Consider the following 72,089-nt stretch of genomic DNA (forward strand, 5'->3'; position numbering starts at 1 on the left):
ACAGTGACGCCACCAAAATTCAAACCTGATCTGTGTTTTGTGGTAATAAGCATTGTGTATAAGTTTCATAACATTTGGTTGAGGCAAACTAAAGTTAGAGAACGGAAACCAACTTTGCGACGGACGTACGGACGTACAGACGGACAAGGGTAAAACTTAATGCCCCTCCGCTACGGCGGGGGCATAAAAAATACAAAACTAGGATCTGACACCATGCCCGATGGTACATGGCACTTTATTTCTATGTTCACTGAAATGTGAAATTGGGGTCAAAACCCGATTTGGCATATAATTTGAATAGTTCACACCATAATGATCATGTGAAGTTGATAAGACCTCAACTTCATGAAAAACTACCTTAACCAAAAACTTAAACCTGAGAACGTCCTGATTTTACAATATCACATTTTCATGTTCACTGAACCATGAAATCAGGGTCAAATTTGGCATATAAATTAAAGTTCACATCTTAATGACCATGTGTACTAAGTTTCAAGTTGATGTGAACACAACTTAAGGGTACAAATGTAAACTACAGTTACCAAATCTTCTAACTTTTATAATAAGGGACAGACAAATGGAAGGAATAGCTCACAGACAGACAGACTGACAGATCAGAAAATATAATACCCCTCTACTATTGTAGGTAGGACATAAAAATTATTCCAATACAATGTATGTTGCTAGAGGTCTTAGAAGAGATATTTTTGCTAAACCAATACATCTTTCTGATATTTCTTTAATTTTTAAAACAGTGAAAATTTTAAATTTTAAGATGAGAGTTTGGAAGTTCTGGGAAATTGTTTTTTAATGAAGACAGTATATAGATCTTAAAATGTCTTTTATCATTGTGTTTTCCTCTCATTGATTTTAACTTCAATGTATATAACATCTCCTTTCATCCGTCAAATGAAATTTGAGTTAGACTAACCATTAACTGTTAAAGCAAGGCAGCCAGTTAAATCCACAGTCTGGAGTTTAGAAGATCTAATACATGACAGTCCAGAAGATGTTATGTTTGTCAGTCTACGTAATCTTAAATAAGACAGTTCATCTTGTCCATCAGTAATTTTCTTTATACCAACATCTGTAAAACACAATCAACCGTTTTACCATTACATGTAGATATCAATTAAAAAACAAAGCATGGATTAAATACATCCTTTATTTAAACTAATGTTCCAAATATGCCAAAGATATAAATATGCATTATACATATTAAAAGCTATCGAATATTTTTTTACCACTGAACTTTGGTACTTATTTATAGATACATACATTTTTGTGCATGTAAAAATGTGAACTCAGGTATATACTGTAAACCAACTAATTTATGAGATTTCTTTACGCTAGTGGAAAAATAAAACAAGTATAAATGATGGCAAATATGTAAAACTTAAGCCTTCCGTTATATAAAAACATCAATAAGATAAGACACAGCTAAAATAAATTGCCCAGAACTGGGTTGAAAAGGGCTTAATGTGCAATAAAGTATACAATGTACTCTATTATGATTTTTTTTGGTGGACTTTTTGTGCATATTCTCTATAAATAATATGTTAAACAGCAATACCATTTACATCAACTACCCACCATGCAACTTGGTCTGCACTGAATCAAAATTATATTTCAAACAGAAATGATAGAAAAATCCATCAACCAGCTGCCAGCATCGCTGATATAATCTGCTTTGTACTAGACCATCAAGCTTAGCCAGATTTTAAACATACTATATGCAGCTAAGATATTCACAGGAAGATCTGTTTCTCCATCTGGATTTATTATTCTGACACTCAACTGACCCTTATTTGTTTGTACTCCTAAATTCTGCATGCAAAGCAGTGTAGTCCCAAATATCAATATCTACATGTACATGTATTTAAGTCTAAGGTTAATTATCAATACAAATCAGCACGTGGTTGAGCCTCGTTCTTGATTTCGTTGGTCTTTAATTATATCGCGTTGACGACTGGTTTCCTTTTATTAGAAGGGTGATCAACCGTATATAATTGAATAGGGATACCAGTTAACGGAAATGTCAGCGACAAATTTATAACTTGTTCTCATAGATTCAATAAAATAACGGCTACAATTTCGCAAACGATTTCAGATGTTCACTAGACCGGTCGGGCAATCACCAGTGCTTCTGCACAAGTCCGATGAGATTTTTACTAGTCACGGGCTTCGGGCTACCGCTTAACGTCGCAGACTGCATGATGTGGATATTACCATAACTTAGATAATTTATATTGATCATTTAAACTGATCATATCCCACCAGCATCTTATTCTTACCTGTAACAGACTGGCATCGTTGTATGGTTAAAGAATCAAGTACACACTTCTGATTGGCTAATACACATAAGAATTCATCAGTCACCTGGTCACACTTGTAAAATGTCACATGACGAAGTGAACTAAAAAACAGTTGTTGTATTACAAAGGGAATGTATTCGGGTATCAATAAATCATGATCAGCGATTCGTTCTAAGAGCTGTTCTTTGTGGACAGTTGGAAGTCTCTCTCCAGCATTAGGAATTTTGTCTAGATTACTCTGAATGAAATTCAGGCATATATCATGTAAATGTTTCACCATTATCTCATATTCATTGTTAGTAGCTCAAATCTGTGTAAAACTAATCTGAAAATAAAGAAATGTCTTTTTTTCATAATTCTATAAATAAATATACAGCCATCAATTCTATATCATAATTTCTAATTAGAAACACACCAATACAGCAATAAATTCTATGCATTACCTGTAAACTGAAAACATTGTAAATTTAAAATTAGTAATTTGTTTTCCGTGTGAGGTTTTACATCATGTAAAACCAAATTGTACCATTTCAGGCAAATACTTTAATAATACTTTGATTTGAACACTGATAACATCTGTGTTTTTATGATGATAGATGGATGGTTGTTTAAAATCCAGTGGCAAATTAAATGCATATTCAGGATGAGAACATGTTGGTATGATATGAATATGAGCCCTGCTTTGTACTAGACAGACATGCTGAGCCAGATTTTTAACCTGCTAGTTGACAAGGTAACATTTGCAGGAAGACATGTTACCCTATCCAGACACATTATTTTGACTTGGGGCCAACCAGTATTCACTTTTACTCCTAAATGGCATGTGCTTAGCAGAGAAGCGGCGAATACCAATTTTAAAGTCTTTGGTTTAACCTGGCCGGGGATCGAAACCCACGACTTCCGCAAACGAGCATGCTACCAAGGCAGTTTCTGTGCTTTTTGTAAGACCTCTAAATGAATCACAGTGTGAAACAAGAATTAGGAAATGGTCATATATTTGACAGTCATACATGTAACTGATTTAAAGTACAAATTTTTGAAATAAAATTTTGAAAACTGACCAAGATTCAATCGTTGTTTTGACAACAACATTCCACTTCTCTATCAATGCCGGTAATTATTTATATCATCCTTGGTGTGTGGCATAAATTCAAAGGAAGCCATATTGAGTAATTAATATTCTATCACCTGTTGATTGCAATCAAACTATAATCACGATAATTAGCCTCATTGTCAAAATCTACCTGTTGCATAAATTTTTACCTCTTCAACGAGGGGATGGAAGGAGACCCCTGAAAACGGGATTATTGTCCTCCCAATGGAAGATTCACATGTATGATACATGTATACAACTGCATACAACATAATATTCATTTATAATTACCTTTTGTTGTTCCAATAACCTAATCACAAATTTTAACAAATTATTTTCTCCCAAAATAATCAATATTAATTCATATTGGGACCAAGTCCCAATAACAGTAAGAAATTCAATAAAACGAAAAATCAATACATTAATGAACTGAAAATCATTAACTTTTTTTTTCTAACTTTTTTCTAACAGTTGAGCTTACGCATTACCTGATCCTGTTCTGTTGACAGACACTGCCATGTTGTAAGTCATATGATTTCCTGCATATTTGTATATCTAATTACCAAAGAGAATAAAGAGGATGATCATTTTGAATTTATTCTGTTTGAGTATGTAATAAAATTAGTATAAAGCTGATTCAACATACAATTAGCAAACAAAATGAGTTCTCTGAGGAAACTCACCTTAGATCAATCAGTCAGATTTTTGTATCAGTACAAAAGTCAGTAATAAGCCAACTTTGTATATTCTTTGTTTTTAGGTATAAATTATTATGTTTTTAATTAAACTATACTTAAAAACAAGAAGAAAAATAAAATGCTCCGCAGGGCGCAGCTTGATACGACCGCAGAGGTCGAACCCTGAACAGTTGGGGCAAGTATGGACACAACATTCAAGCTTGATACAGCTCTGAATTTGGATTGTGATTAAATATTTGACACAGCATAGGTTTCTGACACAGAATGAATGTGGTCTAAGAACTTAAAAATTTTAAATTGGACATTCACCTATTATGGTCCAATATCCAAAATCTAAATACATGGTTAGATTCAGCATATCAAAGAACCCTAAGAATTCAATTTTTGATGAAATCAAACAAAGTTTAATTTTGGACCCTTTTGACCTCAATGTGGACAAAGTTGATAACGGGGCCCAAAAATCAAAAATCTAAATACATGGTTAGATTCAGCATATCAAAGAACCCCATATATTCAATTTTTGTTGAAATCAAACAAAGTTTAATTTTGGACCCCGATTTGGACCAACTTGAAAACTGGGCCCATAATCAAAAATCTAAATACATGTTTAGATTCAGAATATCAAAGAACCCTAAAATTTCAATTTTTGTCAAAATCAAACTAAGTTTAATTTTGGACCCTTTGGACCTTAATGTAGACCAAATTGAAAACGGAACCAAAAATTAAGAATCTAAATACACGGTTAGATTTGGCATATCAAAGAACCCCAATAATTCAATTTTTGACGAAATCAAACAAAGTTAAATTTTGGACCCTTTGGACCTCAATGTGGACCAATTTAAAAACGGGGCCCAAAATCCAAAAACTTAATACACGGTTAGATTCAGCATATTAAAGAACCCCAAGAATTCAAGAATAAAACCCCATTGAAATTGATCAAGTTATAAGCAATTTATACGAAGTATCTTCTTTTGCACAATACTGTGCAATTGAATATTTCTTGCTATTGCGCAATACTGTACAATTGACAATTTCTTGCTATTGGATATTTCTTGCTATTGCGCAATACAGTGCAATTGAAGATTTCTTGCTATTGCGCAATACTGTGCAATTGAAGATTTCTTGCTATTGTGCAATACTGTGCAATTGAAAATTTCTTGCTATTGCACAATACTTATTATATAATAACTTACACATCCTGTTTGGTGTGTATCTCCTACCATATCATTATTATTTGCTTTTAAATATAAATCAGAAATAACCAACTTAAAATGGAAAATTTTAAAAGAAAAAAAAGAAGGAAAAACAGAAAAAAAAAGAAAAAAAAAAAATCCCCCCCCAAATTTTTTGAACCCCCTTATGATTCATCACCCCCAAACTCAATCCCAGCCTTCCCTTTGTGGTATGGTACCTTGCAGTACAATTTTAGAGAGATCCATACACTTGAACACAAGTTATTGTCTGGAAACTAGAAAAATGCTTATTTTTGGCCCCTTTTTGGCCCCCAATTCCTAAATGTTTCGGGCAATTACCCCCAAACTCAATTCCAGCTTTCCCTTTGTGATATGGAACCTTGTAGTACAATTTCAGAAATATCCAAACACTTACACACAAGTTATTGTCATGAAACTAGGAAAATGCTTGTTTTTTGCCCCTTTTTTGGCCCCTAATTCCTAAAATTTTGAGACAATTACCCCCAAAATCAATCCCAGCATTCCTTTTGTGATATGGAACCTTGTGGTACAATGTCAGAGATATCCATACACTAACACACAAGTTATGTCTGGAAGTTACAAAAATGCTTATTTTTGGCCCCTTTTTGGCCCCTAATTCCTTTACTGTTGGTACCATAACCCCCAAAATCAATCCCAACCTTCCTTTTGTGGTATTGAACCTTTTGGTAAAATTTCATAGAGATCCATTCACTTAAACTAAAGTTAGAGTGCGAAAACCAATGTGTCTTCGGACGACGCCGGACGACGACGACGTCATACCAATATACGACCAAAAAATTTTTTAATTTTTGCGGTCGTATAAAAACACAACCTGAAGATTGCGTATCTTTGTTGACATTGAAACTGACGTCATATATAAATTCCAAATAATAGGACCAACTAGATATGTTTCCTTAATTCAGTTACCTTTTCACCAGAAATTATGCTGGGGATTTTTTACACTAAATGTTTATATATATATAAATTTGTTGTTAAGGTTCATCATAACCTTTTGTCAAATATGGTGGTATTTACACCACAAATTTTATTCTGAGTACAGACAAAACCTGTGCACCTGGTAAAGGTTTAAGGCATTGTAGGAACTAGATAATTAAATTTTAAATGCATATTATGTTTCAGAAAATTTAAAACTTCCTTTGATCATGTTGATTTTGAGGTTCCTTTTTTTCGTTCCCACAGAAGGTATCGGGTCCGTTCGCGCCCAATACACGTTCGCACCCTACACGTTCGCACCCCACACGTTCGCCCCCTAGGTCCGTTCGCACCCTACACGTTCGCACCCTTTTTTTTTTATTCAAAAACCTGATAAATTTTTAGATGTTTTGTAGATGTATATATCAAAATATTTTTATTTTCATAATAAAAATTCGGGAATTTTTAAATGATATATTGTTTTAAATTGATTTGATGATTAATTATTAAATGTTAATTATGTATGATTACTGCTAATTGGTATTTATACACAGCCTAATAGGGTGTTATTGTTGAGTGTTTAAAAATCATGATTGTTGTCATGGTTGTTTTAACTTGCTTTAAATGTAAATACTGCATGTATTTAGCTTGGTATGAGTAAAACTGAAAAGATTTTAAATAAAAAACATGAAAGATAATTGTTTTTAACAGCTTGGCTCCTTTGATCTCATGTGTGTCAGAATCTCACTTTATTCATAAACAATGAAAAAAAAATATTTATAGCAATACACTATCCAAAACATGATTACGAATTATTCAACACATAAAAAAAAAAAACGTTGTCAGAATCCCATTTCCTTTTGAAACAAAAAAAAAGAAATATTTATAGCAATACACTAACCAAAACATGATTAAGATTTTATCAACACCTAAAAAAACGTTGTCAGAATCTCACTATATTTAGAAACAATGAAAAAAAAAAATTTATATATATATATATATATATATATATATAGAGCAAGTCTAAATTGAAAACAACGTTCAAACCTATGATTGCGTTGGATAAAAACCGCAATTTTTATACGTGTGCATGCAAAACAAATTTCTTGTTAGAGGGGTCTAAATACAGCACAAACAACATTTTCCAAAAGACCAAAAAAGCGAAAAAGTATATTTTAACAAAACGCATTTGACTAACAGGTCGAACAACAAATGTTCTTAAACCCTGCTGACTGCCATTGGCGATTGCCAAATAAACGGATCACCGATGTAATAAATGGATCTTAATTATAAATTTAATACTAATCAGAAAACAATAAACTTGCGGAAAAGATGGTATACCGCAAACAAAAGGTGCAAAGGTTTTTGTACACCATATCCGGATTTCGACAATTAATGTCTCTTCAGTGATGTTAGGAATCGAAACGGTATTTGGAAAACCATACAATTTACCTCAATTTAGGACAGACTCTTGAATTTTGAGGAGTCAAAATAGGATGAACGGATCATATAAACCCGAAGGCAAATATAATACAAGCCCAAACGAAAAAATATAAACAAGTCTAAATTGAAAACAACGTTCAAACCTATGATTGCGTTTGAAAAAAACCGCAATTTTTATATACGTGTGCATGCAAAACAAATTTCTTGAAAGAGGGGTCTAAATACAGCACAAACAACATTTTCCAAAAGACCAAAAAAGTGAAAAAGTATATTTTAACAAAACGCATTTGACTAACAGGTCGAATATATATATATAGAGCAATACACTTACCTTAACATGATTAAAAATTATTCATCACAAAAATAAAATACTGGTCGTCAGAATCTCACTTTATTTAAAAACAATGAAAAAAAATGTTTATAGCAATACATTTACCATGACACAAAAAAAACCTTGTCAGAATCTCACTTTATTTAGAAACAATGAAAAAATATATATTTATAGCAATACACTTACCAAAACTCGATTACAAATTATTAAACACAAAACCAATAAAAATTGGGCGCGAACGTGTAGGGTGCGAACGGACTTTGGGTGCGAACGTGTAGGGTGCGAAAGTGAAAGGGGGGCGAACGTGCATGGGGGCGAACGTGATTGGGCGCAAACGGACCCGGATTCCCCACAGAAGGTGCCAAAATAAACTAAGTGTGAAAAAATGTTTGAGATGTTCCCCAGTATATGTAATATGGACAACAATAGGTGATTTAAACAGTGTAATTGAGTGGAATGTATCAAATGAAATTCAGGTGTTTGTTTATTTTGGCACTCCTGTGGAAATGAAAAAAAAGGAACATCAAAATCAACATGATCAAAGTAAGTTTTAAATTTTCTGAAACATAATATGCATTTGAAATGTAATTATCTAGTTCCTGCTGTGCCTTAAAACTTTACCAGATGCTCAGATTTGTGTGTACTCAGAGTAAATTGTCTGGTGTAAATAGGACCATATTTTTCAATTCCTTCTGATGAACCTAACAAGATATCATATCATTAAGTATTCTAAAGGTTTGCTGACTTTTCCCCTTTTGCTGGTAACACCTGCCTCATATTACTTTTTCACTTGTGTACATAAATTAAAGTATCACTGCTGACATTAAATCGAAAAATTCTACCTGTTAAACAGTTTAAAAACTCTCATCTGATTATATATCATTTATCTGTATCTATCTGTATATACATGTCATGATGTAGGAAAGGTGATCAGTTGATTTGCCGTTTTCTACCCATCTACAATACATAAATATATATCTAAGAAAACGTGCTAGTAAAAACTACCTGTCTGCTATTCAATGTCGTCTCCTTATAGGTATAAATAACTGTCAAAGTTATATTTATACAAGCGATTTTTGTTCTATTTTCAGAGATGATCACTACTGTTTTATTGGTTTTGATTGAATCGATGAGAGGAGAGAAATTAAACCGTAAACCAGTCGCCAATATGGAGTGACTAACGAATTAGTCAATTTACAAAGCGAAACGTACAAAATCCGTAAAAATAAATAAGATTGAATGATAAACTTGTGTCTTCATATTTTAATATTACTCAAGTGTTCTTTTTTATACTGTTGTTTGTATTTTGGTCTTTTTATTTTTTCCCATGGCGTTGCCAGTTTGGAAGAAGAAGACATTAAGTTATGAGTTTGAATGTCCCTTTAACATCTTTCGCCTCTCTTCTACAAAACCACAGTCACTTGTCTCTGAAAAAAAAATATAAAAGGGGGGGGGGGCTGAAATGCAACACCAAGTAATTTGCATTCTGAGAGGAACTCTTTTATTGCAGATTTGTTCCTGAATATAGACATGGATACTTTGATCACATACAAATCATAGTTAAGTTACTTTTTGAATGAATGAATGAATTCTTTATTGCAAAGCATGATTAGTTATACGCTATAGCAACACAAACAAACTTAACACTGTGACACATGATAAACAGCAAAGAACAATATTCTAAGATCGTACAACTAGTCATGGAAGTATTATATTTCATTTTACTTCCATGGTACAATAGACAAACAATCAACTAATCAGATGTGACCTAATCTGCCCAGCCAAATTCAAATAATTACAGAATTCCAACTTATGATCAAAATTTTGTTTGATACAAAATTGAATACGAATACGAATACGAAAGTTTTCTTTTGATTCGATTCACATATAACAATACAAACATAAGCTCTTGAGAGCTTTTTACCAGAAATACCTTAATTTTTTTGGTTTTCTTTAATTTCAATTATTTTTGCGTTTTCTATGATATATTTACATAAATATACTAAAAATGGCATTTATTTACTTTTTACTATCAATTGCTAGTTTATAATTCACAGCAGTCACTGATGATATATGTAGAAAAGACAGGGACCAGGGGCAACAAACAGACATTGTTTTTTCTGAACTTTTCAAAAGTCTCCGACAAGATACCCCACCAACGGTTACTCATGCATTTGGCTCACTACGGAATAAAAGGAACTACCTTACTAATACGAAAAATACGTCGGGTGAATATGTGGAACACGATCTACTTACCCTTCCAGAGCACCTGAGATCACCCCGTTCTTTTATTGGGATTCGTGTTACTCCGTCTTTAGTTTTCTATGTTGTGTCTTGTATACTGCTGTTTGTCTTCTGGTCATTTTTCGTTTTTTTGCCATGGCGTTGTCAGTTCATTGCCGAGTTTGAATATCCCTTTATTATCTTCCACCTCTCTTTTCAAGCCGAATAAAGGACTTTCTGAGCTGCAAGTCCCAGTAAGTATAAGATGTTTTTTCCGGTGTCATAATTATAATTTTTACTGTTTACAGAACTTTGAACATTCAAAATACTTAGGTATTTCTACCACAGGAATAGATTACCTTAGCTGTATTTGGCTAAACTTTTCGGAATTTTGGGTCCTCAATGCTCTTTGAATTCGTATTTTATTTGGCCCTTTTAATTTGTTTTTTATTCGAGCGGCACTGATGAGTCTTTTGTAGACTAAACAATATTTTCACTTCTGTACTCGAACTGTGAATAACAAATTTATTTTGTAAAAATGTTTCTGTACACCTAACAACAAAATTAATATATTAAATTTACCTGTGTACATTACTTTATTTAACGCCATTTTGTCCTAGGTTAAAGTTGTCTTTTTGACATTAGACATCTTTTTTATTTATATTGTGTCATAGATCATACTTATTCGTTCAGTGTATATTTCCTTGTTTTTGCGTATTGTCTTTTTGATTGAGTTAAGCCATTTCAATCGATATTTTATTGTGTGTCTTTTTATGTTGTAATGTTATACCACTGTTTCAGGGTAGGGATGAGGTTGGCGCCTATTAAAACGTTTAAACCCGCTCCATTTTTATGCACCTGTCCTAAGTCAGGAGCCTGTTGTTTCAGAGTGGTTGTCGTTTGTTGGTGTGGTTCATAAGTGTTTCTCGTTTCTAGTTTTTTTATATAGATAAGACCGTTGGTTTTCCCGTTTTAATTGTTTTACACAAGCCTTTTTAGGGCCCTTTATAGCTTGCTGTTCGGTGTGAGCCAAGGCTCCGTGTTGAAGGCCGTACTTTGACCTATAATTGTTTACTTTTACACCATGGCCAACTATTATCCTCAGTGTAAGCCAGTACGAGTTATCGCGCATGATTTTAATTTCTTATCCGTCTGATCAGTCTTTTCTGTGTGTGATATCTTATCAAGACAACATGCTGAGTTTGTAAAGACAATGTTGACACTCGTAAATAATTTGACAACACTTAGTAAACAATATTATAACCATATGACATTGTAGCATGCTAGGTTCCGCATGAATACGAGTTGTATAAACTGACTTTATTTCCAAAAGATAAAATTCGATTTTACCGAATATCAAACATACAAAATAAAAAGTCGAAAAAGGACAAATACGAGATTATGATAACCAAACATATATACATGTATATATATCTATCATTAAATCGTTGGCTTGTTATAGTTTATAAAAGCACTTACATAAAATTAAAATTGTTCTTTAACAATTTCAAAAGCAAGAGGGTTATAATTGTGAGGTTATATTATATTAGATATAATATTCTTGATTTCAGTAACACCATTTTTAGAGAAGTATGCAATGAGTTGACAATCAAAATATGGATAGATGTAATTCATGTAATAACAAAATACATAATCGAAAAATGATTCACTATAGTCATCAATAGAAATGTTCACACGATGTTGTTCGATTTTGATATATCTTAAACCTTTCTTTCGACGTAAACCCGAATATGAGACAACGTAGATTTTTATCTTGTTTTACCTCCTAGAATTGTATGTTGATTTTTATTTTCACTAACTTTTCAGCCATGATTTCTGAGAGACATTTTTCTCAAAATGGGCCTTCAACACTTAATGCTACTATAGTACCATTGCCCGCGACGATTCATTTTGTTTATAAATCACAGTGGAAAACACGCTACATAAACGTATTGTAAAGAGAAATGTCGTATTAATAATGAATAAGTATAAATGTACAGCTAAATTTTCAAATTTCTTTAAAAATGTCTACAGTTAAGACAAAAAATTTAACGATGTGAAAAGCAGCGTCTTCTATGTAAAATAAATTTGCAGATTTTGGCACTTCTATCACATTCACTGGCTAGAACAATAGATAATGTCACCAAATTGGAAAATGTTTAAAAGTTTGGATGTTCTGACAAAATTTTTCTAAAAAAGATCAGTTCACATGTCATCTTACAATGGACACTCTATCAATACATGTTCCTCAGTTTCAACAATATTTATACAAGTTTCACATGTTCGTTGATGTAAGGATAGGTCACTCACTAACAATAATGATATAGTTTTAGATTACTTGTTTTTTTTTAGATATAAGCCAATCAAAGCACATACTAATGAATTTATATAATGATATTCTCAAACTAATCAGCAAATTTTCCCAAAATTTCATTGCATGCCGCCTAAAAACATAAAGAAAGTCCCACAGAAAAAGTGTATACAATAATGTTCCGAGTATAATAAAAAAAAAAGGGGGGGAGTACCCTGCCCGGATAATAATATTACTGATATGTAAAGGAAAGTTTTAACCACGGATTTGAACTTGACAATTTTATCTGAAATTCACACCAGGTGACCAAATACATTGTGAAATTTGTGAACTTCACGCGGATATCTTTAGAAAACATGCTCAACGAAATAACAGGGTCGCAGGCATCTGTTTTCAAGTATAATTCTGAATTTTAACGATTCCAATTATCTTATTCATTCGATAAATTAAAAATTACAAATTCTGCAAATCCATGTACAATATAAATGTAAGAAGATGTGGTATGAGTGCCAATGAGACAGCTCTCCGTAAACTTTACATTAACAGTAAAATAATTAAAATAAGTTTCCTTTTTTAATAAAAATTTTACATAAATGTTCAATTGCAAAATTAAAATTTTTTTCACGATAGAATTTTGTTTCTTAAACTGTTAAAATATTTTAGTTCAATTTATTTCAATTTTAAGCGATTGCCGTTTTGTAATCTTTAAACTAGCATTACTATATACAAATATTTTCGTATATAGTCCACACTGGCACATATGCTGCCCTTGTCTTATTCTTTTAAGACTTTGGCAATTGGTTTATCTTGGAGAATATTTTTTTTTTCATTTGAAACTTTTGTGCATTGAAATTTACAATTTATAAAGTAAACTTGAAAAGAAAGAGGCTATTAAACCGTCAAAGAAAAAAAACCACAAACTACTGAGAATAACAGAAGTCATCACATTGGCATGTGTTAATTATTTATCCATGAATATATACCTGGTTTGACTTAGATTATTTCTGGTCAACTTCAGAAAATGATCGCAACTCGATTTTTGAATAAAAAAGGCCCTGATTCAAAAAAAATTGTAAAATATGAAATTTATATCGTTGGATAGATTTAGAACCAGAGAATAAATATACATGCGAATGAAGCTGTTTCTAATAAAGATTTTATGTCAATTCATTAAAGAAAACCCATGTGCACACATTTTTGGTTTCGTATTGTATGAAGTAATAGGTCGTGCACGCAGTTTCGTCGTGCACCCGGTGTTCTTTAATTGAAAAAGGCCTTAACTTCTGCAATCCTTATCAAAATACAAATTAGATCTGTAGAAAGCTTATAAATTGAATTTTCAAAATTGATGCCAATGAAAAAGAAATTTAATGATATTTACAGACAGCTAATCAAAATTTAAGATTTCCTTTAACAATCTAAAGTAAATTTATCGATATCGAGTGTGGTCAAATTTGACGCATGCGCAAAGCCGGTGCTGATAATAGTTGCGTATGATTGTGACTTGGGTGGATAGTTGTCTCATTGGCACTCATACCACATCTTCTTATTTATATAAACGCACGTCTGGCGTACAAAAGTTTAATACTGGTAGCTTATATTATACCTTGCATGGACATAATCTTGTAGCTGTTTTAGAGTGGGAAATACCTGTGTGTTACCATTAATCAAGACCTACAGTGGACTAAACACATCAACAACATCACGGAGAAAGCTACTAGAACTCACGCTTCCTCCGCTGAAACATCGGCTGTTGCAAGCCATCAGTCAAGACTACCGCATACTGCGCACTGATCAAACCATAGATCGAGTACGCTTCTAGTGTTTGACTCCCAGTCAATGATCCTTGATCAAAGACCTTGAATAATTACAGCCCAGAGTGTCATGTTTTGTACACAACCAGTACACTGACACTTCCCAGTCTGCGTCACTGGAACCAGCGACCTATCTTTAGCTACAAAATCCAGTACCATCCAGTGGTGAAAAAGGTGTAGATTGAATTTAACATGATTTTGTGTAATTCTTGGAACACCCTGTACAGTATGCAGAAAAAATCTCCACTTCCGGTATAAGACTTACTCTGTCGGAGCACCTGCGGTCGTCTCCTCCGTTTTGTTTAGGTCCATGTAACTTAATCTTAAGTTGCTTGTGTAGTGTTATGGGGGACTGTTGTTTGTCTTTTTATTGTTCTTTTATCTGGCAATGGTTTTGTCTGCCCTTCTTCGACCTGATTTTTATTGTCACCTTAGTATTCTCTCCACTTTTGTGGCTTTGACAAGGAGACAATATGACGAGTGCCTGATGCATAATGTTCTTAATATTCCAAATCCCAAGGATTGACTGTGGTATAGAAATATGGTCATCCCCCTGGCTATGTCTCCCGTTCGACAGTAAAAAGTTTGCTAAAAGAGAGGCGAAGATACCAAAGGGACATTCAAACTCATAAGTCGAAAATAAACTGACAACGCCATGTCTAAAAAAGAAAAAAAAAGACCAACAGACAAACAACAGTACACAAAATACAACATAGAAAACTAAGACTGAGCAACACGGACCCCATCAAAAACTAGGGGTGATCTCGGGTGCCCTGGAAGGGTAAGCAGATCCTGCTCCACATGTGGCACCCATCGTGTTGCTCATGAAAGTACTAAAGTGCGGTGTCCGAATGACTGTGCGGGATGTATAAATGTATTTAAAATGAGGACGTTAAATACAATGCCGTGTGTAAGATGAGTGCCAGGCAAACAGCATGTTAAAGAATCCTTGAAACATCTCTCTGAGGGGTCCGGAGGTAGTCTGTTGCAAGGGAAAATACCCTCAATTTCCAGTGGAAGTCCCGGAATTTCCCGCCCTTCATTCCGGACTTCGCACTGATCAAACCATAGATCGAGTACGCTTCTAGTGTTTGACTCCCAGTCAATGATTCTTGATCAAAGACCTTGAATAATTACAGCCCACAGTGTCATGTTTTGTACACAACCAGTACACTGACACTTCCCAGTCTGCGTCACTGGAACCAGCGACCTATCTTTAGCTACAAAATCCAGTACCATCCAGTGGAGAAAAAAGTGTAGATTGAATTTAACATGATTTTGTGTAATTCTTAGAACACCCTGTACAGTATGCAGAAAAAATCTCCACTTCCGGTATAAGACTTACTCTGTCGGAGCACCTGCGGTCGTCTCCTCCGTTTTGTTTAGGTCCATGTAACTTAATCTTAAGTTGCTTGTGTAGTGTTATGGGGGACTGTTGTTTGTCTTTTTATTGTTCTTTTATCTGGCAATGGTTTTGTCTGCCCTTCTTCGACCTGATTTTTATTGTCACCTTAGTATTCTCTCCACTTTTGTGGCTTTGACAAGGAGACAATATGACGAGTGCCTGATGCATAATGTTCTTAATCTTCCAAATCCCAAGGATTGACTGTGGTATAGAAATATGGTCATCCCCCTGGCTATGTCTCCCGCCCGACAGTAAAAAGTTTGCTAAAAGAGAGGCGAAAGATACCAAAGGGACATTCAAACTCATAAGTCGAAAATAAACTGACAACGCCATGTCTAAAAAAGAAAAAAAAAGACCAACAGACAAACAACAGTACACAAAATACAACAAAGAAAACTAAAGACTGAGCAACACGGACCCCATCAAAAACTAGGGGTGATCTCGGGTGCCCTGGAAGGGTAAGCAGATCCTGCTCCACATGTGGCACCCATCGTGTTGCTCATGTAAGTACTAAAGTGCGGTGTCCGAATGACTGTGCGGGATGTATAAATGTATTTAAAATGAGGACGTTAAATACAATGCCGTGTGTAAGATGAGTGCCAGGCAAACAGCATGTTAAAGAATCCTTGAAACATCTCTCTGAGGGGTCCGGAGGTAGTCTGTTGCAAGGGAAAATACCCTCAATTTCCAGTGGAAGTCCCGGAATTTCTCGCCCTTCATTCCGGACAATCTTCCTTGCAGAACCTTCTTATAGTATTTATTGTTGCAAAAAAGTAATTTGTTTACGTCCTGAATATGCATGAAATGTCTGCCATTGGACGTTTAGCAAGTAACAAAATCAATCAATTAGTTAATTTTAACATATCGGGATTTGCACTAGATTTTTTATCGGGTGGAAGATTAAGGTTTTAATTTTTAGAGTGAAATTAATTTGTCATTAATGTCTCAGTAAATTTATAGTTTTGTTTCTTTTTCCAATCTCTTGCTTTTTGTCAAATGTTTGTTGGTGCTCCTGTCTTTTTGGCCGTTTTGGCCTTTTGGTATTGTCCTCTGGACTTTCATTTCCATGTTTTTGTTTAAATTGTCTTCTTGATAAAGGAAAATATTAGAAATGTTTTCCTATTATATCTTTCAACCCGATCATCGTTTGACTGATGCTTTGTATTCTTAATATCTTTAAATAAAGTAATATGGGTTTGATGATTATAAAATCTTCAAAATTCAATTTATCAATTGGGTAACTATCGCAGTTTTAAAGAAACAACTTTTTACACATGCAGTTATACGCATATACAGAACAAAAAACATGTTTGCACATAAAATTGTCATATCTTCTTCGTCCTTTGTTAATTTCAAAACAAAAAACTATATATATTCACAGTAGGTATAGTGTCCGGCTGGGATCGTGTGCTTTCGAGTTATTCGATCGGGTTATTTCGAGTGTGACCACGTTTTTTCGAGTGAATATGATCAAAAATGTAAACAAACAGACATTTTTTCTGGGTGCTAGAACGTAATTTACAATGTCATAAAAGGTTAATAAGTATTTGTGATAAAAAGATATCAATCCTACATTACTTCGTTTTTAAAACGTTTAATTTAGCCTTACAATGTTTTATTCCAAAATATATATTAAAGCCATTTTTATACACATATCAACGCAAATATCAAAGGAAATGCATACATGGAATCTATATATACTTAGATATACAGTCGGTCACTTTACAAAAAATCTTGTTATTGCATCGAAAAGGACATTTTGGAGAGTAATTTTTTTATATGTCTGTGTCTTTTTCGAGAGCAGTCCGTGTTTTTTCGAGTGCGTCCATGTTTTATCGAGTGAAAAAAACAAAATTCCTATGATTAACGAAAGTAATATGTTTGTTCATTTACGTTTAAAAAACAATGAAAAGGTTCAAATAAAGTACTTTTCAAAACAAGAAACCAATGCATTAACCTATTTTGATAATGCTGTATTAACACGTACATTTCACAAATTACGTCGTATGTTATGCTTGGTCACATAAAAATAAAGCACCATCATAGCTTTTTTTCAATCAGAAATTCAAAGAATAAAAATTGACAATTTATATTTGTGAAGTGTACGCATATTATATATACATTTCGCTTTTTTTATATTTATTATTTGAAAAGGATCGTACTAAAGCTTATAGATTATTTATTTTATTGCTTATTAAATACATTGGATAACTCACCGAGGTTATCATCAGCTCAGTAGTCAGTACTTACATGATTTATAACAAACCTTTTTAAAAATTGTTTACCTCTAAGGGGGACTGGGGAATAGAAATAAGGTCATTTAAGTCCATTTAAGTTATACTGTGGGTTCGTAGACTTCCGAAGGGCGTTTGATAAGGTGGACAGAAGAATTTTGATATACAAACTTCTCAAATCTGGAGTTAGCAGTAAATTCGTATCAATGGTAAATTCTATTTATTCATCTGTGCGTTTACGTGTGCGGTCTGGTGGAGTACTATCAGAGGCTTTTGATAATCATCTTGGTGTAAAACAAGGCGAGCCCTTATCTCCCTTACTTTTCTTATTTTTTATAAATGACATTATTCAAGATATCTCCACTGATGTAAACGAAGATGTCATATCTTTGAATGGAATTCTTATATATCTAATACTTTTTGCTGACGACACCGTTTTATTTGGAAAAACACCGACTGTTCTGCAACACTTATTTGATAAACTTTTACTTTACTGCAATAAATGGAATATCGAAGTAAACGCTGATAAAACCAAAGTAGTGGTATTTAGAAATGGATTTAGACCAGTAGACACTCATTTTTTCTATGATAACAAGGATCTGCAAGTTGTTAATTCATATGTGTACCTTGGTATATTATTACATTACAACGGAAAGTTTTTACATACTCAAAAACGTTTAGCACAACAAGGATCTAGAGCCATGTCATCTCTAATGAACTCTCTCAAACAATTCTTTATCACTCCAGAAGAACAGATGTTTCTTTTCGACAGTATGGTCGGATCCGTCTTAGGCTATGCATCAGAAATATGGGGTTTACATCGTGCTAAAGATATCGAACTTATCCATAACCGTTTTTGTAGATTTGTGTTACAATTGGGTCGAAATGTACCAACATGTTTTTTATATGGCGAACTTGGCCATTTACCTCTTTTTATTGTTAGAAAACAAAAAATATTGAAATATTGGTTACATATTATTACAAATAAACCAAAAGTTGTATACGATGTGTATAAACTCTTGTATGACGATGCTGTCAATGGTTATGTAAACTGGGCCTCAAATATACGGGATATATTATATGATCTTGGGTTAAATTATGTATGGCTAAATCAAGATGCTAGCACAATATGTATAAATAATATTAAAACTCGTATTAAGGATCAATACTTGCAGAATTGGTCAACAACTATTCAGGAATGTAGTAAACTGTCTTTTTATTGTAGATTTAAATTAACTTTTTATATTGAAAAATATCTTTCTTATAGCAATAATGTTAGTCTGCTAACAAAGTTACGTAGTGGAACATTAAAGTTAAATATTGAAGTTGGTCGTTATAATAATATTTCTAGAGAAAATCGTTTATGTGAATGTTGTAAAATGTGTGTTATTGAAGATGAATACCATTTTGTTCTTGTTTGTCCAGCTTATAGATCTGTACGAACACAATTTTTACCAAAGTATTATTGTTCTTGGCCTAATAATCGCAAACTATTAAATATACTACAAGCTTCTAGTAAGTCTCTTACGATCAAATTATGTAATTATGTAAAAGCTGCATGGAATATTCGATCTAATATAGTCTCATAACTTTATATGTCATTGTATTATACTATTGTTCTCTGCTGTCTATTCATGTTTTATATTATGTAATATATGTTGTTAATTTTGCCATAGCATGTTTATGCTCTTGCAATAAAGATTCATTCATTCATTCATTCCTCTTTCGACCGGCAATAAAACACTTGCAGGTGGGGCGTCCGTTTGGCTGTGCTGGATGTACAAGTACACAGACACATCCGGTCAGAATGGGGCGTGTAGAGAGAGAGTGCCACGCTCTCAGCAAGTTAAGAAGCCTCACATCAACTCTTTCAGTGGTCCGTACATGTAGGTGGCCTTGTACAAGGCAAAATATCTGTCCCTATCCAATATACACTTATTTTCCAGTGGCAGTCTGAATTTCCAGACCTTCATCCCATACGGCCTCTATTATATAGGACCTACCTATTGTATTTATTGTTAATTCGTTCTCGTCCTAATCATGCATGATATATTTTCCACTGGTTGTTAAGCAACCAACAATCAATCATCTAAAATTGTCCGTTTACAAATTTCATAAAAAAATGCAAAGCTGAAGGTTTTTTGTTATTGTAATTTTTTGGGGGGTCCCCTGTTCTCGGTTCTAAAGACTGTTTTAAAAAGGACCCACTGATTTCTTATACCGTATATCGTAATATTGCAAGGTTATTGTAAAATGTTTTCAGTACAGAAAATTAGCATTAAATCGAAAATGGTTAAATGTGATCAACATTGTCATATGTTTTTGGGACTTACTGGGAATAGATAATATTGTTCTTCATTAAATTACAGTTATAAACTAGAAAAAAAATCAGTTTTAAATGCAAAGAATGCCGTTTTTATCATTCACATTTTCTTTGAAAAACCCGGACCGTTTGTTAAAAAACCTGAACGTTTTAAATATTGCTCTCGAAAAAATACGGACAATGAAAAACGCTGCATTTTAAGTGAAAGTCAAGGAAATTGTGCGTAGTTTGTGTTAGTAGTCAGAATAAGATGATCAGTCATGTATAAAACTATTATACTTGCGAAATAGCAGTTAATCGGTCTGATCACATGTTATATCACTCGAAAAAAGTGGACCGATTCACTCGAAAAACACGATCTCAGCCGGACACTATACCTACCGTGATATTGATTAATTCTGTAATTATTGGTTACTGAAGCATGTTCAGCAATTAATCTTCTTATATAATTACATTATTATTGCTATTAGACTTTCAAAGAGAAAGCGATTTGTATCCATGAGCAGGTTAAATTTCAAATTGATGTTTTATTTATATAAGAAAAATAAAAAGTACTTGAAAGGTTGGAACCCATTCATATTCATTACCAATAACATGCATATTGTCTATTAAATAAAAGAAAAAATAATGTAAACTAAAATTAGAACTCCCTTTTTTATTCAAAGAGCAAATAGAATATGCTTCTATTATAATTACAACGTAACATGAGTTGTTTACTAACAATATGAACACTAGATATGTAGCACGAAACAAGAGACAAATTGATCGGGGTTACAAAAGGAGGTAAAGGAGGGATAAGGAAAAAGGAAAGTATTTATATCGACCGATATTTCTTCAGGTTATATTTGTTTATACACCTACTCCAATAATGCTATGTAGTTTTTTTGGAATCATACCATTAAAACTGTTGAAGAGATTTCTACGTTCACTTAAATAATTAAATAACTTACTTAATGTGCTTAATGAAGTACTAGTATCAACGAGGCTCCACGATGGTCATTCAATTCCAAAATCGAAATTCCATATTCATTGTTTGAATTTTGAGATTCGAAAAATTGCAGACTTGAAATTTGAGTTAGAGATTCGACATCCAATACCCAAAGCAGCCAACCATGCAGGAGGAAACATTAAGCTGTGAAACTATTAAAATACAATATCATTTATTACCTGCTAAACAATAGAATGAAATAATTGAACTAAGTCTTCATTTTGCTGTTGAACCACTATCGTTTAAATTCGAGAGCTGGTGATCCAGATGCATGTAAATTTTATCACGATTTTTACCGGCTATATTCTAAACTTTCTTAGGGCTTATTTCAAATTTTATAGAAGATACACTTTTATCATACTTCAAATTTTCTTAAACATGTTATACCAAGTCTATCACATATGCATTCCAAATTTTGTGTATGCAATGCATGTTGTTCCTATTGTTTTAATGTTATGTATATGTTTTTATATTCGGTCTAAAGCTCTCTCGAGCTTGTGTTGTACTGTGTTATAGATGCAAATAAAATGTTCTTATCTTATCTTATCCTATGTAATGGCAAGGTCGTGTTTTGCGAGTTAAACTTAGGAAAAGGGAATACAAATCTTATTTTCTGCGATTTTGGCTTATTTTTTCATATTCATGAAAGGGGAATAGTCACTTTCCCTGAATCCGTCAATGAAATGACATGTTCAAGAGACGAGAAAAAGACCAACAGACAAACAATAGTACACAAAACACAACATAGAAAACTAAAAACTGAGCAACACGAACTCCACCAAAAACTGGGGGTGATCTCAGGTGCTCCGGAAGGGTAAGCAGATCCTGCTCCACATGAGACATTCGTCGTGTAGCTCATGTTAGTACAAACCCGGTAATAAGTCTAATTCGGTAGGTCACATTCGTGAAAAGGGGACGGGATTGTAGTTACGACATGAGGAACATATCCGCTATCATCTGTGAAACGGATATTCCATAACGGTCAACCAACTCGTGATGGCGTTCGTAAAATTTACGAAGGTATGATTTCAACTTCACCTCTTGGAACTCTTGGTTTAATAGTTTCCTTGTGAGCAGCAACCCTTTATCAAGGAAATCATGATAGGAAATACAAGCCCTGGAATATCGTATCAACTGGGAGATATATACTCCGTATGCAGGCGCTGCTGGAATGTTGCTACATAGAAATGGAAAATTCACAATTCGGAAGCTGAAATCATCTCTTTTGTCGTAAAGTTTTGTTTTCCACCGACCCTCATTGTCAATTTCTAGATGTAAGTCAAGATATGAGGCAGACTGTATCTTTTGTATCCTTTATCATAAGTTAGATGGGATAAATGCGTTCAACATAATTGAACCAGTCTATACATGTCTATACATCAAAGTAACACTTTAAAAATTTCGTGCCTCCGAAGTACTTTTCGTTCCTTAGGAACACTCAAACCAAAACATTTGAAAGACAACAATGTTTTGTCGGTGTTTCTGTGTCTTATGAATTGTGATTGCCTCTTTCGTTTCTTCTGAGCTCGAGTAAAACACTCCCCTGTTTGAATTTGCCCTGGAGTTTTTAAAAAAATAGAGTGTTTATTACTCAATCACAAAGAGCGCTAGAGTTATCAATTACGATGCCTATTTTTTGTGGCTGGACAAGTTATATATTGCAAATAACTATACTACCTTAAGAATAAATCTTTATTACAATCTTACTGCAGTTTTCACACAGAAGCAATCATTCAATCACAAATCGTTTTCCAAATTATGTGGGCAACATTTGATCAATCACACGACATCTCAAAATTTGATCATAATCCGTAAAATGTTGAGGCTGTTTCGGATTAAAATATATACTTTTCTCTCATCTAACTAGATTTAAAAAAGGAGACATCTCAGAAACACTAACCATTTTTGTGGTTGATAGTTGTCAGGTTGTTTCTACACATGATGGCGATGTAAGAAGAAGGGCAGTGCCTTCTTCACAGGTTTTTTACAGCTCTGTCTTTTTGAAAGTGATGTTTTCATTTCCGTGACATTTCAACAGTTACACCATCTATTTTACAGAAGCTCGAGTTGAAATTTCTAGATGCTCAACACACTCTTATAAAAATTCTTTTGTAAGACATGCTTCTGCCAATATTGAACACCTAGATAGTAAGAGTAAATTAATCAAAATGATCTTTTCCTGAAACGACTAGACAATTTACAATTTATGTCTTCATATCTACTAATACAGCTTCATTATCCTTTGTTAGAGTAATACCTATTTTTCCTAATTATATTTTTGCACGAGGTTATTTTTAACTTCATATTAACCTCAAGGTAAATGTTTGAATACAATTATAGTTGTTGATTATTGTTGTGTAAATCTCATGAGAGAGATTGACGTCATCAATTGTCATCTATTGTGTTAGTCTTTCAATAATTTACCCTGACCTTGTATTAATTTTGAGTTTTTGATAAACAAAGGTCTAAATTTTTAATTTTCAGTGTTTATGTTGATCATGGCTATCAAATATTAATGCTGTCTTTAATTGCATTAATTCTCATCCTCTCGTATCTTATTTTTTTTCCAAGATTGCGAACTTAAGCAGAATGTCTTCTGTAGAAACAATTAAGGGTGACATTATACTGAATTGAATAATTAAACTTTTCTTTAAATTCTAACGAAGGCCATACAAACTTGCTCTATATGCAAGGAAACTGTCGCCAAGATTCTATAGATGTTTATAATACTTCTATTTATCAACATGATGTTCTTTCTACAAATGTGTATGTTGCATCGTCTTCAGTATTAACTACGTCTGTTTATCTTGGTGTTTTGTCTTTTGGAATATTTAAAGAACATATTGTTTTCCTTGTTTATGAATAAGGTTTTTTTTAAATGTGTCTTCTTCACTCCGTCAAAATATGTTACATGTAAATAAAAGTAGATGTGTGGTATAACCTCGCTAAATTTAGGCTCATTTGATTTTTATGCTCTAAAATATTTTGTATATTTGGATTTCAAAATTTTGGTCATGAGCATAAGAGAGAGAGGCGAAAGATACCAAAGGGACATTCAAACTCATAAGTCGAAAATAAACTGACAACGCCATGGCTAAAAAAGAAAAAGATAAACAGACAGACACTAGTACACAAAACACAACATAGAAAACTAAAGACTGAGCAACACGAGCCCCACAAAAAACTGGGGGGTGATCTCGGGTGCTCCTGAAGGGTAAGCGGATCCTGCTCCACACGTGGCACCCGTCGTGTTGTTCATGTTAGTACAAATCCGGTGATAAGACTAATTCGGTAGGTCACATTCGACGAAAAGGGGACGGGATTGTAGTTACGACAATTTAAACGTATCCGTTGTCATCAGTGCAACGGATATTTCATAACGGTCAACCAACTCGTGATGGCGTCCGTAAAATTTACGAAGGGACGATTTCAACTTCACCACTTTGGACTCTTGGTTAAATACCCGATTTTTGTTATCCAGAAACACGTGTTGAGTGAACGGAAATCCCATCTGTTTTTAAATTACTACAACGAAATTACAAATGAACGAAGGCGTGTCAGAACGAAAGTATAGCAAAAAAAAAAAAAAATTAAAATGAAAATATAATGAATAATAAATGTTTATCAAAATCACTGATTTTTTTTTATGTAAATTCATGTTCAAAAGATATTGTCACACAAATTCATAATATATAAAGGTATGAAAAATGAATGAAGTCCTCATATTATTGCATTATTCATTCTATTTGTAACCTTAATTAGTTCTTAGGTATTTATCTATCTTGGGTTTTGATCACAGTCTCCAAATGAAAATATATCCAGAAAAGCAATTCGAATGCATTGCCTAAAAAACTTCTGATTGGCCTAAATTGTTTCGTAGTTTAAAATCGTTCCTTATATGGGGCAGTTCGGATATTGAACTTCAAATTTCGATATTGAATTTTCAATTTCCAATTTTATATATTCCGATTTTCTTATATTCGAAATCAACAGGTGGATGACCGTAATTGATACAATTTTTCAAAAAGCATATCATTTTGTTGTGCTAGAATTCGGGGTTAAGTCTTATGATCTCTTAGGATTGGTACCTAGTGGATGGCTAATGAATAAGAGGCAACATTAGTTTACCGATGTTCAAAATTTGTTAATCCATTTGGAATATACAAACAATAAAAGCGTAATTGAGGCCTTTGTCGGTGAGAGTAACATTCAGTCTAGCTTGAAATTATATCTTGCATTATCATATCTCATGTTTATGCCTCAACTTCACGAAAGCACTGACCCATTTCCTTTTTCTGAATGTTGTTGAAGTAAAGTTACATTTGTATTGCATTTTTGGTTATGTTGAAGAGAATACTGAATGTTAAACAACACTCAACACATACAAAATTGTGTTAATGTGAGGAGAGTTAAGTGTTATATGTACCGTTGATATCATTTAAGTGAAAGGTATATATCGACTTTCAAAATATATCCAAATAAGTAGCAATTAAATCCTAAACTAAAGAAGTCTCTTCGTAGATAAAAAGATAGATTAGAGATAATTAAGATCAATAATCAGTAACAATGACTGTCACTACACTTCTTCTCCAACATTTTTTCTTAATCATGTAAATGGAGATTATCTTAAGATGAAATGCATTACTAGAACAGAACCATTTTTTTGTGCTCGTAAAAAGTTATTACTTCATATATTTCTTTCCTCATAACTTTTCAATTTTGAGTAAATTAATACCATGCATTGTAAAAAATAGAATAGTTTCAAATTGTAGTGTCATCGTTATCATTCGAGCTTATTTATAGATAAGGGCCAACAGTAGTTTACCGACGTTAAAATTTCATAAATCAATAAAGAAAATACAAAATAGGGTTAAAAAAACCTGAGTAAATGACAAGAACTCCATAAGGAACAAGATCAAGTGCATCGATAGGATAAACGTATTTTACTATGCATGCATCCCTCGTCTTACGAATCCACATTCAGTTAAAATGTCAAGATCGGGAATAGGACACAATGAATTAATCTACAGACCAGACGACTTTTCTGGTATCTAAAGATATAAGCTCGCGAAAATATGTCGCTAGTTAGTTGAGACGCAGATACATCGTATCGGTTAACCAATTCGCGATGGTCACCGTAAAACTAGTTAGGAATTGTCGTTTTTCCTAAATACTGTGTTGGAGCAATGTTTGAGTAGGACAGGACGAGTTTCAGATTGTAGTTGCACTTTCATGACTTGAGATATGTTGTAAGACAAACAAAAGAGCAACCATCGTGACATGTTTTTTTTAGCAAATTTAGGCTGAAAAATGATAATTTGTGATTTGGTTAAAATGTATGACAATTCTGAAAACTGAGGCTAAGTAGTCTAGGTCACTTAAATTCTAATTATCCGTTTACAATATCATTAACGGTACGAATTTTACTGCACCGCATTTCGACAAATTATCTCTCTTAAGTGATGCTTGGTGACTAAATATTTGAACGTCCGAAACCTTATACAAACGTCGAGGAGTTGATAAAACCAAAAAGAATAAAAAGTAAATCAAAACCCAGACAAAAATTCAAAACTGTGCACGATGAAGAGACTTTCCATAATTAAAAAAGATTTCGAAATTTCGAAATTTTATAACACCAAATTTAAATCAAACAATATCCGTATTTTCATACCAGTACTAGCTACTGGGCTGGCGGATTATAATTCACAAATTATTATTTTGACTGCATAGTGTTAAATGTATATCATAACTTCCCAGTCTGTCGTATTGAGAAGTGCAGTACTACATGATTATTTTCCATTTATTTGTTTTATACAGTTTATACACATTCCATTTAGTTTTGGTGAACAATATACATTAGAGGCATACATTAAATGTAATTATGGGGAGTCGGGAGAGTTTCATATTGTAGTCCAATCGTTATGATTTGAGATATCTTGTCTGAGAGCTAATTGATATTTTTGAGAGAAAAAAATGGCAAAAAAGTGGCTACCCTGCTAGTTTTTCAAGAAAAATATTTGTGTATGTTTTGTAAGGGTTTTTTTCTGTGCTAATTCGAAAGGATAACTCCTTTCATATGATCAATTCGCCAAAGTTGAAGTTTACACTCAACTCTTCCAACTGATCTACTTTCTGTAATTTGAAAATAACACATTATAAATCTGGTGCTTCTGACGCGCTTTTATAAATTTAGCTTCATCAGTACGAAGAATGAGCACAGCGATAAGAAGTATTTTCATCGTTTATCTCCAGTGATTGCCGTATTTTTTTTAGAAAGTTGCTTACTTAGGAGGGGGGGGGGGGGTAAACGATCTTGACTGGCTATAAGCCCTCGCACGGTCGGCTTAGAAAGTTGAAAGGATTGAACGCTTTCTTATTTAGATCAGAAATTTACTAAAAACAAGTATGACTTGAATATGGAAACTTCCATCATAATGGCAGTTGATTAGACATTTTTTTCAATAGTTTTTTTTTAAATATTGTTATGTGTTTTGAAATGAAACCTGAAATTTATTTGTTCGATAAGTGAAATTTTGTAAAATATGTAAAACATGATAAGAAAGGGAGATAATCATAGTTGTGCTTAAAATTACAAATCACTGATTTTGTTATACAATCACCTCCCTTTAATATAAGTACTTCCGTAATTACAATGGGGAAAATATTCAAATTAAAAGTACAAAATTTCTGTCCGTTAGAAACATAAAGATATTTGTATGCTAAATATAATAATTACTTATAAAACGTTATTATGATATAAATATTAAGTTCAACTATTTTAAACTATTGACCCTAATCACTTTTTGTAAAATAATATAGTTGCAACTGATTTAACCCCAAAAACACTCCCAAATGTGAAGCATGGACCGCTTACCCTTCCGGAGCACCAGCGTTCATTCTCGGATTTTGGTGGGGTTTGTGTTATCGTCTTATCAGTTTTAAATGTCCTCTTGATATCTTCCACCTCTTTTTTATTTTATAATAACAACTTTAGAATATCGATGGGATACAATTTGACTATTTGAAGGGATAAATTCAAACTGCAACTTTGAAAAACATTTTTGCTAATTGGAATTGTGAAAGGACTAAGCCTTTTGAATAAGCACAGTAATACGAGCTCACTTCCTTTATGCATTTTGAAATTGATTAATCTATTTTTCAAAACATACATGAAGTATGTCCATAAAAAGTGGTTCCAAAACCGTCGGCTTATATTTAAAAAAAAAGAATAACTGTACGATGTTTCCCACAAATTTTACTTGACGTGCAATTGTAGGCAAAATATATTATATTTGAGAGCATAAAAACAAAAACGGCCAACGAGGTCAACGATGCCCCAGGTATCGCTTCACCAGTTAAAGTACAACGATCAGGTATTATAACAAGATTATACATATAACCAGGGACAACAATACTTTGATTGATTGTTATTTGTTTAACATCTAGTGGTAAATATACCATCAACAGTAAAACAATAGCTTCGAAAAAATACACAGAGGCCGGCCTCAAGATTATTTCATATTTAAAGGCACACTTTGTAATAGCACAGCTTTAAGAAATAAAATACTAATTTATATGTTCTTTCATAAATTGTCTCAGACCAAAAAATAACTATAAATAAATCAATGAAATAATGATCTGTTTATATACTTGCCTCCACGATTTGTTTGCTTATTCTGTACAAAATATGATAAATCATTTGAAAGAGAAGATAATAGTATAGGTCTTTTATAGACAGTACATAAGCCAGTTTAAATCGTAAAAATATTCCTAAATAGGTGGCAGCTGTATATGGCTTCTTGATTTAATTTTTTCCGGTTTTGAAACATTCAAAGTTTGTAGCCATTGTTCACATTTTATCTGAGTTTCGTCCGAATGTCCATGGATATGTTTATGTTTGATTAATGTTTTTGGGTCGATCTTTTTATCTGGATGAGCAATAATCATTTGAGATAAATCCGCATTTACTTCATGGTGGCGTATATTTTCTTCGGTCAAGCTGATTGAATTTGTCCGGCTCCCACTTGGACTATCAGCGGATGACCCTCTACTTAACGATGACCGTTGTATGTAGCTTCTCCGTAACAATCTTGGTGTCGAAGTAGGCGACTGATTAGCACCCGTTGATTGTGACTCCCTTAAAGAGAGCAAACTTTTTCGGCTTTTAGGAGAAGATGGCGGAGTTGGCGTTTCTGATCCAACGCGCCCATTCTGTTCAAAAAATTTGGTATCCCCGATTGGCGAAAATGGCGATAATTGTTTCAGTATATGTGTACAACTGTCATCAGTTGTTTGTTCAAACCGCTGACTCCTTTGTTGATTTTCGACTTCATCAAGTAATTGTGGACATGATCTAAATCGAGATAAAGACACATTAGATCCTCGTCTTTTCCCATCGTGAATTAAATCGTCTTCATCATCAGAAGTATCCACAGTTAAAAGCTTAGTCTTATTATCACTGATTATATTCATCATTAAGATTGTAACGTAACAGTGTTTTGGATAAAATAACTGCGATTAAGCCATAACTTGAAAATCAAACGTGTTCAGAGACATTTATGTTCCATTTAAACCATCATCACTAATGCTATTCTGTCCTCGTTGGAGTCGTGTCTGAAATAATAAAAAAGCATTATAGTTGAAAAGCTTGTATACTCTGATGAAGTCAATTACCAGCAAATTTATAGAATATAGCCTTTGTAATTGTACGAAAGCATTCTATTATGTTGAATAACAAGGAAATATACAGTAATTATAAAACACATGCTGTATGACAGGTTTTGGAAAAATCTGGGAATAATCGATACTATTATGACGATTCTTAATATCGTTATCTGAATTCGTATTATAAACCAGAATATTCATGTGTTATTCATCGAACAGAATGAAACACTGCTTATTTGAGATATCATATGTCGTGATCAATAGCTGATATAAAATCTTCATATTATTTCTTATATAATTTTATGTAACGTGTTTATGCTTCCAATGTCAATTAGCTTTATTAGTTGTCCTGTTTGATATGGTCAGTACACAACAGTAATAATGTATAAACAATGCATCATTTTAAATTAAACTTATTTAACTTTTTATGGAAAGTACTAGATTTTACGATGACTGTTCGCTTCTTTTTTTTTTCTTGTTTTTTGTTGGGTTTTTTGTCTACATACACAACACATATACAATGTTTTGCATGAAAAAGATTGATCTATATAGCCAGATAAAAAAATAGCATGCTTTGTATGGAAACAAATGAAAGCTTAAGGAGTTGGAATTAGTTCAGAACCATTCGTGAATGTTGATTTTGAATTATAAAAAAAATGTATGAAATTTAAATAAGTGAGCATATTTTTACAGCTTCTCAGATCAGAAGAAATGGTTTATGACTTCCAAACTTCTGTAATATGTTGATTTTGAATCACAAATCACGAGAAGATGTTGTTTAAACATGGAATAAATGTCACACTCTATGAAATTCGTACGTTAGAGCTATAAATGGTTTAAATTGCAGAATTTAACACAGAACGAAATGAGGCCATGTATTAGCTGTTTTGTTCCTTAAACTGCACTTATTTTTAAAAAAAAATACACATTTGTCATTATCAAGTACTTTTTGATAACCTATTTATTGTTTGTGTTGGACTTGTTTGCAACAGTTGATTTGCATTTCAATTTGAAGTCACATTTTTACCGAAAAATGTACTTCTCAACAGTCCCTCTATATTGATATCTAGTTGTAAGTCAGTTTATGAAGCAGTCTGATCTACATTTGTGATTTCCTTTATTCCAAGTTTGTTCAATGTCATAGATGCGATCACCATAGTCATCAAGCTTTGAATTATACAGTGAAAATCATGGAAATAGATGAATGTGAAGTTAAATGGTAAAGCTTATTTCTGATTTAAATCTTTAGAAGCTCCTATATGAAGTCTTTCTAATAAAGGTACAAGTTTGCAAGGAGTGGGGCGTAGTTGAACACGACTCTTAACATAATTCATTAAACATTAAAAGTTACATTTTCAATATATGGACTTAAGTTCACGCTTTTTGTCGTTTAAATATCAATAAAAAAAAATTTCAATGAGTTTTTCATTTTCAAGTATACTTTATGTTTAAGCTAACCGACATAATAAAATTTCTGAACAAAAAGAGAGATTTACGAATTTAGAATTATTACACACAATAGAGTATTGTACTAATTGAACAGCATTGGTGTAACTAAATATGAATTAAATAAATCATTTATGTGAGCTATATTTAAAGTGTTAGATTTTTTGTTTGTACGTAAAGTGTATTTTTCGCACAATCCGTATGCATTCTGTTATTTTATAGGGTAGATAAAACGATTTTATCTATCTTTGGAGATACACTTATTCATTTATGGTATATAGAGTGTAGTAGTATAGTGATAAAATCATATTTCATTTGTATGATGACATGAAGTACAAAAAGACGTCTGTCGAATTGCACACATTCGTAGAAGAAGATGCATTTCTGAGTCCGGTTTCCAAAATATATAATCAGGTTGCAACTTGTCAACATTTGCTGGATGCACAATTGATTCTAAGAAGTAAGTCATTCAATCCAGAATTTCCATATATTATGATTAGTGTCATTACGGATTGAATATGTAAACGTAGAACTTTTACCGTTAATTACTCGACAACACTATTTATGGGACAAGACATGGAGTTTCCTTTATCTTCTAATCGCAAACTATGCATATAAGTGTCCCGTCCAGTGTTAATCAATTATTGAAACACAATGAATGAAACTGCTCGATCATATTCATTATAACAGACATGACTTAAGTTATTTTTTGTTATCCTTTTTAAAGGGTTTGTATTGAGAGACAGTCAATAACAATTTTAAAAGTAAAGTTTTTTTTCAGTATTTTTTTAAGAAACTCTGGGATCTATACTAAACACATGACACATTTTGTGAACCGGGCTCAGAAAAATATATTGTTGTGTCTTTGTATATGCATATAAAAATTATTTTAATGTTATCTTTTTACTGATGACCACTATCGAGTAAAAGTTATTTACCTCCCATTCCTGTTGACAAAATATTTGTGAGACTTCGTGAAAATAGTTCTACTAAGTCAACCTGTTAATCCTACACCACTTTCGACTATCGAGGAAATCCCTTTTCAGATGTTAAAATCAATTACTAGCAACATTATTCTACCACGTCGACTGTTATTCTAACAACGAACCTAAGTAAAAACTCATCAACATTTATTTTAAGATAGATATACCCTCATTGGCATGAATCGAGTACCTATCTTTTCTGTTACTATATATTTGGGAAATACTAGTACTCCATTTGAAAATATAACTATTTCTGTGTAAACACCTACATTTTTTTGTAATATGACGACGCACAAAATTCCAATTTGGTTGATGAAGGAAATTAATCTAATATGTTCTTAATTACTCTAGAGAATCGGAGCAGAATATTTAGTATAATCAACTAAAGTATCACTATTTGTTTACCATGTCACTATATATGGATACAGGACATATTAAAAGCTATAATTATAAAAGTAAACACTATTGTTTTCTTACGTGGTACAGATTTGACATGAAGGTACACACGTCTTTAAGATTTAATAAACACAAGCATGATCAGTATATATTCACATTCGAAGAATTACTCCCAAGCTAAAATGGCATCGATAAACGTGATAAATTATCACTTTTACAAAACAATATCTTAAAGCCTTACTATAATCATCTCTACATGATATATTAAAAACTGAACAGTTAAACAACTACTAAACTGTCTAAAAAATAGCGTTTTAGTGCGATAATTTTACTATTTAATCTTTTATTATAACGCTGTAAACTGTGAATTACGAAAATGTAAAAACAAAAAACCAGAGCATTAACACATATATCACAAAGACAATATACACAACTGGATTGATTTGAAACAAAACAAAAATACATAAGTAATAAGCAACAGTAGTCTACCGGTGTTCAAAACTTGTAAATCCAGTTTCATCTTTAAATATTATACAAATCATGATATACAAAAATGAGGGAATTGCGTGAACTCAAAACAAATTGAGACGGGGTGCGTCGGCAGGGTATGGATATTCTGTTATATATGCATCTCCCGCCATGCGAATCCACATTCAGTCAAAATGTCACCAAAGAGAAAAGAACGCAATCGGTATATTTAAAAATATACCTCTTTCTGGTATCGAAAGATTTAAGACCCCAAACCCCTTATCATAAATATTTAATACTTAATAAATTCACATGATAAGAAAAAGGCAAAGACTGTCACATACACTTTATACATTAATCAAGTTTTAAATGTATTTCATTAGATTTTTCCTGCTGCACAAAAACTCATCAAAGATAGCAGGATTATATTTCATTGCGCCAAACGCGCGTGATGTCTTCAAGACATCACGCGCGTATGGCGTAATGAAGGACTTCAAAGACTCATCAGTGGCACTGAAAGAAAGTTGAAAGGCCAATCAGACACGATGTTGAAGAGAAGTCTAGGATACATATATTCCTGAATCTATAAATTCTAGGATAAACAAAAATTCGCATGAAACACAGCAATTTTTAACGTTTTTACATTGATTTTCTTTCAAGTGGTTAATATCACTCATAATGGACTTCGGTCGTTGAGTATATCATTTGCACCAGGTACTAGTATTCATTTTGGTTGTTATGGTTGTTCGTATTGTTAAAGCATAAGTTTTCAGTGTTGACTATTATTTTATCACAATGTACATGTCTTTATGATTTTTTATGATACAATTCATTACATTTAGTCAGTTTCATCTTGAATTTTTATTGTTGATATGTTAATTTTCACTGCAATATAGTCGCTTCTGAAATTGTCTCTATTTGAAAAGGCGAATTTTATGTGTAAAAGAATCAAACATGAACAATAAATCGACCATACATAGATTTCATGATCTGATACCAGCATTGTAGCTATAAGTTAAAAAGTGCATCCCAAAGACCAAATATGTTTATTGATAATCTATTGTTACATAACAATTGTTTCATAAATATGCAAGACACTGTATAGAACTCGACCCGACAATTGTATTGGTATTAGTCATAAGTGAATTACTATATCCCAAATAGGGAAACGTTAACCTTGAAGACTCGCGTCAGTTTCAAATGAAAATATTATGCAACTGCAGTCTGTGTGTTAGATTATTACATGAATCATCGTTAGTAAAATAGAAACCATTGCAAAACAATACTTTTGATAACTGTACATTAACTTTCTCGACGCAATAGGATATACTGATAATACCAGTGTAATATTCATATCATTAACGTTTTAAAAGGAGCATCTCGTGCATGTGGTATTATGTAATAAAGAGAGAAATGTAACCAATCAAAAACCATAGTAAAAAATAAAATAACAAAAATACCGAACTCCAAGGAAAATTCAAAACGGAAAGTCCATTATCAAATGGCAAAATCAAAAGCTCAAACACATCAAACGAATGGAAAACAACTGTCATATTCCTGACTTGGTACAGGCATTTTCTTTTGTAGAAAATGATGGATTATTCCTGGTTTTATAGCTAGCTAAACTTCTCACTTGTATGACAGTCGAGTAGAATTCCATTATATTTACAACAATATGTGAGCAAAACAAATAGACATAATAGGTTAAAAAACGTCAAAAATTGGGGTAACGCAGTCAACATTGTGTTAAAATATATCATGGCAACCGGACCATTATTATGCAATAGGTAGGGAACATCTCTTCAATTTATCACTTTTATAATCAACTTTGTAGGAAACAAATTCAACTCCCTAATTTGTGACTGCTTGTAAAAAGAGCTAAGTTTCAATTTTCCTGTATAGTTGTTTCACTTACTGATCAGAATCAGAAAATTGTTAAAACCTACTTGAATTTGAATCTGAAAGTGAATGTGTGATATATCTTTAACATTTCTCGACAATTTTACACAGTTAGATAAAATAACATTGTTACGGACGAGATGGTAACGGCTGCAAATAAGAAACATATTCTATTATATCAGTGTTTATTTTGCGTAATGAACCTTAATATATAGGTTTTCTTGTGTAACCATCTGATATGAAAACGTATAAAATTATAATTTGGAAGCTGAAGTTTATACATTTCTCTGACAAATGACAAATTGGTGCATGGTTCCCAGACATCTATTAAAATTTCCCTATTTATTTATAATATTCAACGTCATAATTATAAAGGTAAACAATATTGTTTTTCTACGTGATACAGATTTGACGCACTGACGCAAATATTGTGCTAGGATCAGTCACAGAGAAAAAGAAAAATCTTTTAAAATTGGAACAAATTGAAAGGCGAATTGCTCATGCTAATTTATTGTGATTATTCACTGAATTAAGGCCCTATTATGAACATTTCTTTGTTATTCAAGATATTCTTACGATTTAAAGAACTTTTAAAATTGCTTAATTTCCTAGACGATTCCATCTGCTGGTAATTAATTTTTTTTATTGATCCTCTCGAATTATTTACCTGCTATAGATCTTTAAGTTATACTTTGCTCAAATTTTAAATATTCGATACCTTACAGCTGTCATTATTAAACGGTGGTTTATTGCAGGTGCTCAATGAAAACACAATCATTATTATTGCAAGTTATAAAATAAAACAAAAGTATACGCATAATTCGAAAGGTAAGACGTTACACAGGAAATTGGCATGCCAGTTGGCAATAAATGTGCGCCCTGCCTGGATATTTTTGCGTGATTCCCATGAGGAGCATTAGGGGTTCAAGCTTGTACATTTGTGTATTAAATGCTTTCAACCATGGGTCGTTCAGATTCCCTCGAAATCATGATTCTCGGAACGCCTTTGTCCCTGTGAGCGTAGAATAAAATTGTGTATTGCAACAATGAAACTCGTAGATCGGAAAATACAACACTAAGACGAGATAACCGTATCAGTTGCATTTTCAGCTGAATGTTTATCAAATCAGTATTAAGTACAATGAATTATAACGGTGACGCAATTATATATGTCTTTGAGACGGTCCCTGCATGTCCGCGCTCAGGGTATTTTTTTCAATTATTCAATACCACGTGATATTGTTTATTGCCACCATGAAATGTTATCATAGATCGGAAAGTAAAAAGATGATTAAACAAGACGAGATTACTAATATTATATATTGCTACACTAAAACTGTTGTCATAGATCGGAAAGTAATAATATAACTAAACAAGACGAAATTGCTGTAAAAATGTTTATATTTCATTTATAGATGCCAACAGTAGTGTTTATTGTCATTAAAAACCAAGGGAATATCCATTTAATTGAAATTGTAATATAACTTCTTAACAGTCAATATAATTCTGGAATTTATATGCAATATGTGGGCATCATCAGTATCTTAAATATTAACTGTAATCAAGAAAAGAAAAAAATAGTTGCATGGTTCCAATGCACAAGGATTTCATATCCTTGCACTTCACAATTAACCGATATATAAAATGTTATAACTATTACAGATAGCTGAAGACTATAATCATATCTTTACTATCATACCATTATATTATAGTTTTATAAGTCTCTGGTTTTATTGTGCATTGCAAAAATATTTAAACTTGGAAAGTAAAAATTTTAATACACAACACGATATAGGTTTAAAAAAATCGTTTAGCAATACATATCTAACTTTCGTGTTTATCAGCAGTACATTTTTAATGTTTGAAAACAAGAAAATATTGATAATATCAAAATCAAAGAATATAAGGGCACTTTAAAATAAACCAGTGTACTGGTGAGTAGAGAAAGCTAAAGGTTTGTCACTTTTATTAGAAAAAAAAAATTTCAAATTCACACTTAAAGTAGTCATTGCGCTGCTAACCATGCATTTCTACCCCAGGAATAAATTAACTTAGCTGTTTTTAACAAAACCTTTCTCCATTTTTGGACCCCAATGCTCTACGACTTTGTACCTTTGGCCTTCCTACTTTTTTCATTCGAGCGTCACTGATGAATCTTTTGTAGACGAAACGCGCATATGGCGTACAAAATTATAAGTATGGTATCTTTGATGTATTTTTTCAAAAAGGAAATAGCACCCGATTTACATTTACAGTTTTACAAACAAGTAAAACTTGGAAATACTACACAATATCATTTTAAACGTAACAGAAAAGTGTCCAATATATATTTTCCATAAAGGTGTCATAACATCATTATTATATTTTTTTTTATATAGTCATATAATTCATTTCAAAAACAAATAAATAGAGCAACAATTGTTTAAGTGAACTGGCAGCGGTTAAGGATTCACGTATTGCTTTTCTTTTTCTTACAATACAAGCAACTTGTTTTCAGCTACTATATAAAAAAGGAAAAGGAGGTTAATGAAATCATTTCGCTTTTTACACTGTGTCTAAATAACAGACACGACTGAAGGTCAAATGCAAGTTGCCATTTATTGGGTTTTTGTTTGGTAAATTAATACCTTAGTCTACTTCGTGTGGTGTTGATTTTTTAGAATTAATTTGTTTTTCAATACTCTGTGTGAAATATATATACAAAGACTAAGTCTAAGAAACAGTTCAGACAGAAGAAGTTTAATGATCGTCAAAACAACCAAATAGTTGTTTTATGTTCATAAAAAAAGACCACAAATATCTTTTTTACGAATGGAGTTAAAATTCCAAAGTATGTTCAGTTCTCTGACTGGAACTGATTAATTAACTTATGTTTGAGAAAAATACGACATGTACGGCATACGGAGCAGGATATACTTAGCCTCCGAAACATCTTTCGGTTGTTATGTTTGTTCGTATGGTCAAAGGTTTATATATAGTTGTCATTGTTGTCTGCTATTTCATTGTCTTGCACATCCAATATATTATCTTTAAGTAAAATTGAAATTAAAATTGAGAATGGAAATGGGGAATGTGTCAAAGAGACAACAACCCGACCAAAGAGCAGAAAACAGCCCAAGGCCATCAATGGTTTTTCAACACAGCAATAATCCCGCATCCGGAGGCGGGCTTCAGCTGGTACCTAAACAAAAATGTGTACTAGTTCAGTGAAAATGGACGTCACACTAAACTCCGAAACATACAAATTTTATCCCGCAAAGACCATATATATATTCGATCATTGATATTTTTTTATTGTTAAAAAAACAAATTTAGAAAATATGCAACAACAAGCCATTCTCAATACCATAGTACTTTTTGTTGATTTTAGTCATACCGAACTACTTCACTTCAAATACAGTAACGTTGAATTAAAAACTTGCATACGTTACAGCAACGAAAGTCTGTATCTTAATTGTTATTATATGAATCATAACTTAAAACATGGCAAAACAATTCCTTTGATAACTGTACATAAATTATCACAAATGTTTATTGTTACTGATAAGGAATTATGTAAAAATAGAATTATCATACGGTGTTGTTTGAAAGCTTTGATGTCAGCTTGTTTTAGCAGTTCATAGATATATAAATACCAATCATGCATGCTCATACTGGTATAGGCAAAAACAATTGGCAGTGTAGTTTTTTATGCTTTGAATGTACATTCTGAAAAACTTGATACTTTTCAGCTGTCATTTTGTATAGTATTCTATATAACAATGATCGCAATTGCAATATTAAAAACAATACAATTTATACTTTTACAAATTCTAATTTAGTACATAAATTCAAATTATGAGTACCAACATTAACCAGCATATAATTTAGATATAGATATTCTAAAGCAAATTAGCTATTCGTGAATTATTTACAGGTAAACATGCAAGATCCTTTTATGTATTGTGTTTCAACTGTATTCATTCACATCAGTATTCAATGTTAAACTTTACGGTAGTTGCACATTAATGACACAAAAATTTCTCTTAGATATAAAAAAGTAGACAAAAAAGTCTTTGTTCATGATGAACGATGAAACGGAAAAAATTAGTCACAAAAATGTTGTTCTTACAAATATTGTTGTCTATCCGTATGGTAATAAGATGTTTAATCAATTTCATAATTTGTCTAGAATAACTAAAATATTCTGTAGAGCGTCATCAATGAATCCCGTCTAGACTAATATATGGTCTATAATTAATGAAACCCAGGGGAGAATGTGGAAAGTTTAATAGAAAAACAAGGATATGGGGTATCCATCCATGACAAAAAATCAGAACATACACAGCAAAAAACACACAAAAAGCAAAATAACAGCGCTTTTATTGCGGTTCTTCGTCTCAAAGTCACAGGGAGGCCTTCAACACGGAGCTTAAAACTCTCACCTCACTGCTTAAGACGTTTGCAGATATATTATTTGCAGTTTTTTTCTTTTATCAATTACCATACATTTTGCATTGAGTTTGTTAAAAGCTTTCATATAGCACTAGTAGTGACTGTAAAAGTATTAACCAGAAAAAGCAAGAATCCTTTAAAAAAACTAAAAATGGAAATAAATCTTATTTTTATATACGATTAATTTATGACTTTTGATAGCCCCTCTGGTTTCTAACCTTTTTAATTTAGAGAAATGTATCATTTTCGAACTCAAAGTGAAATTGTATTAATTTGAAGGAGACATTTTACAACCTTATAAAGTTGTTCTAAATTATATATAAGATTCGTATCTTTGATTAGTTTTAACAATCACTGGGTCATTTCACTGCCGATGGATGTTTCGTTACCGAGGGTATCATCAGCTCGGAAGTAAGCACTTCTGTTCCGACATGAAATATCATTGATATATAGAAATAAGATGTGGTATGAATGCCAAAGACAACGCTCCATCCAAATAACAATGTGTAAAAAGTTAACAATTAAAGGTCAAAGAACGGCCTTATTTTTTGAAAATTTACTATAAAATCATTAATTATACTATGGTTTATGTGCACCCAGGAATAGACTGCCTTTGCCAGATTTGGCGCAAATTTTTTTTTCGGAATTTTTGGATTTCAATGCTCTTAATATTCGTAATTGATTTGGTTTTCAACTGTTTCAATCCATGCACAACTGATTTTGTAGACAAAACGTGAGTCTGGCGTACTGTATTAGAATGAATTTCATAACCACCTGACAGTGGGAAATCTAGTGACAAAATATTACCTCCCTTGTAAATATTAAAAACTAGATCTTCTCAATGTTTGTCCCATTTTAGCAAGGACGCTATCAATTATGGATTCACGGGAAAACGTTCTGGTAAATAGTAAAAATAGAAATAAGTTGAATTTAAAACAAAACTTCCATTCAATGTTATCATTTCCCTCCTTAAGAAGCAAACGACAAGTACAGAAGGCTATAGAAGCTTGATGTAAAATTTGGTTTAAAATGTTGCTATGCGAATACATTCCTGGAGTACCAACTTCAATTTATTTTTCTACTGGCTGTATACCTTTCTGAAACACGCTAATTATCCGAATATATATATACAGCTAGATCAGAGAAAGTCAGGGAAAATATTTCAGAGGAATCGATTGATATGCAGCAAAGATTGGCACTTTTGAAATTAAGTTACTAAAGCAAATTCAAACGGACCTTATCTCGATGTAAACATTGAATGTGAATAGATCGAGTAGACCGCAAATACATGTACAAAAATCGAGACGACCTTTCCTTAAAATTGTATAAAAAATAGTAGAAAGATACCTACTTAAAAAAATAGTTATTTTTAATTTCTTAACCTGCACAGACAGACTTTTAAATTTTTATATTCACAAAAAGACAATATTTCTATATTGAATGTACATGTGACAAGAGCAGACCGGTGTGCTCGATAACTGAGGTGTGAAAAAATAAGTATACTTTGGGAACTTGTAACATGCTAAGGACTTTGTGGAACACTCCGAAAATTGGTGACCCGAAAGATCTTTAGATTTTGTATGTTCATGATTTTTTCCATTTTTTTTTTTTATCAATATGCAGTAAAGATTGGCAGTTTTTAAATTTCAGTTTCACAAGCTTCTAATGCAATTATCTCGATAAATACTGAACATAAAACACCGTGTATTTGCATGTTTATTTCTAATAACACAGTTTAACAATTAACTTACTAGTATTTAAAATGAACAATTATTATTTGGAAATAACTTTTGATCAGTATCGTCACCGGCATTGTTTTATTATTGACTTTCTCGACTCTATCATAAGAAGAGTGAATTTTCTTTTGTTTTCGTTCATTGGATATCCCACTGCTGATATTTAAATGATATCGTGTCGGTCACTGGCTGTCTACAACAAAGACTTCACGCAATTACAGTATGTAAGGGGCCTCTCAATGGGGATATACATAATTACTATTTTACACATGTTCATTCATGAAATGTTTGCATGAAAGTTTATAGGAATTTCTTTTGAATATATTTATATACTCACAGCAAATAGTTTCTTTTGAAAGAATGAGTACATTCAGAGGTGATATCACCAAGTAATCGAGAGGAAAACAATTATAACTATAAGCATTAATGAGTTATTGTCTCATTTAAAAGTACTATAGACACCTTATTTGTGTTAACTAGTTGTAATATATAGATTTTTGATAAAACTCAGAGTATCAACCCAAAGTAACAATTTATCTCCGTAGAAAACTGTCTTGAAGTCATATAGTTTGGAATCAATGTCAACACAGCAAGTTTTTACTTTGTATAAAGATCATTCACAATATTCATTTTAGCTCTCTTTGGTTTCTTCGTATTTATACGTCCCTTCCTTTCGAAAGTTTATGTTAACACTTTGCTGGTTTATGATAAAGATAAATCCAGAAAAGTGCGTCCGACGCACGAAAATCATAATGTGTTTTGATCAGGTGAAAAAAGTTTTGCCACAGAAAGTTGTTAAAGGTATAAAGAAGGGGCATATTAATACAAATGGTATTAGCAATTCCAATGATCTACTCGTTGTGCTTCAATAGGTCAAGATGATCAAACACCTAGTTACCAGATCCACTAGTATACAAACATTGACTATTATATGAAAAGTTTTATTTTAAATATATTCAATGATTGATTTGTAGCAAATATTGAGCTTCAAGTAACAATAATTGTCGAAATGCGCTTATAATTCAGTAAAATTGATACCTTTAATTTTAGAAGGAATAACCTGTGCTATTCTACCTAGTGGCATTGTGAAAGATTAAATCCCTTTTGAATATGCACAGTAATAAAAGTCGGAAAGAAAAAGAATAAGAATACAACGCATGTCTTCTTTTCCTCATATATAACGTGTGAAATGCAAATTTTAGATAAATGCATTATTAATATTTGTTAATTCATAAATATACAACCATCAAATGTCTTATTCCTGGCTTTGAAAAGACGCTTTCGAATGTGACGTGGGGTTTGGTGGTTCAAAAGCTTTATGGTCCTATTCTTTCCCCAATATTAATTTAGAAACGAATGCAAACAGTGATAGTAGTCAATAGATAAAACACGACATAGAATAACCAATTATAAAGATCCAGGTGTATGCGATTATCACATACAAAAAGGAACATTAGGAGATAATTAAAATGATAAAATGCTGACTATAAGTTTTGCGATTTTCTCATTGTTAAAGGTCGTACGCTGGACCTATAATTGCTTATATCCACGTCATTTAAACTCTGGTGGATAGTTGTCTCATTGGCAATCATACCACATCTCCCTATTTTTATATTACTTTGAACTTACTTTTTCATTAGATTATATCCTTTCAAAATGAGACTAGTGAGAGATAATTATAGTTTAAAACAGTATTATTTGGCGTTTAAGTGTTTTGTAAATATCATTTCATAATTCTAACGGTGCACTTTAATGCGAAATGCAGCGTATCAAAATTGATTCGAGACGAAAAAATCAATTTACTAATGACTAATACAATCTGAAATCATCGGGAATAGCACGGAACCAACACTGGAGTTAAGACCATGCGAGTCAATATGGTTAACAATAAACTCATCATAGATACCAGGCTTAAAATGTTGTACATCAGACGCGTTTCTTCTACAGAAGACTCATCCGTGACGCTTAAATAAAACAGTTAAAAGACCAAATAGAGTAGTTTTTTTATATTTGAACACAACAGTAGAATAGTACAAGATTATGTCGGATTTGTGACAAGATGAGACAGCATGTGAAAAGTGACAAACGCTTAGGGGGGGAGCATCTAAAAACACTGAGATGCATGGAGAATCCGAAATAAGAAAAAAAGACATCATGAAGATCGGATGACTCAACAAGTGAACCACTAAAACATATGGATATGATGCAAGAGTGCGAATGTCGAGTTCATTGGATATATTGAATGCGAATGTGTATGCTGCAGTGAGGATCGCCTTGTCTAAAAGTTAATAATCCTATCTGAAAGTAAAGTTAAAAGATAAAAATTGAGAAACAGTTTTTCTTTTTATTCCCACCTTTATTTATCCTGTAGAAACTTTGAAATAAATGTTTTGTTTCTAAAATATGTATTGTAAAAAACATCTATTAACTTGGAAATCAGTATTATCAGATCTCACAAATTACTACCCCGAATCCCATATATGCCACGTGAAGACAGAGTATCACGCTCTGTGTACTTTAAAGAACTCTTGCAACAACTCTCTGAGGGGTCGAGTAAGTGGCTTGTTGCAAGGCAAACTTTCTGTCCCAATCCAACTTAACATTGTGTCACAGTGGAAAAATGGACAAATATTTCATTGTTTGGAAACTATTTGTTTAGAAGTACCTTTTTCTATTTTCATTGGTCAAAACGCTTCTATGATCATGTTTTATAAAGGTTAATTTTGAAACCAAAGAGAGGGAGAGAGAAAAAAAAAGAGAGAACCATGTGACGCATCGGTTCGCCCCGCTCTCGATCTGCGAGTAGCGGCGGGTTAATGTATGTTGCCATGATTACTGTTTTGTAAATATGCTTTATGAACTGTGATTGTATATATGTTGGATGGAAAAATAAAGTATGTGAACGTTCATGTATCCAGTCTCGTGTATTGATTTACAACAACTTCCCAGTATGGACCCTCTGCCATCTGAAACGGGCCTAAATCATTTGGATTGTAAAACAATGTTATTCATCTCCGATGTTGGAGAAATTCTAGTCACGTCAATTGTTTTCCATTGGCAGTCCAAATTTCCCGACCTCCATCCCTGTAGTCCCGTCTTGCAGAAGCTACCTTTTGTATATATAATAGATTTTCGTCCTGAATATGCATAAAATAATTGCCATCGGACGTAAAGGGAAATGCGGCAACAAAATACTTATCCACAGATAAGGTTAGGTCCATGTGTTTGTCGTGTGGAATTAAAAATAATCAATTAGATCAAATCAAAAATACAACATTAAATATGGAAGTTTTTTTTAAAGTTTCAGTTAAACCAGTAACAGGCTTATGAGTACTTAGTTGTGGTTAAGAGCGATAGGACGAATGAACGAACACACTATACTCTCACGCTTTACTGCCACGAGGGTATGATTAAGCAAATTATGAAAAGTTACAATTGTTAAAGAAAAACTCCGATAGCGTTATAACACTTCAGTCATAGTTCTAAATAATATGTAAAATGACAGACAATCCAAGTATATTCTACTTATAGGTCAGTTCATGACATCTTTCACCATACTATAAAATAATTATCTTAGATAAATATTTTCCAGCCTATATAATATTCCCATAAGGCAGAATAGACATCATTTACCAATTTACCAATGCTGTAAATGCAATTTATTCTTTTTATATTATTGATAAGGCTGGGAAGAATCATAAAAATATTGAATTAATGCAATTTTGAACAATATGTATGGCACAGAAGCTAAATGTAATTTGATGAGTTTATAGATGTTGACCGTCAAAGGGAACACTTAGAGATACAGTTATTCCATACTAAAACCTAAAACTCGTTATAACATTCGGTAAAGTACATTCTAATGTTCTCATCTTAAGAAAGTCCATTTTGGAGACGTTACGTCCAGGAAAACAACAATTCTTTAAAATGACTTAAAATCTACTTTGCCCACAATTGTAAAAAGTGACAGATAGTAATTTGCTGAATATGCGATGTGTAAATCAATACACTAGATATAAGTTATCGTACAAAACGATTGCTAACGTAACAGTAACAAAATTAGTTAAAAAAAGAAAAATAACATAAAAGGTTTGAAATCTACATTTATTTTCAAATCTTATTAAACAAATCACATGAAATATTTCAGCTGTGTTTGATAACGAGTAGGGAACACATATATCCGGATATTGCATACACGGTAGGGTTTAGTCACCAGTCTCTTTAGAAAAATAAGGTCAGCTCACACTTTAAAAAAAAAGTTATAGTAATCTTTTGCTAAGTGTTATATATCAAAGTTTGATAAGAATTACAAAATAGATTCTATGTTAATAAATAAAAATTCCCAAGTTGACAAGCTTATCCGTCGAAAATTTCGAAAGAATCGGATTCTGATTAGCATTCTGTTTTTGTGGCAATCAGCCTTTATTCTGATTCCATCAATCAGACACGACTTTAGTTTGTAATTTAGCATTGATCTCTTCTATCCTATAGAGACATGTACGGTAACCTTGTGCTGAGAATGTAAGAAGTGATTTGATCTGGGTAAGATATCGGAATCTATCTTAGTCACGAATATCTCTATATAAACTTCCGTGTCAAACTTTTCTTAGATAATGTTATAGATTGTTGCTAAAACATATGTAAAGAAAAGTAAATTTAGTAGAAGATTGATTTTCATTGATAGAAGCGGTACAACAGGTGCGATGTAATAGTAATTGATTGGTAAATTAACAGCTGATATGAAGAGAAACCAGCAACAAAATCGTCTTACGTAACAATAAAATTACCCATTAATCTTGTGTTCGTATGTTTTCTTATAATCTATAATTTCAGTTCAAACCTTACGTTTTATTTATACAAACCAAAGTCATGTGGATAGGTAGACATTGGGTGTATTAATTGTAAATATGACTGGGTATGTGAAAAGAAAGCCTAATGTTTACTTTTGTAAATAACGTCTGGAGACAATAAATCTGTGTAGAAATCGAGATTTATAAATTATGAATAAGTAATGTCTCTCGTTCAATATATCATGAAATATTATCACATGTTTTGTGTTCATGGCATAATTCCAGTTATATGTATCTAAACACAATGCAAAATTATTAAAAATGTAAAAGCATGTTTAAAAATTCCCAATAAAGTCACGATTCAGCTCTTGAAAACTGATCTACGGACAAAAGGAGTTAAAATATTTTTCAATACAGTATTTCAAAATCACGTTTTTGACGATGTTTTCCGGAATTTCTGAAGAGGGATAAAAGGGTTTCCACTTTTTGACATTGGTGAAAGTGAAAAATAAATCGCAATTTTTAAAACGTCCATGCATTAACCATACCGGTATATGTTTGTTCATAAAATGGGGATGGGGTTGAATCCTCTAACTCAAACACTGTTGTATACATCTAATCATACTTTAGTAATCAAATTATTTCAAATCTATAATTATCCCGTAATGTCAAGACCCACATATCTTTACCATTTTCATTAAAAGACCACAACATCAATAAATACACGACTGTATCATGTGTATTACTAGAGTAAAGGTTTGAATGATTTAAGATTTTTTTCAAACTGCAAGATTCTTAAATTAGAATACTTATACTTACATTCAAATGATATGGTCAAAATTTTCAACTACTCCTCCTTGCATTATGTACATATTTGTAGAATGTTATATTTATCGAGAAAGATTTTAAACTATAGATTAAACAATATCTTGATATTATACCCATCAATCATATATACTATGTATACCCATGACTATTTTAAATTCATTTACATATACAATTTAGTATAAATTATAACATTAATCACAATTAAATAACCATGCAACATACGCCTTCCTTACGTCATGGTACTGGCTTTAAAATTTAATATTTTGAACAGATGGTTTTGTATTACTGAAAACATAAAAACGCTTTTATCTTGAAAAAAAAAGTTGATGGACAAAAAGTAAGCACTATAAGCACTTAACGATGGTAAGAACTGTATTTGTCATTATTAGACGGCTATAAAACACTTACCTAAAGAAGAATGTCCGTAACAAAATAATCACGTCTATATTCATAGATCAATAAGTAAGTAAGTACAATAATTTCTTTATACTTCTAGTCAATATCACTTTAATCATTGACAATAGCCGTAGTCAGCTCCATTCATACATACATTTTTGTTGAGCAACTTCTTCAAAAGGCTATATCTGAATTGAAACGTGTTAATGTCATCTTAAACAGTCTAATTTGTTGATCAATAATTCCTGTTATGAAAGTGGAATATTACCACCACGTGTGGAACCTGCATATGAAGAAATATTACCACGTATGGAACCTGGAAATGATTCGGTCCATGTTACAGCAGCTGTCGTCTTTACTAAAGTTCACTGCTCATTACATAAAATAAATCAATCACTGCGTGAAGTATTAATATATGGATTCCTATTCCTTGCATATCATAAACGAAGACAAAAATAAAACAATAAAAATAGTATAGTGTGAATTATACTGAATTAATCAGCATTGATAATTATCTCAATGAAAACTGATGAAAGTATCAGTAGCTCTTCTCAGTTGTTGGCTTATGTCATGTTTTGTCTCATAATTAAAAATAAATAAAAACATGTTGATACAACAACATACAAAACACGATTAACCTTTAAAAAGGACATCTTCCGGACAACACAAGGTCCTCAATGATATACGATGTTCTTGTCATATTTCAAGTTCCCAATCGAGTGGCGACATTGAAAATATGTAATGAAGCAGACGACATCTCCGGTACCAGACATTTTTTAATTGGCCTAGTCAAATTTTGAAAGTAGCTTCCATTAATGTTAAGAAACTCAAAGTTCAATATGAAAACAACGCCTTATTAAACGAGCAACTGAAAAGTTTTAAAAAATAGCAAAAGCAAACAACAGATGTTGACATAAATAAGATTAAAACGATAAGGGTTGGTTATATAATAAAGTGTCCTTGATATGCAGATAAACATAAAGCTTAATATATGCAAAAGCTAAATGTAGTGTGATTGCTAATGTAAATTTTACATGTAATAATTCTTTTCGGCCATGCTGTATGTTTTTAATAGACTTACGGTTTCGATAGCCCCTTTGGTATCTTTCTTTTTAATTATCTATATTATACTTTTTTTCAATCCGACAATTCTACTGCCCACTAGAGGCAAATCAATCATGCGACAATATAGGCCACATAAACAACATATAAATTGATTGATGTATTAAAAGAACAATTTAGATATCAAACTTTTCATTAAACAGGATGTATAAAACTGCTATTTTAGTCTAGTTTTGCCACAACAATACATAACTGTTAATGAAAAATTGGAAATGATATTTAATTATATCACGAATAACACTTTGGGACTATTTATAGTATACTAATAATAAAGTAGAAATATGCAGATACGGCAAATGTGACATGGAATTTTTTCTAGAACACTAAAAAGGTTGAAAGGTACAAAATCGGTATAACTTCCGTGCTAGTTTTGACGATCATTTACCTCTGATGACAGTCATTTGTTATTAGCTTGAATTCAATTACATCTGGAAAGAAAATTTAAATAATAGAAATAGCACATAATAAGAAATTACATATGCACAAATCAAAAAATTTACCTCTTATCAGTGGTCTTTTGATTGAGTTAAGCCATTTCAATTGATATTTTATAGTGTGTCTTTCTATGTTGTGATGTTACACTATTGTTTCAGATAAAGGTGAAGGTTTGGTACCATTAAAACGTTTAAACCCCCTGCAATTGTTTGCACCTATCCTAAGTCAGGAATCTGATGTTCAGTAGTTGTCGTTTGTTGATGTGGTTCACGAGTGTTTCTCGTTTCTCGTTTTTTATATAGATTAGACCGTTTGTTTTCCCGTTTGAATGGTTTTACACTATTAATTTGTGGGGCCCTTTATAGCTCTGTTCGGTGTGAGCCCAGGCTCCGTGTTGAAGACCGTACTTTGACCTATAATGGTTTACTTTTATAAATTTTGACTTGGATGGAGAGTTGTCTCATTGGCACTCATACCACATCTTCTTATATCTATAACTGTACTGAAACTTCTTATAATGTAACTGTAATATTACTCCCGTGTGTTTTGTGAATTGGCATTCCTAAACGATTTGATGCTGAGATTCTCAAAGAACACTCGTCTTGTCTTGGCACTACGTAAAACGACATAGGACATTATTTTATTAAGACTTTGATGATTTCTGTTTTTTTCCCCTGAAATTTTGAAAAAGGGGAATGATACCAAAGGGGGGGGGGGGGGGCAATAAAAACTATAAGAAAAATGGCAGACAACACCATGACAAAAGCAAATCAGACATACATTGTACAACAATTCACAAAATACACAGAAAACTTAAAATTTAGCAACACGAACTCCTACCCCAAAATATCTGGGCCTAAACTCAGGTGTTCCAGTTTAAGTGTAATTAGTTACTGCTCCTCTATTGACACCCGATGACAGGCCCCATTCGATGATGTCATTAACGATGATATTAGGACGGATTGTGGCTACGGCAAGCTTTTGACTATTGTTAACTGGAAGATATTCTATATGTATATGCTGCTGGACAATGAAAATAATGTCGTAAAATTTAGTTTTAAACCTACCATCACTGTACAGCCGACAGATAAGGTTAGCTCTGCGTCATACATTGACTTTCATCTATAGAAATCTATATACAGAAAAGGTCCAACGAGGATAAACTTTACGACTTTCAATTTTCACTTTGTGAACTTTCTATATATGTGTAGAAACATTCCTGCATACCTTTATATTGAGTTAATTTCCCAGCTGAACGATGTTCATGAGCTTCCTATCAGTGTGTTCTTAATAGACGGTTTCTGCTAATGTCAAGCTATAGTGAACCGTAGAAGAAAAATTAGAGCAAACATCCAAAGTTTAACCATAACTTGTTTGACCGCTACGGAAAATGTGTGTCAAAGATGCCAACATATGTGTTATCTTTGTAATATTACTTATTATTTCATTCTTTTTAGCGAAAAAGTAAAAGTACATTTACATCTGGCACTTAAAATCAATTATGTGTCATTACTAGTTTACATAAAGCATATAACGATGCATCCTTTTATTTCAATTGAAATAACTAAAATCCTGCATTCTTAATGGCTATATTAAATTATTAGAAATATTTAAAATGAAATTGCATTCCAAATGAATTAAAATGATCAATCTAAATGTGCATGTTCCCTTCTTTTATCGTCGTTCTTTGTTCAGGAACATGGTGCATTTCAATAAATCTCTTATAGATGAATTCCTCAGACACTATAAACAGCATCATTCTAAAAGTCATATAGTATACAAAGAGGTAAAGCAGTATTGTTATCGTATAGTAAAAATGCTGTTGAAATTTCAACATTTGACTTTAGATAACTGAGTGTATAGTCGTTCCTTTGATGAAATGGGGTATTAAATCGACGGCTTCATAAATATCACAAGTACAGATATGAGCAGACAAAAAAGTCGAAAATAATCTAGTTAGATCAATCTTTAACTACATAATGAACATTCGTAAAAAGATTTAGATCTGAATTATAACCAACAAAATAACTTGATAAAAAAATGACAGCGACCTGGCACTAGATGATTATTTCACGTATTGAAATTTCTGATTCAATGGCCAACGTTGATGTTAAAGTAAAGAACAAATCATACTTTGTAAAAACCATTTTTATGGCCTCGCCACTTTTTTTCTAAACGCCTTCACATATTGAACTGATTTTTAGTATGTGAGTCTACTATGATGAGTTATAGACCAAATTTACGTTTGGTTCCGTTCCGCTGATTTTTGCAGAATTTACGGGCTTTGGACTTTGAAAATTTCAATCCGACAATTCTACTGCCCACTAGAGGCAAATCAATCATGCGACAATATAGGCCACATAAACAACATATAAATTGATTGATGTATTAAAAGAACAATTTAGATATCAAACTTTTCATTAAACAGGATGTATAAAACTGCTATTTTAGTCTAGTTTTGCCACAACAATACATAACTGTTAATGAAAAATTGGAAATGATATTTAATTATATCACGAATAACACTTTGGGACTATTTATAGTATACTAATAATAAAGTAGAAATATGCAGATACGGCAAATGTGACATGGAATTTTTTCTAGAACACTAAAAAGGTTGAAAGGTACAAAATCGGTATAACTTCCGTGCTAGTTTTGACGATCATTTACCTCTGATGACAGTCATTTGTTATTAGCTTGAATTCAATTACATCTGGAAAGAAAATTTAAATAATAGAAATAGCACATAATAAGAAATTACATATGCACAAATCAAAAAATTTACCTCTTATCAGTGGTCTTTTGATTGAGTTAAGCCATTTCAATTGATATTTTATAGTGTGTCTTTCTATGTTGTGATGTTACACTATTGTTTCAGATAAAGGTGAAGGTTTGGTACCATTAAAACGTTTAAACCCCCTGCAATTGTTTGCACCTATCCTAAGTCAGGAATCTGATGTTCAGTAGTTGTCGTTTGTTGATGTGGTTCACGAGTGTTTCTCGTTTCTCGTTTTTTATATAGATTAGACCGTTTGTTTTCCCGTTTGAATGGTTTTACACTATTAATTTGTGGGGCCCTTTATAGCTCTGTTCGGTGTGAGCCCAGGCTCCGTGTTGAAGACCGTACTTTGACCTATAATGGTTTACTTTTATAAATTTTGACTTGGATGGAGAGTTGTCTCATTGGCACTCATACCACATCTTCTTATATCTATAACTGTACTGAAACTTCTTATAATGTAACTGTAATATTACTCCCGTGTGTTTTGTGAATTGGCATTCCTAAACGATTTGATGCTGAGATTCTCAAAGAACACTCGTCTTGTCTTGGCACTACGTAAAACGACATAGGACATTATTTTATTAAGACTTTGATGATTTCTGTTTTTTTCCCCTGAAATTTTGAAAAAGGGGAATGATACCAAAGGGGGGGGGGGCAATAAAAACTATAAGAAAAATGGCAGACAACACCATGACAAAAGCAAATCAGACATACATTGTACAACAATTCACAAAATACACAGAAAACTTAAAATTTAGCAACACGAACTCCTACCCCAAAATATCTGGGCCTAAACTCAGGTGTTCCAGTTTAAGTGTAATTAGTTACTGCTCCTCTATTGACACCCGATGACAGGCCCCATTCGATGATGTCATTAACGATGATATTAGGACGGATTGTGGCTACGGCAAGCTTTTGACTATTGTTAACTGGAAGATATTCTATATGTATATGCTGCTGGACAATGAAAATAATGTCGTAAAATTTAGTTTTAAACCTACCATCACTGTACAGCCGACAGATAAGGTTAGCTCTGCGTCATACATTGACTTTCATCTATAGAAATCTATATACAGAAAAGGTCCAACGAGGATAAACTTTACGACTTTCAATTTTCACTTTGTGAACTTTCTATATATGTGTAGAAACATTCCTGCATACCTTTATATTGAGTTAATTTCCCAGCTGAACGATGTTCATGAGCTTCCTATCAGTGTGTTCTTAATAGACGGTTTCTGCTAATGTCAAGCTATAGTGAACCGTAGAAGAAAAATTAGAGCAAACATCCAAAGTTTAACCATAACTTGTTTGACCGCTACGGAAAATGTGTGTCAAAGATGCCAACATATGTGTTATCTTTGTAATATTACTTATTATTTCATTCTTTTTAGCGAAAAAGTAAAAGTACATTTACATCTGGCACTTAAAATCAATTATGTGTCATTACTAGTTTACATAAAGCATATAACGATGCATCCTTTTATTTCAATTGAAATAACTAAAATCCTGCATTCTTAATGGCTATATTAAATTATTAGAAATATTTAAAATGAAATTGCATTCCAAATGAATTAAAATGATCAATCTAAATGTGCATGTTCCCTTCTTTTATCGTCGTTCTTTGTTCAGGAACATGGTGCATTTCAATAAATCTCTTATAGATGAATTCCTCAGACACTATAAACAGCATCATTCTAAAAGTCATATAGTATACAAAGAGGTAAAGCAGTATTGTTATCGTATAGTAAAAATGCTGTTGAAATTTCAACATTTGACTTTAGATAACTGAGTGTATAGTCGTTCCTTTGATGAAATGGGGTATTAAATCGACGGCTTCATAAATATCACAAGTACAGATATGAGCAGACAAAAAAGTCGAAAATAATCTAGTTAGATCAATCTTTAACTACATAATGAACATTCGTAAAAAGATTTAGATCTGAATTATAACCAACAAAATAACTTGATAAAAAAATGACAGCGACCTGGCACTAGATGATTATTTCACGTATTGAAATTTCTGATTCAATGGCCAACGTTGATGTTAAAGTAAAGAACAAATCATACTTTGTAAAAACCATTTTTATGGCCTCGCCACTTTTTTTCTAAACGCCTTCACATATTGAACTGATTTTTAGTATGTGAGTCTACTATGATGAGTTATAGACCAAATTTACGTTTGGTTCCGTTCCGCTGATTTTTGCAGAATTTACGGGCTTTGGACTTTGAAAATTTCATGAAAATAACAGTTATATATACGAACTTTTTGTCTAAACGACTTCACACATTGAGCTGATTTTTAGAATGTGAGTTTTCTATGATGAGTTACAGATCTGGTTTACGCTTGGTTTTGCTCCACTGATGTTTGGCGAAATTATGGACTATGGCCTTTGAAAATGGCTTCAAGCTTTTTTACTAGCGGGGCCATTCGTGTGGTTCCGACACATCTAGTAGGTTTTTTTTGTTATGAAAATGGCTTCATTAAAGTTGCTTGAATTTATCATTGATAACGGATATTTATGTTTACTGCACGAGTGTTTTTCAGATAAACAGCAATCCAAAGGGAAATCAACTGTACTCTTCTTTCCGCCGACTTGTTTATTGTTTGTATGATAAAGACCTCATACAAGTGTTTCTCAAGAAAAATGAAAAGAATTTAGAATTATCTTTTATTTCAGGTTTCGATATATAGATGATGTCCACTTGCACTGATTAAAGTAAATGTTTTATGACTCTGTTTTTCTATCAAATTGAATATGGAATAAATGATATCACTGATAGTGTTAGGTTAGTGACAGGAATTGTCCAGTAATGCGAGTACTAAACTTTACAACAAAAGAAATCACATCAATTTTCCCCTTTTGACCTTTCGATATTTATGCAGCAACATTTTAACAGGTTGATACGATATTCCAGTGGTGTCCTGTCATGTTTCTCTGATAGAGGGTTGAATCTTGAAGGATAAAGTTGTAGTATTCTCTTCTGAACTTTTACAGGTGTCATGATTTGTTGACAGTTATGGAATATCTGTGTCACATATGACCTCTTTGTCACAGTTCACAACGGATATGTCCAGTTCTTCTTTCCTGGTTAGTATCATGACCAGATACGACTTGGTCATGTTTGGCCACGATGTTGTCGGTCTTTATTGAACTTTGGGGTTTTGAATGCCTTCTTGGTATCATCTTACTATTTTACAGGGTTTTGAATGCTTTCTTGCTATCTTCTTACTAATTTATATCAATACGATAGAAGTGAATACATCTAGGATTAGAGTCAAGTTCGTAAAGAATCAAGGATATGTTTGGTCTATGACGGCGTATACAATATAATCTTCTATGTTGGACAGCGTTTTTTCTGGTCTCTGTTCGTTGTTCTGTATCGCCCTTGTATAATCCTATAGATTTCGTTTCAGGTTCTTCTTGCAAGTTAGTTATCATGGTTTTATTTACGTATGATTACAAAAAGTAAATGTTATTTGTGCGAGCAAAACTCAGGCAACATTATGTCAGCCTCTCCCATTTATACTGTAAAATTATTTTTTTGTGATACATGTATAAGAATTTTTTTTTATTTCTTCGCACAAATTTCAAGCATTTTTCTATACTGTATAAATTTATCTAAAATTATTAGTCGATACTAAATAAGACTTGCGCATGTGTCCTCAGTAAAAAAAAAACCAATTATTCTATATCGGTGTGGAATATATTCAAATTCAGGCCCCCCTTCCTAACCTGCTTTGATAGTGGGTATAATTTAACTGTTAATTGTTAACCAATTCATGAAGGAGACAAGGTTGTACTTCCTCATAACCTGTTTGAGTTAAGAGTATAAATATGTTAGTGAAATTGCCATAATAAGACCAGGTTTTTCCATATCGTATCAACTGCTAAGGTAAAATATGAAATACGATTTTTTACGTAAAAACAGGCGTTATTAAATAGATGTATTTCATGCTAATGCTTTATCGAAACAGAAACTATTTCTAGGAAATATTTTTGAGCATCCATAGAGCAATCGATATAACATACCATTTGGAAAATTGGAACTCTTATTATATTATCAGTCTAAGTGATAAAGAAGAACTTACGCAATAAATACCATGTTATAGTATAAAGGAAACAGCTGTTTTGTTGATAGCACTCTGTTCTATTTAACCATTACTCATAAACGACAATCAAACAACAAAACATGCAATTAGTTGTTCTTATCGACGTGCAATTTTCCTAAACTCAGTAAAATGTCTTCTTATTTCTCTTTCTTTAGAAAATGATGACTTTTTTATTTTGTTTGAAAAATTCTTCAAAATTAATGAAGGTTCTTACAATTTGAACAATACTTTATTTTGTTTCTATTTTTTTTTTCTTTATAACATAAAATATTTGCTACTAGGTGCTAACCAAACACCAATCTTCAAATCAATAATTCCCGATATCTGTACATGATATTTCTGTACCACATTCTCAATCAAACTGGATATAATAAACTAAGCTCTATTATACATACAATGTAAGAAATTTAAAAAATGTGGTAGAATTGGCAATGAGACACCGATTCACCAGAGACAAAAGGACGAGGATGTAAACAGCTACAGGTCACAGAACGGCCTTTAACAATGAGCAAAACCTATACCGTATAGAAAGCTATAAAAGGTCCAAGCATGACAAAATGTGAACCCAACGGGCTTGATTTATGCAAAAACAATAAACAAAAAACATGCATGGCATAAAACAACCTACGACAACCACTGAATTAGAGGTTTCTAACTTGGGACGGGCAAAAAAGGAATGTTTGTGACAGCTCAACCTCCCGCTAACCTTGGACAGTGGTGTAACAGCACGACAAAAGATCAGATTTGCTCTTTGCAAACAAAAATCAAAAACATAAGGTACCGAATTAAGAGTACGTCGAGTTACTGAAAACTAGTAAAAGCCAATTCCAAAAGATAAATGAATATAAGTATCGACAGGATGTAAGATCAAAAGTCCTCATATTGTATACTCATGTTTACATATTTAGTTATGTTTTAATCTGTTCAAAACAAAATCAATGCTAGTAAAGTTGAAGACAGTATTCTTAAATCTTACTACAGTGTAAACTGGGTAACATTTCAGAATACGTTTATTCAAAGGGTCTATCAGTCTACTTGGATCCTATTTGAATTTACAGGCTCTATAAACATCTTCACCGTAAAAATTAAGATGTGATATCCCGTTAATAATAAGGTTTCAACAGGTACAGCTTAAACTAAATCTTTGTATCCTTGACAGAATTTAGTGAAGGTTTTCAGTAATTTGTGGTAACGAAATCCAGGACTTAATAATTTATCAGTTGTACATAGCCTATGTTCATTAAAATATAAAACCTCACTACCGACACGAGCATGGCGAACTAAATTGGAAATAAACACACCGTAAGAAGGGACATATGAACATCAACGTAAAAAAATGAAAATTAACAATAGGAAACGAATAGTCGTCTCTTTTTATCTTTTGGTAATTTCCGCAGTATAATTAGAGAAATCTTGATCATAAATTTGAAGCAACATTAACCATCAAGGTAACGGTTAACATTATTTTTTTTTCAATTAAATAGAGTGAAGTCGAATCTTTACTGAGTTCGGTAATACACTTTGATTCATTAATAGTTGAAATCCGCATATGGTGCAGTAAAATTAGTACCGTTAATGTTTTAATCATCTCGTCACAGTTCCAGTAAGTGTATCAAGCATATTTACCTTTGTTTGCAGGAAAATCCTTTATAATTATGAGTTGCAATAAGATTTTTCAAATTACTATTTGATGAAATAAGAAAACTTCTTGTGTAGTGTAGTGTAGATATTCAATGATATTTAAGGAGTCATTACTGTCAACCAAACTGAAAGGACCATCAAAAGCACTAATTTATTTCATTTGTTTCATATGTTCAATTACACAAAGTAATATTAAGTTCTTTAACTGCAGTCAGGGAACTAGTGAAAGACGGCAAAACTTACTAGAAGCCGAGGAGGAAAGATATGTGACGGTTTTTGTTTATGAAGTTAAGGTAGCCAATGCATGATATGGACCTTCAAATATTCAAAAGATACCTTTAGCTGAGTTGTGGTAATGGTATGATTGTCTACTGCTTGACTCTCAGTGAAACGCGTAACCTTGAAAGAATAATCATTTACTAGTATAATTTCATTCTAAGAATTCCGTGTACAACCACATTGTTGGCTGCTTTGTCGGCTGATACGAAGACAAAAGGTTTTATACGAGTACTTTGAAGTGTATTTCTGTTTTTAAAGGTTTTCATTATCTAAAAAAAAAATGAATGTAATGCATTACTTTCCGTGTACAAATGTTGTCAATATGTAAATCAGATGTACATGTGATATCAAAAAACACTACGCCAATAAATCATTGGAAGCACTCCAACTTAAACTGGCTTAAACAACTTAACTATAAAACTGCCATGTAGAATAGCACGTTGCATAGAACGATTAAATAACCCTATCATTTATCTTTTATATATGAAGGGATATCTAATTTGATGTGCACGGCACGTATTTGTCAGGTACGTTTAAAATTGAAATGCCAATTACGTCACATAAATCAGGGTCTGGATGGGGTTTACAGAATAAAGAATAATGGACCAAATCTACAGCAAAATGGACCGATGAAATAAAAGAGAAAAAAGAGCGAAAAAATAAAGAATAGAGAATGATGGGCAAAAATATAAAGAATAGAGAATAATAGGCAAAAAATATAAAGAATAGAGAATAATAGGCAAAAAATATAAAGAATAGAGAATAATAGGCAAAAAATATAAAGAGTAGAGAAGGATTACCTGAAAAATTAAACAAAAATACAGAAATGAAGGACCCCATCCAGACCTTCATAAATCTGTGGAATCACTGAAAACTTAAACGAGCTTAAAGCAACTAAATTATATAACTGCACGGCAATTTTGTATTAAGTATTCAAAAACGAATTGACAAAAAAGTAAGCGGAAGTTCTACATCACATTGATACTTTTATTCGTTTTAAAGTATGTTTAACTTGTATAAAAAGAAGTAAATTGTACATAAATGATGATTCTTAAAAGTTTAGCAATAATATGTATTTTAGAATTTGAAATTACAGAAACCAAAACTCTCCCCCAGCATGAGTGAATCATCTAACCTACATGAATCAATAATGCCGTGTACATGTTATATATAAGAGCCATAAATAGCATAGTTCGCTTGAATTTTATTCTAGATCTCAATAAATAAGCACTAAAAAATGTACTGAAGAATTTGGCTTTGAATTTATTGTTTGTATAAAAAATAATTACTGATATTAACGAATTTTATGTGAACAAGTAACAATTTTATTCGTGGATTATTATGGTGTCTTGATTTGTTGAATAATCATTGCGCGATGTTTTTCCATAGCTTACTTGTAACGTACATGCTAGCTGCATTTCTCCGCGATCCTGAGAAGAGCAACAACTACATAAACATGCATCTTATGAAGTGGATGATATTATATTACTACAAATCAATATCGTTTCTGGTGGACTATCACTCCAAATAGTACCTTTTGTCCAGTAGTCAGCTTTGGTATACTGGCATGATCAAAACGATATATTTTTATTGTAAAACAAATTCAGTTTACAAATAATGTAATTTTACTGCAACCAAGGTTGCTTTTCCCCCCAGTCTGTGTTGATCTTAGAATGCGTTGATTGTTCTTTATAGGACTTTTCAAATCGAAAAAGAAAGACATAGTTCATAGATGATAATATATCAGATGATATAATGATCGATAGTTAATCGATTAAAACTTAGGCATTCATACTGTTTTGCATGCCAATATAACAATGCTATCATTGTCTGACCTGCAATTTCTCAATAACATTTTTAAATTCTAAAGAGTCCCTTAAATGTGTTTCTTCTTGTACTTATGTTGGAAGCATGAATTTATCAAAATACTTCCCAATTCTCTCTAAAACAGTACGATAGGTCTCCCTTGAATTCTGACATTTTTATACAGCGTAGGATTCTGTAGAACCCTTTCTATTAGTTCAGGATTTTAGGCAGAAGATACAACCTATATGCAAAGTAATTTTATGTTTACCAAACATGTTGATTATATTTATTACAATCCATTGTTTATAAATATTTAAATACTTATTAAGCCAGGTTTATTGTTTTAAAATTCACAGCATTGTACATGGCATTTGGTTAGAAACGTTAATCAAGTATAAGGATGCTGCAGGTGGCTAGAAAAGGAAATTACTGCAGAATGCTGCTGGTTTGTATTTAAAACATTAGGAATATGTAATAGTTCATCTGAAGAACCTGTCAGAGATTGGGCTATGTTTTATTTTTTAACAGGGAAGACAGACTGCTCTTATGATAGTGATTTATTTAGCGAAATGATTTATCCTATAAATTACTTATGTCATTAATAAGGGGAAAGAATTGAAGTAATTATAAAGGGAGAAGATGGTGTGATGATGTCGATATGCCGATTCTCTTTTCGTGTTGCTGGTTTTTTTTTATGCCAACAGTGTCTGCTATTTCATCATTTCAAACTTATTTGTATCTGTAATCATTTACTTCTCAATATCTGGTAAGCGGCTTATTTTTCTCTGTTTTTAGCGAGCACACTGGTGGACACCATGAGTGCATGTAAATGCGCTTTATTGCTTTCATAGCATGGGATTAAGCTGATGATTCTGGTCAAACTTTCAGTGTTGTTGTTATTTCTTTTTCATTTTGTGGTCAATTTTGATAATATTCGTTTTAAATATAGAAATGTTTTAATGTGAAATCGTAAAGGCATTGCAAAAGCAATAATGACGTTTAAATGCATCATCGTAATTTGAATGTGTTTAAAAATTATAAGGATTATACATTTTTATTAATTTTTGTTTTCTTGCACACTTAATAGTGGCCCGCGCAAGCAAGGATATTTAAATACTTTAAATAGACACTTATATACACACACTATACAGCGATAGTACCTGCTGTATTGGGATGGATGATAGTTGATTGAAGTATGACTTTTTATGAAACTTTTCAAAGGCGAATCTCATTTTTCAAAAGGGTAGGGAGGGGTACCGAAATTTTTCGAAATTATCAGTTTGAAAAAACGGAGGCACTACCAAACTGAGATAGACATACCAAAGATACATATAGTCCCTCTCCTTGAGCTGGTGTACACACGAAATATGTTTAGGAAACTTTATTCCGTAATCGGTATTCAAATTCGTTATTCAATGTTATTGTTGAAGGACTGTATAATGCAAATGAATTTGCCTTTAATTATTTTTTATGAGCCTCCGGCAAACTTAAACTCGACGAATTCCCTTGAAAAATACTATTCTGTAATTCTATAACAGGATATAACGGATTGATTTTTTGGTGCTAAAACAAAGTAAATATTTCATGCAGAATAAACAGTAAATGTTTGCACAGTCCTTCAAAGTCAACTTCCGCTTTAGACTATGTAGTACTACTCGTTAGTATGGATTACGTGTAATATATCTCCACGATACGAAGATGCATCCAAATGTTCAATACTACCGTCCACATTTCTGGGTGTTTGGGTGAATGGATAGTCATTTTTACCTATAAATATTCTGGTACATTGTTCAATTTACAGAGTGAAAAGAGATGTGCTTCAATGAGACAGCAACCCAACGACAAAAATCCCTTAAAACATCTAAAGACAAGCTTCCGCTCTTGAACAACATACAAGTGTCTTTACAATATGTCAAGCTCTTAATCGCCCAGCGATTATGAAATCTCAGCCGTCAACACCAAACTTTCCAAATGACAAAACATTGAACAATACGTAAAGACAACTACTGAAGAGGTTCCTCACTTGATACAGCCACATGGACATGTAGCAGGTAAAACTAGGGCTTTTGTTATATTTTTTTATTGAGATTTAAACCCTCCCCGTTTTTAATCTCAATTAGTGGAATAAAATAGGTGCATTATAGGATGCAGCTTCGTATCGTGAATTCAAGCTTAGTGAGATGTATAACACGTAATCCATACATACAATCATTATATTATTAAATGACAACAAAAATTCAAATTTTATCCGCTAATAAATTGCATCTCCCACAATGAGCTGTAAATGTAGGATACTATACGGAAACAATACAGACTTCTTAATCCTGTAATGACAAAATCCTCAAAGGGGAATTAGAAATTGGAATCCAGAGGATATTACACGAACGAAACATTTCGGAGGCAATGAGACAAATGCATGTGTACGGACAAAAAATACAGTTTTATAGAAAGAAAAAAAAATGATCACAACGGATAATCGGAAGTTTTATGCTCCTCAAAGGTTAATATATCCCACTTGTCAAGTTTGAAGGTTCGAAAGTTTACATGACCGATGGTTTTCGAATTTGGTTATCTCTAAGAGTTAGAAATGAGTCAAATTCAATGCAATCCACTATTGCATCGTGCCTAATCACTTGATATAACTTATCAAAGTCTCGAGTAATACGACGGGTGTTATATATGTGAAGCAGGATCTGCTGACCCTTCAAAAGCACGTAGGATCCCCCCTGGGTTTGGTGGTGTTCATGTTGCTCAGTCTATGTTGTGTTTTGTAGACTTTTGTTTGTTCTCTGGTTCTTTTTTCGTTATTAGCCATGGCGTTGTTAGATTTTTTTTCGACTTAGAGTTTGAATATCCCTTTGGTATCTTCTGTCTATCTTTTACAACTGAATGGCAATAGATCGTATATGAAAGTATAATAACATTGGCATTATTCCACGGGGTTTGTTTTCAAGCAAAAACACCGTCAATGCAGTTTGCACAAATTCTAATTATAAGGATGTGTGTTGCACTTTTAGATTAACCACATGTTTGATATGCCACTTGGGGGCGTGATATATAGAAATTATGTCATTGTTCGTTATTGTTTCATCAAATAATTAGTATATTTATATGTCTCGGAAGAATTAAAGTGGCTAAAGTATAAGACAAACATATCTTGTCAGACAATATAAATTCAAATATCTGAATTAGATTATGTCAGAAGTCTATTGATTATTCATTGGATTGTCCAAAACTGATGAAATACGAGTTTTGTATTATTCTTCGATGTCTGTGTGTATAAAAGAGAAACACATGGCGTTGACATCATCACAGTGAACGCATACAGTTTAGCCATTATTTTGCTGATGTGCTAATTATCTCGTCTTTAAAAATAACTGCGCTTAGAACAGACTGTCAATGTTTTGAATTTATTCGAGACACCTTCTAAAAAGGGAAACGGGTCACCTGTGTTCTTTCGAATCCGCCTATTTCTAATTTGAACAATATATGTTAATCGCGGGATCTTCACATTGGATATATGCTCAAATTCCCTGTAAGTGTTTTATATTTCCTGAGCCGTTATGCGGTCATAATGGGGACGTTAAATATAGATTCCACGATCTTTGCACCTTTAAGAACCGTTGCAACAACTCTTTGAGAATCCATAGGTGGCTTGGTGTAAGGCAAAATGTATGTTCCTTTCAAACATATCAATGTTTTCAAGTGGCAGTCCAAAGTTCCCGTCTTTAGTCCTTGCCTTCCTATCTTGGAGAAACTACCCATTGTATTCCTTGTTATTAGTTTAATTCCCTCCCCGAAAATGCATGAAATAATTGCATTATTAGCTGGACGTTAAGCTAGCAACAATCATATCAGTCATTGTTGTGAAAGTAGTCGAAAGTCACAATACGATTGTTTATTATTATTCTCATTTTGGCTCCAAAATGTTCGTGTGTGTCTAGCTCTAAGCAAACATGCAAAGGAAATGAAAACGTGTATTGCAGCGAAAGAGACGGAGAGTTTAAATATCACCCACTCAAAACTGTTTTCTTATAATATTCAGGCACATATTTATGTATAGTTTTCATTGATGCTTTGGTTTAGAAATCTTATTTCATGCAACATTGCCTTTGTCCTCTCGTATCATTCGATTTAGTAAATGTTATTAAAAATCACAAAAGATGGCTGATGGAATCCGTAGGCGTTGAAGAAGAAAACGTTAGATCAAATTGATACATTTTTTTTCATTTTCAAGATGCTTCTGTGGAATGTATTCGAACATAAGCAATATTAAAGCATTTTTAAATCAATAATCCTAAAAACAACATAGTGACATAGAAATTTGTAATTTTATTTACGGAGTTTATTCTAAAATTCCTCAACTTTAATTGGAATTTATTTTAGACTAATATTATGTAATTGGATTAAGATTTGTATTTGACGAATATGATGTTCAGTAGATAATGCCGGTAACCATTTCATTTATGATATAGCCCAGGATCATTATTTGAGATCCGAAATTCCGCCAAAACTCGAGATATCAATATATAAAGCTACACATGCAAATTTTAAGTAATCAATGACTCGAGATTCCAAAATTCGATATCCAATATTTTTATTCAACATTCAATCAGAAATCGTAAATCAGAAGATTCTGAAATTTTATAACTTATGAACATATTACGACCAATATGATATATTTCAAATGAACTAATATGATGGAGGTATCAACTTTGAATTAGGCCGTTTATCCCAATGCACCGACCATAATGACTCATTAAAGTAAAGGAATTTCACACTAGAATTATGTGGTAAATCGAATTTACTTGACCGTTTACAGCAATATGTAGCGCACATACACAATTCACCATCTTCGTCGCTTTCAACATTATCAGATAAGATGTCGATACTTTTGTTCAATTGCAACATAAATATTTTTACTGGGTTGCTCATTTATTGACGCCTACCCACATGTTTTACTCACAATGAGTCAAAATGGATCTAGCAGAAAATAAAAAAATATATATAATATAGCAAATTTTCTTCCAACTCTTTTCAATTACTCTAATGGTTGTGGTAGGCTTAGTGACTAGATTTGGTACAGGCCCTCGACATAGTAGTCCTAGCTCGGAAGTCAGTTCACGCAAGATCTAACTCGCCCCGAGTCTGAACGAGAAGATTTTCGACCGAGATGACCAAGTGAATATCTAACGCCAACATCAGACGCCAAGCGACATCCACTGACGAGATGCCTGGTGAGCAGTTTTTATTTGGTATTTATTAGTCTGTGTGACAAATTCCATGATTTATTGAAGATAACGATACTGATTTTCGTTTCAATATAAAGTTTCTAGATAATGCAATTATGTCTCGCCTAACATCAGCAATCAGATTTTAATAAGATAAATACTGTCTGATTGATTAAGTACCTATCAGGATATGCAAATAAGTGACTATAAACCTTCAACGGAAGAATTTTATTTATCTTGTTGCATTATCTATTTTTTTCCTCATTTGACTATTGTAATTGAATACATAACAAAACATCAAGGTCAAGTTACAGCAAATTGCCGATATCTCAATTCGGGTTAATAAAATCTATACATAACTCTACATGAAAATCGTAAAAAAGAATACTGAATGAAAATTCATAAAACTGACCAGCTTTTTTTATAAAAAGCACGTAATATTATTACAACATTTCTAAAAGAAACACCCATATATTTTTCTTTAATAAATGATATGCGATGACCCTATTAAACAAGGCCAGAGTGAGGAACCTCCGTCAGTGGGTGTATATGGTTCTATACATCTTAGTGTTATGTCCTTTAGAGAATTATGATTAATGGCAGATTATGGTGGTCTCAATTTAATCTATTCTCAACTTCTCTAGACATGAGGCGGTTTCTTGAGCTTTGTCTATATATTTACTTCTTTCAGTACATGTATATGTTAATTTGTTGTTGAGTTGTTAAGTAGTTCATTGTATATACTATTTCTTCTTTTGTTTATATCTATTCCATATTGTATTGTGTACATGTTATTTGGTAACCAGAGAGTCAGACATGTGTAGTATATATGTCTATTGGTGTACATATACCTTTTTATAATTTATATTATGCTTTCTGGTGTACATCTTACCCAGCTCTATTGGATTGTCATAATTTAAGTATATACGTGGCAAAATTCTTTATGCTATTTAGTGTATGCTGTACATGATCAATTAAAGATATATTGTGGCTTGCTTAACGATCAGTGGCAAATATCTCATGTATATAAAAAAAACAACAGATAACAACTATTAGCTGAATATAAAAAGTCTATAGCTACTTCAAAATTAGGGTATGTTATGTTGGATATGAAAATAATATTCCTTTGCAACAGGCTACCTACAGACCCATCAGAGAGTCAGTATATTAAAGGATTTGTAACAAGCAGATATCGTGTTACTTTCGCTCCACGAGGTATCAGATTTAACGTCTCCATTCCGACCAAACATGCATGGCTGGGTATCCACATTTTTCATCCCGTACAACAGACCGAAGAAGCTGGGATCACTTTCCGTTCCCCGGGAACTCTTAGGGAGATGTTTGGTGTACATCTTTCTTCATTCTATGAGTTGTTTTAAGTTCAAGTGGGTGATTACTATAGTATTTCAAAATTACAACATTAAACATAAATGCAAAAAAAATATCTTTTTATGTTGCTCTAATCTCTAAACCATCAATGTTTCTATACGTTAATAGGTTGTTTTAGTTCTATGGTAGCTAGTTATATGGTTAATTAGCCTAATGAGAGAGAAATTCTTCTTATTAGGAGATGATAGTTTCGAGTATATTGCTTTTCGTGTATCAATTAAATTGATATCTAAAACAACTTCGGTTCGGTTTTTCCTATTTTGTAGGCTTAATTATGGGAAATGATTACTTGACGGAAAATGAATACTTGTAATTGTTTAAATAGGCTATTTAGCTTTTGCACTACAAATACATAAAATATTGTTGTATAATCTTGCACGCATAATGTATTAACATATAATCGAAAATGAACATCTATATGGAAAATTAAATGTCTTTTAAATCAGACCTGCCAATTTTCCTGCTTTATGGGGGGTTCTCCTCAATGAGAGGTGTTGACCTGACCCTTATAATACTAATCTATTTAGACTAAATACTTTTAAAAAATGCATTAAGAGGAGTATAAAATACATTTAAACACATGTATACTCATTCTAAACCATAGATGTTTTAATTAAGTACACAAATGACATATTTAAGTAAACACTGGGTCCTCTTGTACTAAAATCCCCCATGGAGATTTTGAAAAGCTGACAGGTGTGCTTTTTGTGGTACTTGGTTGCTGTATATAATTTACGTTTCCCCGAACCTCCTTAAGGTTAATGTGGACCCTTTGGCTAAAATGGCTGCATTTTCACCTCAAAATTTACTCTGAGTACAGACAAACCTGCGCATCTGGAAAAGTTTTAAGGCATAGCATGCCCTAGATAAATAAACTTCTAATGCATTGTATGTTTTAGAAAATGCAAAACTTAACTGGATTTAGCAGTGCACTTTTTTTCGTCCCTGCAGAAGATGATAAAATTAACAAACAGTTGAGTTTCACTTGATATGGTCCACTCAGGTACACAGTTTAAATCACCAGTTATTGTCAGGTATCTATTGTCCATCTATTGTCCATGTCAAACAAAACAGTTCACTTCAATTATTACCTGTGGGGAAGTTCTCAAACCTCTTTACCAACTTAGTTTATTTTGGCACCTGGAGGAATGAAAAAAAGTGCACTGCAAAATCCGGTTAAGTTTTTAATTTTCTAAAACATAAAATATATTTGAATTTGAAAATTAGGGCATGCTATGCCTTAAAACTTTTCCAGATGCACAGGTTTGTCTGTACTCAGAGTAAATTTTGAGGCGAAAATGAAGCCATTTTAGACGAAGGGTCCACATGAACCTTAATCCATATCAAGTTATGTTCTGTTACAAGATAAATGCGAGTAACGGACCAAAGTAAGTGTGTTTATGTATAGTTATTCATTATTGATTCATTTATTTATAGTCATAATAAATATGTTATGTGAAAGCCATTCGATTTTTAAGCTCTCGTGCGTTTTATGTTTTTGATTCCGCAAACTTTTGGTACAGAGCGTATATGTTGAAGTGTCTAGCATCTGCGTCTACATCTACATTGGTAATCCGTAAGAAATCAGCTGACTCATCACACGATTATAGTACAATATAAAAGGGGTGGTGTCATCCAAAATGTGTTCCTTTGAAATCATATGTACAGATGTTTAACATTTATACAGGTGTCAGTGCAGATAAAAACATTATTCGTGTGTTGGTTTGCGGATATCTGTATGCTATGAGGTGGTTCTTGAATGCCTCGTGGTCATCAATGTCCAATAGACTAGGCAGTAGTTCATTCTAATAAGGTGCGGTTTTTACGAAAAAAAACTGTGTTTTAGTTGTTCACTACTTGACCCTTTTCTGACGAATAGCTTTTGATGGAAGTTCCAGGAACTGACGAGTCATTCTTGATGATAGATACTAGTATTCTGGACTTGGGATTGCATTTAGTGATGTATTTCTTACTGAAAAAAGTAGTACGTGATGTTTTTGTCTCCCTATTAGTGATGGTAATTTCAGGTCCATTCCCCGTATAAATCTGAATGTTTTGTTCGCCTTTGGAGTGATATTCCCGATGAAGTCATTCCATGACACATGCTTGACAGCTCCACTTCTAGCTAAGGATTCTAGCTAAGGATTGTGGTTGACTGACCCAGGGATGATGCCTCACTTTCATATGTGTAGGTTATTAATTATATTTCAGTTGTTAAACGCAGTACAAAACATTTTGATAGATTAAGGGAGTTTGCTCCTCTGTTAAAACGTATATTATTTTGAAACCACTGTATTGTATATAAATGTTTTGTAAATAGATGCATATTCATGTACATATTTTGCACTCTCTCTGTACCTATATGTATCTGCAATGGTTATGAGAATAAAGATATAGTTAAAAAATAACAAGCTTTTTTAAAGACTGTTATAAATTGATAGTATATTAATAACGGAACTTAAAAAGCAGTAAAAACGAAAGGTCCGTGTCCTTGTTTTTGAGATAAAATTAATTGAAAATTTGGCGGGAAATGATTCTTTCTAAATTTTTCATATATTTAACATTGGCACCCTTTTTCTTTCAAAAACTATGAAAAAATAACAAGGATTTCATAAAATTAAAAAAAAACGGCTTTCTAAATTATATGTAAAAAAATTATGAAAAGAAAAGTAGGGGTTAGCGAGTTTTTTTTGGGGGGGCACTACATGGATAAAACTAGAGGATTCCGAATATTTGATAAAAAGTCAAAATTTAGAGCAGCGAACATCCTTAAATATCATTTTGCCATTTTTAAGTCCAGTTAACGACTGGGGTCAGGCCCCTCTTGAATTGCAAACAATAGATTAAGCTATCACCTGCAAATACTAGTAATCTAATTGGTGATTTTATTTCCATACCAAATGCTGTGAATATATAAAAGGAACTTTAACGGCCCAATCACTGTGCCCTGTGGTAAGCCAGATTGATTGTGGATATATATATGAGTCCTGGTTTTCAACCAAGACTTCAGCCACCCATGGATATTTTCTCGAAGTATGGAAGATTCGGAAATTTACAGAACTTTATGTTACAAAAGTGCTAATTAAGTAGAAAGAATTTAAACTAAACTAGAACTTAACTCAAAATAAAGAAGCGACTCCTGCAGGCACAGTTGGTCGTATATTTTTGTATGATATGGCTTTAAAGATCTTGTTTTGAGTTGTTTTGATTTGATACTGAATAGTTTGTATTGTAAATGACATAAAATACCGACTAAAAACATGTACTTAATCGGTATCAAATAATTATATTTAACCAAAACATGTACTAAATCGGTATCATATATTATATTACCAAAACATGAACTAAATTGGTATCATATAATTCACCAAAACATATACTTAATCGGTATCACATGATTATATTACCAAAACATGAACTAAATCGGTATCACATACTAGTAATCATATTACAAAAACATATACTAAATCGGTATCACATAATGATATTACCAAAACATGAACTAAATCGGTATCACATGATTATGTTACCAAAACATGAACTAAATCGGTATCACATGATTATGTTACCAAAACATGAACTCAATCGGTATCACATGATTATGTTACCAAAACATGAACTCAATCGGAATCAACTAATTATATTACCAAAACATGAACTCAATCGGAATCAACTAATTATATTACCAAAACATATACTAAATCGGTATCACATAATCATATTACCAAAACATGAACTAAATGGGTATCACATGATTATGTTACCAAACAACCATGCATGTATTAAATCGGCATCACATAATTATATTACCATAACCTAGTTCAGTCAATATAGAATAATGAGGTGTGGTATGCTTGCCAATGAGACAACTATCCAACAGAGTTCAAATGATGGTTACTAGGTTTTATTAATGTGTTGCATTTATTTTGAACAATTTGTTAAATGCGAAAATTAACATTTTTATCATATAAATTGTAACAATTACTTTCACAAATTCGATAGTTAACATTTTAAGCTTATATGGTTAAGCAATTTATTTTCACACATTGGATGATTAACCCCAGTTATACTTCGTATACTACGCAACCATTTACAAATATGAAAAGAAATTAGCATGTAAAAGAAGATATAATGATGTGAATAACTATACATTTACAAGTCATTCCTAATTTTAAAAAAAGCCGCAAATATCGCAAAAGAATCATCCTGTTCTATTACCTGAAAATAATCAGGTGAGTTGACAGGATGAAGTCAACAGATAAGATACACCATTATTTAAATTGTGTAAGATATAATTGTAAAAATGTTGCATGCAGATGGTATCACTTTAGTCTATCAAACTGCAATTATTTCACATCACCTTAAAGCTTATTATCGATAAACAAAAACACATGAAAATAAATGAAAATACTGGTAATCAAAATTACGTTTAAGGATATTAGGAATAAAGCTTTTGACTTGTAGGAAAATGGATGCATAAATAGGTCATAAATTTTCCATGCATCCTGGTTTATTAGTATTTGGTTTTAAGCGTTCCTGGTAAAAGTAAATCCGGAAAAGCGCTTTAAACGCACCAATTCTATAAAGTGTTGATTCCGTTTTGAATTTGTAAAAGTTCAAGTTTCCAATGCATTTGTGTATACGATTTATTTATAGGTTTCTGTCTTTTACTTCCATGTTTGTCTGTTTAGACATACGTTTTAACTAACATCGGTTTCCAATCAACACATGCAACTGTATTGCGTCACTGGAATTGAATTGGTGACACTTAACAGATTTGACTCCTTAAACGGTACAGGAAGGATGGATAGGTTGTTGATTCATGACACAAAATCACCTTAGAAAACCAAAGGTAAAGAAATGCCACTTTTATTGCTGCTCTTTATCTTAAAGTCACAAAACACGGAGCATTCAACACGGAACAACAGCCTACAACTGACTGAGAGTTACGACGTTCCATGGCACCGGTTTGAGCGGATGTTTGATTAAATATCGATAGCATTAATAAACCTTGGTTAATACTATTTTTCTTTCCGATTACAGTTTCAGGAGAATTCCATATTACATTATTCAATGATAGGGTGTGTTGAGCAAATTTAAGACCCTTTTTTAGAAAATAGTTACCCATATATTTATATACCTCTTCGACTTTTCAAATGTTTTGCTCTGAGAATTCTCTGAGGATTTCAATCAAAAGGTTCACAAAAAACTCACCAAAAACAATACGTTTTACTTTGTTACATTTTGTTATATTTTAGTGCTTTCCTTATTTTGCAATTACACAGTCGTTTTTTTAATATTTTATATGTTATTTATTGAAGATGAGTGGACATCCGAAACCTTGGATTAACTTCAAATATAGTGCCAAGGTGTAATATAAACTGAACAGTGAGGTTTGTAGACCTGGTTTTATGTTCTTTATTATTTATTTGGCTTCCTTAACCTTTGACCAGATATTGAAATCATCTTGCTTCTCAAACCTTTGGGTTAGTTATCAATATCATCCTGCTTCTTAAACCATGGCTAGTTATTAATATCATCCTGCTTCACAAACCTTTGTGCTAGATATACATATCATCCTGCTTCCCAAACATTTGTGCTAGATATTAATATCATCCTGCTTCCCAAACCTTGGCTAGTTATCAATATCATCCTGCTTCCCAAACCTTTGTGCTTGATATTAATATCATCCTGCTTCTCAAACCTTGACTAGTTATTAATATCATCCTGATTCCCAAACCTTGGCTAATTTTTAACCTTTAGCCTGGATATTTATACCATCTTGCTTCCTTTGCCTTAGGCCTGGATAGTGATATCATATTGCTTCCCAAACCTTTCGCCTAGATAGTGATATCATATTGCTCCCAAAACATGTGGCCTGTATCATCTTGCTTCATATGCATAATTAGGCCTGGATATTAATATCTT

At 32.4% G+C, this 72,089-nt stretch overlaps 2 protein-coding genes across 7 annotated transcripts in view; both read right to left on the reverse strand.

Moving 5' to 3' along the window:
- The window catches only part of LOC127734229 (F-box/LRR-repeat protein fbxl-1-like), a 29,907-nt gene extending 20,763 nt beyond the window's left edge, over positions 1-9,144 (reverse strand). For 3 of the 5 annotated variants that reach the window (XM_052244000.1, XM_052244001.1, XM_052244002.1), the window contains exons 1-4: positions 9,033-9,141; positions 3,897-3,963; positions 2,295-2,640; positions 932-1,087 (exon numbers count right to left, since the gene is read on the reverse strand). In XM_052244000.1, the coding sequence (XP_052099960.1) occupies positions 932-1,087; positions 2,295-2,595 (457 nt within the window). In that variant the 5' untranslated portion in view covers positions 2,596-2,640; positions 3,897-3,963; positions 9,033-9,141. Of the gene's footprint in view, positions 1-931; positions 1,088-2,294; positions 2,641-3,896; positions 3,964-9,032 lie in introns of all 5 variants that reach the window. The other 2 variants (XM_052243998.1, XM_052243999.1) reach the window with 2 other exon arrangements.
- Positions 9,145-27,107: 17,963 nt separating this feature from the next.
- On the reverse strand, positions 27,108-47,773 carry LOC127734235 (uncharacterized). Of its 2 annotated transcripts, none has more exons than XM_052244010.1 (2): positions 47,378-47,773; positions 27,108-29,938 (listed from the first exon to the last, which is right to left on the reverse strand). In XM_052244010.1, the coding sequence occupies exon 2, from the start codon at positions 29,798-29,800 to the stop codon at positions 29,096-29,098; it is 705 nt and encodes a 234-aa protein (XP_052099970.1). In that variant the 5' UTR covers positions 29,801-29,938; positions 47,378-47,773; the 3' UTR covers positions 27,108-29,095. The 2 variants fall into 2 exon arrangements, with proteins under 2 accessions (XP_052099970.1, XP_052099971.1); XM_052244011.1 differs by lacking the exon at positions 47,378-47,773 and adding an exon at positions 46,961-47,044.
- Between the last annotated feature and the right edge of the window lie 24,316 nt (positions 47,774-72,089).

The sequence above is a fragment of the Mytilus californianus genome, unplaced genomic scaffold (assembly GCF_021869535.1).
Source record: "Mytilus californianus isolate M0D057914Y unplaced genomic scaffold, xbMytCali1.0.p SCAF_3, whole genome shotgun sequence".
Taxonomy (NCBI): domain Eukaryota; kingdom Metazoa; phylum Mollusca; class Bivalvia; order Mytilida; family Mytilidae; genus Mytilus; species Mytilus californianus.

Excerpts from the sequence above, each read along its gene's own strand:
- LOC127734235 (XM_052244010.1), bottom strand. The coding sequence starts at position 29,800 with ATGATGAATATAATCAGTGATAATAAGACTAAGCTTTTAACTGTGGAT.